This window comes from Mesoplodon mirus (genome assembly GCF_964341445.2).
Source record: "Mesoplodon mirus genome assembly, chromosome: 5".
NCBI classification, from domain to species: domain Eukaryota; kingdom Metazoa; phylum Chordata; class Mammalia; order Artiodactyla; family Ziphiidae; genus Mesoplodon; species Mesoplodon mirus.
The window spans coordinates 51,024,510-51,096,598 of NC_138980.1; the positions used below are offsets into that span (position 1 = coordinate 51,024,510).

The 72,089-nt window shown below is 41.0% G+C and overlaps 1 long non-coding RNA gene across 2 annotated transcripts; it reads left to right on the forward strand.

Annotated features, from left to right (window-relative positions):
- The first annotated feature begins 25,653 nt into the window (after positions 1-25,653).
- LOC309804285 lies at positions 25,654-53,246 on the forward strand. Of its 2 annotated transcripts, XR_014294107.1 has the most exons (5): positions 25,654-25,783; positions 44,009-44,063; positions 45,725-45,880; positions 49,075-49,210; positions 51,818-53,246. It is a non-coding gene; the product is annotated as an uncharacterized lncRNA (long non-coding RNA). The 2 variants fall into 2 exon arrangements; XR_014294108.1 differs by lacking the exon at positions 49,075-49,210.
- Positions 53,247-72,089: the final 18,843 nt, after the last annotated feature.

Genomic DNA, 72,089 nt, shown 5'->3' on the forward strand with positions numbered 1-72,089 from the left:
TGGAAATGAACTAACAACTCAAGAATTAAGTTGAGCTATCCAGAAGCATATGAACAGTAATTAAACATAAGGGACATGGCCCTTCCCTCAAAGAGTTTACAGACCAATGGGCAAACGAAAGTGAACAAGGACTGGCAACAAAACATGATGTTGTGATTGAGTGAGTACAGGGTGCTGTGGAGGACCGCAATAGGTGGGCTTCATATGGGCCAGTGATAAGGGTCCATGGAGAATGACATGTGGTCATCTGTGACTGTTTGGCCTGAAATGGAAACATATGGTTCCTAAGGACCAAAAATCAGTGTGCTACAGACCTTATAAATGTATTCACCAGCATACTGCAGCGATTAGGATGACTGGGGAGAGGATGAGGGTAGGCTCATCACCCCAATGGACTTGTACCTCTTTATCAAGACACTCAACAGTGATGTGCCACGGTGGATGTTCAAATGATGTTTAACAAATTCATCCATTTGAATGGGTGAATTAATTATGACTTTTTTAATAGCCCAAAGATTACATTAGATGCAACCAATAAAATATTTTTTTAAAAAGACATTTGTAAACAACTTAAAGCAGAAGGAAGTGCAAGATGGCAAGAGAGGTGCCCCATCGCTGCTCCTGACTTTTTTAAGACTAGAGACAAAGAATCTCTGATCAAGGGAAGAAAGGTATTTCTCTAAGAAAGATAGGAGAACCATGCTTTTATGAGTTCTGACTCACATCACCTCCTGAGAGGGGAACATCTTGCCAGCTATCAAGAAGAAGAGGGGAGGGGCCTCCCTGGTGGCGCAGTGGTTGGGAGTCCGCCTGCCGATGCAGGGGATACGGGTTCGTGCCCCGGTCTGGGAGGATCCCATATGCCGCGGAGCGGCTGGGCCCGTGAGCCATGGCCACTGGGCCTGCGCGTCCGGAGCCTGTGCTCCGCAGCGGGGGAGGCCACAACAGTGAGAGGCCCGCATACCGCAAAAACAAAAAAAAAAAAAAAAGAAGAAGAGGGGAACTCAAACATGGAAGTCACTGAGAGAGTGAGCCTGGCGGGGAAGAAGCCAATGACATATTTTATTCAATTAAACCAGCTCTTGGTTGGTACAAGTCTTTATGGACTTTAGCTAATGTAGCACAGGCCAACAGACAAGGAGCTACTGATGCTCAGGACTTAGCCCACTGTGCCCCTGCTTCCTACAACCAGCTGACACCAAGCCCAGAGGCACCTCCCACTCTCTCAGAATTTATAGCGTGTAATTCTGTGCACACCTCAAGGCCAGACGATTCCAGATGTGTCTTACCTACCTGGGCATCCCAATAGCCCTACACAGGAGGAGCACAGAAGGGGCACCATAAATGCCTGTCCTCTCCAGGTATGTACGCTCTGTGCCAGATTTGGGCTCTCTTGACATGGAAGCTCCCACTATAGCACCTGGGCAGGAAGGAGCTGTGTGTCATGCCTCTCAGCTTAAAGGAGAGGTTTGGTTACCTTGCCCTGACAGAAAGTCAGTGGGAAGCCATGTGATTTGTGGAGCCCAGCCTTGTCAAGCAGAGATGGATGGCCAAGGCCAGGCCAGGGTCTGGGGTAAGTAAGGTGGCACTGGGCCAGTGAGCTCTTCTGGGAGGGTGATGCACAGGGATAACAGCAATTTTTAATGCAGCTGTAAGCCCTTTCTGAAGGGGATTTACTTCCAAAGCTTTGATCTTGGGTCCCTGTAGCTGAGGTATCTTTCCATAGTGAAAACTCAAAGTTGGCTTCTGACAGGAGGTAGGATAGGATTTTGAGTTTTCTTTTTTCTTCCAATTCTTGAGGTTTAAGCTAGATAAATCTAATTCTCGAGGTGTGCTCATGCAACACTGACTGAAGCAGCAAAAGTGTGGTGAGATTTGTAAAGCCCAACTGGTTTTTGCTATTTCTAAATCGAGCTGCGGTTTCCAAAATAGTCTTTTTACTGCTTTGAAATGGTCTATCTACTGTGTGGATGTGTGCTTCCAGGTTCCAGAAGTTCATGTAAATTAAATACCAAAACACCATGTAGGCCAGAGGTTAACACCTGTTTCTGTAATGAAATTTTATTGGACCTCAGCCATGCTCCTTCCCATACGTGTTATCTATGGCTGCTTTTACGCAACAGCAGCACAACTCAGTAGTGTGAAAAAGACAGTGTGATCCACTAAATATGAATTATTCACTACCTGGGCCTGACAGAAGCATGTTACCAACCCCTGATCTGGGCTTTCAACGTATTTTGCATTCTTTCCAGGTGTACAACAAAGGAAATTTCCTTGGCACACAACTGTAGCAACTTGAACAAACTTCTCTGCCTATGATAATGTGGAAAGTATCATCAAAAGTGTAACTGATAATTTTGTAGCTACTTGGCCAATGCATTTTGCATTTTAATTTTCCCCTCACTGTCTACTGCAGCCTCTGAGCTTTCTGCCCCAAGGCAGGAGAAATTTTTGCCAGTCTTCACCAAGACAATAGGCTTGGAAACCATCTATGGACAGAAAGGGGATCTTCTAAATTCTTTACCTCCTCTTTAATACAACCAGAGTCAGGCTGCTGCTTCTACAGACTAAGAGACATCCATACCCTACTCGCAATGGTCAGTTATACCCCAAAATAAAGAAACCACATTTTTTTCTTCCACTGGTAGGACTTTATACCCTGGCTAAAAGGAACAGATACTGAAACCACCTGGTCACTTTTGAGGCCCTAACTTCCAGTTAGTGCTGCCACCCTGTGCTGTCACTGAATCAGTTTCTGTAAGTCCAGGCTAAATGTTGATCTTCTGGTCTCTGTTCAGTGACCCCATTGCCAGGAGTCACGTGCGAATGCAGTACACAAAGGGTAACAGGGAAGAGGCGTTTAAAAAAAATCAAAATTTATCAACACAAGAAAATGGAAAAACCTACTCACCACTCAATAAACTCGTGGTGAGTTCTTAGCTTCATTTGTTCATTTATTCATTCAATGGATATTTAATAAGCACATAAAACATGTCAGGCACTTGTGATACAGAAGTTAACAGAACAGGCAACAACTCTACCTCCTAGGGCTTATGTTCTAATATGAGGACAAAGAAACAAGTAAATGAGCAAAAATTGCAAATCGTAATCACTGCTATGAAGGAAACCACCAGGGTGAAATTATAGAGGGTATCAGGGAACCCACTTAGAACTCTCATTGCCTAGCACAGTACCTGGTACTTAGAATGTGTACCTTTTTTTAATGGTTGAATGCAAAACTGGATATTTAAAATGCTTTATTTGCTGTCACATCTATGTGGCCAGCTCAAGGCAACTCTGATGTGCAGAACGGGACTAAAAGGAAGAGGAGACAGACCTAAGGCATTCCCTGCCTCCAAGGAAATTATGATGGACAAAACAAACTATCTTTCCAAAGAACTTGCAATGAAAATGCATGTACTTTATGAAGCTCTGTTTCAACAAACTAACCTGGAAATCAGAACTGATCTCACTGGTTAAGAGAACAAGACCTCAAGTCAGACATCATGGGCTCAAGATCAGATTCTGACACTCAGTTACCATAACTCTGAGCAAGTTCTTAACTTGTCCAAGCCTCAGTGCCTCACCTTTAAACTGGGTCTAAAAACATTACTTACCTCCGAGTGTTATTAGGAGGATTCAGTAAATTAACATTATGAACTCTGCTTAGCAACGAGCCCTGGTGTGCCTTCAATAAACACTATAGTCCCTGCCTTCAATAAACACTATAGTCCCTTCGCCTCTGTGTGCCCATTTCCCTGTGTAAAGAAGATAAGGACACCTACCTCACAGGGGTGTCGAGAGGATTAAATGAATTAATCCACATAAAGCACCTACAACAGTAAGTGCTCAGTGAGTGTTAGCTAGTATTACTATTAATCTGATTTACTTGCTGATGACAGTGCAAATAAACCCATCCCATTTTAAAACCGGAAATAATGAATGTGAGTCCTGGATGTCTGAGAAAATTCTGCAAAGGAATCTCATTAGCTGAGTCAGACCCACCTAGACCACTGATTCCCTTGAAATAATTTATTCATCACTTACGTTTGTTAGGGGTGGTGGCAGAAGGGTGTGAATCTAGTATTACTCCAAGTATCTCAAGGTTTGTATGACTACGTGCATAATCACCTCCTCTGAGATTTCTAATTTATTCCAATTACTTTCCTTTCCAGATCACATTCTTCTTTGTATCACTACACTGTTTCCTCAGTTCCTACTTTGGGAGGAGGACTGAGATTAGAGCAATAATATGGGTCTTTCATCTCTTCATGCTGAAAGTCTATTTCTGTACTAGACTATAAGTCCCATGCAGGCAGGGGCCATGCCTATTTGGATCTCGCTGTGTCCCCAGTGCTGATGAGGTACATTTGGGGTTAGGGCTGTGTGTATATCATAGGTGCATAATTACAAGGATACAGAGAAGCAGAAGAAATAGGTGGTGTGGCTAAGGGTCTTTGCCCAGCATGAGTCCCCACCTTCTTCTGATAAGGGAGTGTACACTGGACCTAGGCACAACCAATCATGGTACAGGGATGGGCATATGACTTCAGCTGAACCAATCAGTCATTTCTCCAATTTTTCTGGCTAGACTGGTTGGAGAGTTTCTTTTCTTCTCTGGCTACAATCTCTGAGAACGAAAGCCTGGAACTATCTGAGGTCACATTTGCCCCCACATGGGAAAAGCCTTACCTGGAACAGAAGCAAGATGACAACACACAGAAGATGCTAAGAGGAGAAATGAGAGGTTTAGACAGTACTCAAGTTCCCATATCTTGCCACCAAGGCCACCTCTACACGTCTTATTTCCACAATTTATTTATGTCAAAGAAACGTAGCTGGAGAGTAGTTAAATCAGTAAAAACCAATTTTATTCAGGACTATTTCAATAGGGGAAAAGAAAGCTCAGTATAGAGCCAGGATCATTTCCGAAAACAACATGGACAAGTGGGAATGCACAGCCAAGGAACAGGATGGGGGGGTTACTGGATGGAAAATTACTAAGAGAAAACATATGGGGGATCTAACTAAATTGACCTAACAGGATCTTTTCTGAAAACAGGCCAGGGTAATCAAACATCACCTGGGGGATGATGGAGGCTGAGGAACCCAATTAACTTAATTAACCCAATGAAGGGTGATCAGATATGGAGGATGGGGGCCTCTTGCTAAACTGACTTAGCAGGGTTCCTGCTAAAACTGGATTTTTTTTTTTTTTAAACTGGATTTTTACAAGGAACTGCACAGATGGGCCTAGGAGAAGACACAGGGAGCCTAACTAAAGTTTGGTCAAGTAGAGAATCTTCGTCATTTACACAGACCAAGGCATTCCCCTTTTGCTTAAGCTAGTTCAAGTTCCTTATATTCAAAGTCTAAAATGCTCAAAGAAGGGGTTGTCCAGACCATAAAAATGACAATATAACTATCACTCGTTGAGGGCTTCCTCTGTGTCACACACTGTATTAAATATGTTTTTCTGCATCATTGCATTAAATACAATGCTATGAGGTAAATACTAATATTATCCCCATTTTCACACAGGGGAAACAGCCACGGTTATCAAGAAATTTGCCCAAGTTCAGAAGGTGGCTCATCTGAGATTCAAACCCTGTCAATCTGACATCAGGGCCCACCACAGACATACACCAACGCCAGTCTGTCTTCAAGTATGGTTCCTAGACTACCTGCATTAGGATTACTCAGAGTGCTTATTTAAAGTGCAGATTACCAGCGTTCACCCTCATTTACTGAATCAGAAATTTAGTGTGGGGATTAAACTACAGTTTAATAAAGTGGAGGAGGATATTTCAGGAGAGACCAGAACATACAATTTTCTTGGGAATACAACCTCACCATTATGTTCACTATTCACCAAAATAGACGCACCCAGTCAGTGCTAATATTATTTCAATCCTTCACAGTAAAAGGAGAGACAGTATGAAGAATAAAGAGAAGGAAGGACAAATGGACAAGACTCAGGACACCATTCGCCCAGTCTTCCCTCTCCTCCATACCCAGTTGGAGCCACTAACTTCATAAAAGCACATCAATGGTAAACAAGTTTTGCAAAATTGGCTCACAGAATATTATAAGTAATTCTCCCCCTTGTCCACCTTCAGCATGTGGCTTAGAACTCCAAGGAGATAAGTTATCCCTACATAAGTTCTTTATTTTTACAATTTCAGACACATCCTGTGAAAGCACCTTGAGCTCTAAGAAGAACCTAGATAATAACAAGAAGTTAATAAGTGTAGGCTCCATTTCACCTTTTCTCTGCATTGCTTTGCTTTCTCTCATTCTGGAGAGACTTTTTCATTTTATTCTCACATTTGAGTTTGTTTGGATTTTTCCCCAAAAAGAAATGCCTTCTTGCAGCTCCTTCACTGACTTGTGTTTTATTTATTATATTTCACCCCCCATTAAGTTTCTCCCTGGAAAGGTTTCATCTGTATGTTGCAGATTCACCTCTTTCCTGACCCGCCACTAGGAGATGATGGGCAGCTGTCTTCATTATTTGTCAGTTACACTCCACCAGCAAGAACCACATTTCCACAGAAAGGGAGAGGCGGAATAATAACCATGAACGCTTAAGTTCAGAACCTGGCTCTTATGAGGAAGAAGAGATCATGCCCAGCTTTACAATTCTATCCTAAATCTACTCAGTTTCGTTGTTGTTTTTGTTAACAGGTCCAGAATCCATTTTCTGCAATAGCTGTGGTTCCTAAAGCCAACAGAGAGGGGACAGAAATCTCTGAACTCAAGAAATCCTAAGACTTAACTGGGCACATGGTAGACCAAGCCCATTAGAAAAACAATTTCACAAAATGTTTTAAGTCCCAATATTGTAATATCTCTCCTGATTTCCTCTAAATCTTATTACTTCCACCTCCATGAACTGTCACCACAGCAACCCACCCAGGGACGGGGAAGACATTATCTCACATGGAATATGTTGGGGGTCTTACTCATCATTTGTTATTTCATAATTTACATCACCACCAAATAAGCCTCAGCCAGACCTGTGATTTATACCAACACCAAGCAGGTACCTAAACACATATTTTAAACCCTAAATAACCATATTTAATATATCTTATCAGATATGCTACCCCAAGCCAGACTGCAGCCCAGACATCTTAAGACAGTAGGAAACAAGTGAAAAGCCATTTTGCAAATATATGGCCATTCAAGGTGATTCTGCCTTGAGGAAATAATGTCAAATACAAAGTAGAGAATGTTGGGTAGGAGGAATGGGAAAACTGTCTTGCTTCTGTTTCCTTCCAGTTCTGTTTGAATATTAAGTCTGAAATTGTGACTTATTACTCTGCAACTCATTTTCCTAACTTGGACTCCTAATGCAACAAGTGGAGCAATGAACAATGTTTTGTTGTTACTGTTTTCACTAGAAATAATAAATGAGTGAGAATCACCTCCCTCAACCAACCAGTACCATTTGGCTGTTTTGCTAAAATGGGTGGTTAAATTACAATAATTTTGATAAGAAAGGGATTTTTCACATTGATATTATGTAATAGGAAAACTCTGCCTATCCCTGGAATAGGCAGGTATCCTGTTGACCCTTAATGACCCACAGCTTACTAACCCTCCTGGACCCAGGTGAGGACAGTTCTCAGCATCCATGACACAAAACTGAGTAACAGCCTATCTCAATAGAGAATTTGCAGTCCACTTTTGATACAGAGATTGACATCCAAACTTTTTACCTTAGACAAAACTCTTTCTCAGGCTCGATCTAGCTCGCTTGTTTTCTATTTGGGGAACCTAAGATTTCTTTCCAGAGGGATGTTTGGACTGTTGAAATGGCCCTTGGGTCTGTTCTGTGACAGACCCCACCTACTCCTTTGATTCTGTTACACTGTTCAATAGATAAGCATAACTTCTCATGGGTTGAGACATCCATCTATCCGTCTACAAAGATATTCTTCCATCCATCCAACAAATACTTCAATACTTCTCAACCTTTTTAACATCATAGCACACCTAGTCAATTATTTTTTCATACTGCAGTAAAGAGATGAAGCTGCTAGAGGTGGGAAGAGACTGGCCCTGGAAACCTGACCATTTCTATCCCTGCCTGGACTCCCCCAAGGGCTGAGCCATCAGTAACTCAGCACACCTGTAACCCATCAGGACACACGTATGTGCCAAGACACTGGGGGGAGGGAGGAGAAGCTCTGAGCTACTGCATTTGAACCAAGAACCAGGCTAAACCATGAGGACATAAAATTAACAAGCATGGTTCTGGCCCTCATGGAACTGACAGCCAAGTAAAGACAAACCATGAACTAATTACTTCAAGAGTAACAGGTGTTACAAAAGGGAAATCGTGGGGGTGGCTTGAGCACATAACAGGAGACCCACCTAATCTGGGAAGCCTATTAGAGCTCAGTGAACCCTAGAAATGACCCAGAACAACTGGGTCATGACTGAGCACTGTGAGAAGGTGAGAGGTGTATTTGGAGAGGTGACCCTCCACAAAGGACAGCTGTGCTAATCTCTTCACCCTCTCTTTTTGAAATTGTCATGATATCTGACTCCTTACTCCAAGATCATTAGCCATTGGATCACTGTTGCAATATAAGATACTTCCCAAGCATAAGGTAATTTTCCAAATACTTTACTTTTTACTTCACATTTACATATCATTTACATGTTATCTATTACAAGAAAACATCACCACCCTCATTCAAAAGCTGCAGAATATTGAAAAGTGGACTAATGATGCTTAACGTGGAGTACTTAATGGATGCAATCCAGTATGCTAAGCATATTTACCTGAACCTTTTGAATCCTCACAATACTCTGTAAAATAGGTACTGTGTGTTTCCCTATTTACAGACGGGGAAACCAAGATTCAGGCAGAAAATAACTTAGCAAAGGTTGCAAGTGGCAGAGCTCAACTTGAACGCAGGCAAAAGGAAGCCAGAGCCCCTGCAAATGCCATCAGGATGTACTGCCCCCATTACGGTGAGACCAGAAAAACCCACAACTACACAGAAGCGTTGATAGCCAACAGGAGCATTGATTCTCCAGCAAAGGCACTCACTCACTGAATAGTCATGACTGCAAACACTTGGTTTTCTGGATCTAAAACTACAGCTCCATGTTGATAATACTGGAAGGTTTTTAACATGACACACTTGTATTCAGAAAGGTAAACAGATGCTTGATTTCTACAGGCAGAAAGTACAAGAAATTGATACAGAAATGGAAGCAGCAATGTACAAAGCCAAGTAAAACACTGGAATCACAGACTCACCATTTGGAAGTGACCTCTCCAGAACAAGAAGATAGCTGTTTTGACTCTTCTGCAGCGTTAACTCTGGCAGCTGAGAGTCAAGCTTTCAGAGTGGGATTATTCATGGCTGTTCTCAAACTTGAGTGCGATCAAGTTTGAATCACACTTGAAGAATCAGCTCTGAGAATCACCTGGAGGGCTTGTTAAAACACAAATTGCTGGGTCCCACCCCCTAGAGCTTGTGATACGTAGGTCTGAAAATCTGCACTTCTAACGAGCTCCTGGGTGATGATAGTAATGCTGCTCCAGGGCCACACTTCCAGATCTAGACCAAGCTCCTCCTTTAAAGATGGAGAAACTGAGGCTTAGCAATATGAAGTGACTTGCCCAGCATCACACTGCCAGTTCCTGACATAGCCAGAAGTCAGGCATATGGTCATTATTATTTCTCCTCTCCCTCTTATCCCCATTTAATTTTTTCCATACATTGTTTTTCCTTTATAACAACTGAAAGCTTGTCCATCACGAGAATAAATGTGTGGAGTTAGGGAGTGATTACACTGAAAAATAGAGTAGGCCCATGCTTCTACAATAAACTATCCTGAAATCATACTTAAATGCTCCTTAGCGTTTTCACTCTTACATTTAACAAGCACTCATGCATTCTACTTTGCCTAAGTTCAATACCAAGGAAGTTAATGGAAATCCTCATGTTTGGAGTCAGGCATCCTAGTTTTCCGTGCAAACCCTAAGACTCATGTTGCTTCTCCGTGTGATTCTCACAGGCTGCGTGTCAGAGAAAACAAGAGCCCATGTTCAGCTTTAGCTTTGCCTTGGACTTTCAGTCCTCTCTTCTGGCCTCAGGTTATTTTTTTAACTCCAAAACGAGGAGCATAACCTCTAAGGTCCCCTTTACAGCTCCAACTTTCTAAAGTGCTGAGTAGAAGTGGAAGCAATGTGCCTGAAACCAAAGGAAGCCTGAATGACAACGAATTTTGTTTAAATAGCACTCTCATTACACACAACCACTGGGAAGGAAACACACAGTTCCAGGAGAATAATGTCACAGTGATGGTGGTGAACAGAAGGCAGGAAGAGAGGTAGGGAGCCACTTGGGGCTGGGTCTGAAAAGATGAGGGCAAATGAATCAGCACATTCACAGCAATTCATTCTGTTTACCCCACTTCCCCTTTCCTCCAGTGTATAAATAGATCCATGACACAAGTGAGGACTTTTTAATACCCCTTTCATTTATAATGATTTCTCATTTACACTTGGGCAAAAAAGACCAGAGAGGCAAAGGATGCTTGAGCATTTTTACAACAAGAAAAGACACTGTGAAGGGACGGAGGTTATTGCTCATTAAAGGAAAATCCTCTCCCTGTGTCGCAGCAAAACATATGCCAACCAGGAATATTATGAAGCCAAATTCGTCCCCATTTAGGTAAAAGGATGAAACTGTCAAAGACAACAGCGCTATCATTTTGGAATTAAGTCCTGTCAGGGAAGAAAGGAAACTATCTTAGGTGCAGAATCTGAGAGTCAAGGTCAGGAGCAAGCGGGTCCTTATTTTATTCATTTTTCCACAGGTACAAAAAGATTACATCCAGCAGATGGAGGCTTTTAGGACAAAATAAGCTCCTGTGGCTTCATTTACTTGTAACAACAAGAAATATATGGCTACAGATGGCCATCTGTTTCTTAATTTTAAGGTAGAGGGCAAAGAAAGTTTTTCAACTTTAGTTTTGGGATTTTACTAAATAATTATTATTTTTAAGCACAGACGTCATTAATAGCTCCCATACTGCACTGTCATCTAAGGCCTCATGTATTGTAGGAGGGGTTTGGTCAAAATAATTAAACCAGGTGTCAACATATATAACTCAATACCCCTCTAAAAAAAACAAAAGGGCCTCCCTGGTGGCGCAGTGGTTGAGAGTCCGCCTGCCGATGCAGGGGACACGGGTTCGTGCCCCGGTCCGGGAGGATCCCACATGCCGCGGAGCGGCTGGGCCGGTGAGCCATGGCCGCTGAGCCTGCGCGTCCGGAGCCTGTGCTCCGCAATGGGAGGGGCCACAGCAGTGAGAGGCCCGCGTACCGCAAAAAAAAAAAAAAAAACATGCCACGAACTTTAGGGGTATTGACCAAAATTCAAAGGAATGTGATTTAGCTAGTTAGATGCTGTCTGGGGTTTTCCAAATGCCAATTTTAGAAGTCAGGCTACACAACCATCTTGGAAAATCCTCCTGAAGGCTGACAGCAGGGGATCCCAAGATAGACTCCCAGCTTTCTCTTCCCCCCAGCAGAGAATGGCGAGAAGGACACAATATCCCAACACCCTTTGCAGTCATCCATCTCTTGTTACTGTTGTCACTGCAAGGGAATGGATTGAGGACATGGGCGATAACTAAAAGAGTGTTGGTTCATTTCTCTGATGGAGGTCTGCAAATCAGTAAACTAACATGATGAAACTAAATTATCTAGAGAGCAGCATTCTTCCTCCTGAAGCAAATTAACAGATGCAAAAGACAAAATTTCCTACTTCACAGTGGTATAGCTCCTCCCAAGTTGCTGTAAGACGGACACATCCTAAAATACGCTCATCTCTTTAGACCCATATTAGGATGAAGCATTTAAATGAACTGTGTCCTGGAAACTAAAGATCTAAACTTATTACTGACTCAGAGGAAAGACATGATAGGCTTTTGTAACTAAAGTAGTACCACCTGTCCTACAGCAGAACTAATGGAAGGCTTACTACTTCACCCTGTGGACCCATGCCACTGCACGCCCGCTCTGCTTTCTTCTTAGGTTGGGACAAAGATCTGTCCTCCTGTAACTTCAGAAAAGCAAGCCTGACTTGCTCTAAAGTAATCTTGGAGCTCCATGAATCAGTATTTTTCACAGGTCTATCCTTTGCACCAATATTTATGACACGATTATGTCTACACTAAACTTGTGGTGGCCTTTAACACCACTTCATGCAAAGCAATGGTGACCCATTACTTCTTAAAAACAAATCGATCTGTCTGGGGGGCAGAATCTTGTTGATTCTTAGCATTTATGGGTGTTCTGAGAACCAATATTTTGAGATTCTGCAACTGTGAAGTTCTCTACAGTAGCAACTAGCTACAGGTGGCTGTTTTCATTTAAATTCATTGAGGTTAAATAAGATTTTAAATGCAGTTCCTTATTTGCTATTATATTGCTATATTTCAGGTCCTCAATGGCTGTGGCTAGTGGCTACTATACTAGACAGAATAGCACAGAACATTTCTATCATCTCAAAAGTTCTGTTAGACACAGCTGCTTTAGAAGCTTAATTTGGAAGGAATCTTTCAGGACTCTCTAGTGCTACTTGCCATTTAGGACTTCCTGTATAAAATCCCTAACAGTCTGAAAATAAAATTTGAAAAAGTATAAGCTAAGATGTTTAAGGCCTTTCTGAGAGCAGTTTGTCAAAGTGGTTAAGACCCCAGCTTTGAAGGTTTGAGCTTCATTCAAAATCTAGCTCTTCTACCTGCTGGTTGTGTAACATTAGCTTGTCACCTCTTCTCTAAGCCTTGGTTTCTTCACAGCCTCTCCCCACTTCCTTCTTCCATAGTAACAGAACCCAATATATTTCAGTAGTTAGAAGGGTGGACCCCACTCCAGATCTTGGAAATGCAGTTCTGTAATGGGATGTTAGGGGAACTCTGCTGGGGAGGATATCCCTGCCCAATAAAAAGACAACACCTTGTGAAGAGCAGAACTTTGACACTTCCATCCCCTTGCCTGCTATGTGGACATAATGCCTAAAGCTAGTTTATGTGAGAAAAATAAACCCCTATGTTTAAGCTTCCATTAAGTATTGTTTACTGTTACCTACATCCAAAAGTGCTCCAAACTGATATTTCATCTTCTATCAGTTAGTATTAAGTTTAGCTGTTTTAATTCCACTCCTGGGTGTATAGCCAAAGAAAACACTAATCCAAAAAAATACATGCACCCAATGTTCATAGCAGAATTATTTACAATAGCCAAGATATTGAAGGAATCTAAATGTCTATCAACAGATGAATGGATAAACAAGTGGTATATATATATATATATATATATATATATATATATATATATAAATATATATATAATGAAATATTATCCATAAAAAAATGAAATTCTGTAATTTGCAACAACATGGATGGACCTGGAGGGTATTACACTTAGTGAAATAAGTCAGACAGAGAAAGACAAAAACTGTATGTTATCACTTATATGTGGAATCTAAAAAATAAAACGAATGAATGTAACAAAACAGAAACAGACTCACAGTTACAGAGAACAAATTAGTGGTTACCAGTGGAGAGAGTGGGAAGTGGAGAGGGACAAGATAGGGGTAGGGGATTAACAGGTACAAACTACAATGTATAAAATAGATAAGCTACAAGGATACATTGTATAGCACAGAGAATATATCTAACATTTTGTAAAAACTTTAAATGGAGTTCAATCTTTAAAAATATTGAATCACTGTGTTGTACACCTGTAACTAATATACCATTGTAAATCAACTATACTTTAATTAAAAAAAAGTTTGGCTGTTTTAACCAATGACCTCAAATAATGAAAGTTATAAAGGTAGAAGTTTATTTCTACCTCAGGTAAAAGAGATCTGAAGTAGACAGTCAAAAGAAGGTACAGGGGCTTCCCTGGTGTCACAGTGGTTGACAGTCCACCTGCCGATGCAGGGGACACAGGTTCGTGCCCCAGTCCGGGAACATCCCACATGCCACGGAATGGCTAGGCCCGTGAGCCATGGCCACTGAGCCTGCGCATCCGGAGCCTGTGCTCCGCAATGGGAGAGGCCACAACAGTGAGAGGCCCGCGTACCACAAAAAAAAAAAAAAAAAAAGAAGGTACTCCATGGTCATCAGGGCCTCTGCCTCTACTCTCTTTCTGCTCCATCATTCCAGCATTTGGCTTCCATCCTCAAACTTATCTCATGTTCCTAGGTGGCTACTGGAGTGCCAGCCATCACAAAGGCATTCCAGGGAGCAGGAAGGATCAGCATTCCAGGGAAGGACAAATGGGCACTTGTTCCATATGAATTAGCTCCATTTAAGTAGCTAGTCTTCAAAGTTCCTCACAATTCTCTCACTTACAGCTCATCTGTCGAAACAGCCACATGGCATAACTGGTTGCAAAGCAACCTGGGAATGTAGTCTTTCAGCTAGGAGTCATTGACACCCTAGTAAAAATCAGAGTTCTGCTATTTAGGAATAATAAGAGAATGATATTGGAGTGACAACCGTTGTAAGAAAAAATCAGCTAATACAAGTAAAGTGTTTGGCACAGTGCATGATATATAGTAAGCCCTGAAAAAAAGTTGAGAGTAGGCTAGGAAGGGAGTAAAATATCTTGTTATCTTCACTTTTTGAGTTATATAACCAGTTAGTCTTTGTTCCATGAATACTGTGTTCCCCAAACTTTAGTCATTTGTGATTTTCCCACATTCATATGCCATCTGTGCTATTATTTAATATTTTCTCTAAATCCATTTGACTTTTTTTTGAAGTATAGTTGGTGTATGATATTATATAAGCTTCAGGTGGACAACATAGTGAAATCACCTGACTTTTAAACTTAAATTTAAGTAAACCATTTCCATAAATAGGAAACCAATATTGTCCTCATAAAAATTATAACTGTTATAAAAATGTTCATTTGGGATATTCCCTAAAACCATCTCATGTGCCATATTTTAGAAAACATTTCTCTATTGAATGCTCTGGAATAAATGACTTTTGTGATTGATTGCCTCAAGTTTGCTGTGGTCATTAATCAATCTCTGCTGCTACTTATTTGCTTCATCTAACACTGTAAGGAGGAGATTATTCCTTAAATATCTTTAGTAATTAGCAAAACTGGCATTTTCTTTAGGTTCAACCAATCTTTAATAAGAATTGATAGCAAGAGGAATATGGTTATGGGACTTAACAGAAGGCTGATGCATTCAGCAGATTTTTATTTTCTTTTTTTTAAGATCTAGACAGAATTCTATTGAGGAGTAATTATTAAACACACCGTCAACTTCAAGTACATTCCATATCTTTTCTCTTTTCTGTCTCTAATTGATCTGTATTTAACTTTCCCAGAAAACTCCTTGACATGACATTCACGCATTGTTCCACATGCCCTATGTTCTCGTCAGAGCAGGCCTGGTATTTTCAAGGCCCCATGCCATTCCTTATCTGCTACTGGCATCCTGATTCCCTCATATGTAAACTGGTAATTTTGCCTCTCGCCCCATTTAACCACTGTCTGTCACCAGGATCAAATAAGACCATATTGTGAAAGTTCTTGGAAAGGTGTGAAATGGTATACAACATAAGATGATATTGTCATCTAAGTCAACTGCCTTCATGATGAAGTGGTTCTGAGTGCAGGCTCCATACCTAGAGTACCTGGCTCACCACCTTTCATGTGCTGTGTGACCTTGGGAAGTTACTGTACCTCTCTGTGTATCGATTTCTTCCTTTGTAACATGAGGATAGCACTTAATACCACACGGGTATTGTGAAGATCCAATGGATTAATACACATAAAGCACCTAGAACAGTGCCTGGCACACAATGAGCTCTCAGAACCTGTTAGCTATTAGTGTTTTGTTACTGTCTCCAAAAGTGGGCTCTGGAGTCAAGCAAAATTTGGTTTCAAATCCTAGCCCCAGGGTTCTGTAGTGATATGTAAATAGGTCACGAATCCATATGCCAAGGAAGTGGTACTTCTTTATCCATCTCCCTGACAGACCAGCTCTTTCCTCCCAGCCCTCGTGCCCTAGGGAGCAGGAAGCAAGCAAAGAAACAACAGAACCTTGGGAGAGTCTACCTCAGCAAACCTAGACTGACACAATACTTTAAAATTCCTAAGGTAAGGCTCACTTGCTTTAAATATCAATGTTTTGTCATACATTTCCACTCCTTCCCCGCTCCTCTCCAAGATGTTGGCAGGGAATATGGGAGGTGGCTGGGTGTAAATCTCAAGTGGAGAAGTAAGTGTCTGCTTCAGTTTTACGACCTAGGCACCTTCCTGGGCTCAGTCTAGTCCCTGCCCTGGGACAAGAGTACCCTTGGTTTCAAGTTGGCTTTTGAGTAGAGCCAGCCGGTTGGGCACCTCATAGTTGCTCTGTCCCTTGAGTGTTCTGCTACTGCTGAAATCAGTGCCTGATACACCCCACAGGAAGGTCTCTCTTCTGATGATGGCCTAGAGAGGTTCTCTAGTCGACTTGATTCTCACCCCAGCTCTTGCTAAAGCTGCTGTGTCATGTCTTCCATCAAAGCCTGGAAGTAGGCAGTCTACGCACAATCTCTGTAGCGCAGAGCTGATGTTCCCTCAAACCATCAGGGTCCACCCTAAGGAGCATGCAGGCATGCCGGGAGTCCCTCCACACCACAAGGACACTGAAGCCACCTTAGAAAAGCCAAACATTCGCCTTCTCTCCGCTAACCATGCTGGGCTACCAAGTTTCCTTTTATGCAGCTGTTAACCAGTTTGGAGTGGGGAAGACTGGAGGCAAGATATGCCTCAAGTCCAAAGCCCATGAACTTGTCACTCCTCAACTAACCCTACCACCCCTGCTCGCTCCAGCCCAAAGTCCACATGGGGAGATGGGGGCCCACATGCTCAGTCTTGTTGCCCTTGCACTTCTCCCCACTCAAGCCCTGGCCAGAGAGCAGGTTCCTACATTTCTCATCAAACTTGGCCATATCCTCCCGGGGTGGGATGCCAAAGAGCCTTGCCAACAGGTGGAAGAGATATCTTCTTCAACTATGGAAGAAATGAAGATCTAAATCTTCCAAGTTTTCCTACTGATATGCTAAAAATAATAACAAATAAATAAATGTACTACCCTCTTCCATTTTCCTCTCCTTACACTCCTTCTTCTAAAACCTGGCTTTTAATCTTACTACCTTGTCCCTAAATCTTACACTGAATGTCAGAAGCTGACTAGCTTATTAGCTTTGCATTTCTGCTATAATGTTCCTGATACCTCCCCCTCCCACCATACCAAGTTATTCCAGTACTATTGACTATATGCCCTACGCTGTACATTACATCGTCATGACTTATTTATAACTGAAAGTTTGTACCTCTTAATCCCCTTCACGTATGTTGCTCACACCCGACCCCCTCCCCTCAGGCGACCACCAGTTTATTCTCTGTATCTATGAGTTTGTTTCTGTTTTGTTTAGTTTGTTCATATGTCTTGTTTTTTGCATTTCACATTTAAGTGAAATCATAGGGTGTTTGTCTTTCTCTGTCTGACTTATTTCACTAGACCTTCTAGGTTTACCCATGTTGTTGCAAACGGCAAGATTTCATTCTTTTTATGGCTGATTAATATTCCATTGTACATATATACCACATCTTTATCCATTCATCTATCGATGGACACTTAGATTGTTTCCATATCTTGGCTACTGTAAATAATGCCGAAATGAACACTGGAGTACATGCATCTTTTTGAATTAGTGTTTCATTTTCTTCAGGTAAATACACAGAAGTGAAACTGCTGAATCGTATGGTAGTTCTAGTTTTAGTTTTTTGAGGAATCTCCGTACTGTTTTCCATAGTGGCTGCACCAATTTACATTCCCACCAACAGTGCACAAGGGTTCCCTTTTCTCCACATCCTCACCAATGCCTAATATTTATTGTCTTTTTGATGACAGCCATTCTGGCAGGTGTGGGGTGATATCTCATTGTAGTTTTGATTTGCATTTCCCTGAAGATTAGTGATGCTGAGCATATTTTCATGTGCCTGTATATATCTCTCTATATATATATCTCTATATCTTCCTATAGGAAGATATCTATATATCTTCTATATCTTCCTTAGGAAAATATCTATTCAATTCCTCTGCCCATTTTTTTTTTTTTTTTTTTTTTTTTTTTTTTGCGGTATGCGGGCCTCTCACTGTTGTAGCCTCTCCCGTTGTGGAGCACAGGCTCCAGACGCGCAGGCTCAGCGGCCATGGCTCACGGGCTCAGCTGCTCCACAGCATGTGGGATCTTCCTGGACCGGGGCACAAACCCATGTCCCCTGCATCGGCAGGCGGACTCTCAACCACTGCGCCACCAGGGAAGCCCTCCTCTGCCCATTTTTTAATTTTTTTTTTTTTTACTGTGGTATAGTTAATTTACAGTGTTGTGTTAGTTTCTGGCATACAGCAAAGTGATTCAGATAGATGATAAGATAGATAGATAGATAGATAGATAAATAGATAAAGATTCTGTTTCATATTCTTTTCCATTATAGTTTATTACATCTGTCCATTTTTTATCAGATTGGTTTTTTTGCCGTTGACTTGTATGAGTTCTTTATATATTTTGGATATTAAGCCCTTATTGGATATATCATTTGCAAATATCTTCTCCCATTCAGTAGGTTGCCTTTTCATTTTGTTGATGGCTCCCTTCACTGTGCAAAAGCTTTTTAGTTTGACATAGTCCCATTGATTTATTTTTGCTTTTGTTTCCCTTGCCTGAGGAGACAGATCCAAAAAAATATTGCTAAGACCAATGTCAAAGAGCATACTGCGGGGCTTCCCTGGTGGCGCAGTGGTTGAGAGTCCGCCTGCTGATGCAGGGGATACGGGTTCGTGCCCCGGTCCGGGAAAATCCCACATGCCGTGGAGCGGCTGGGCCCGTGAGCCATGGCCGCTGAGCCTTCACGTCCGGAGCCTGTGCCCCTCAACGGGAGAGGCCACAACAGTGAGAGGCCCGCCTACCGCAAAAAAAAAAAAAAAAAGAGCATACTGCTTACGTTTTCTCCCAGGAATTTTATGGTTTCAGGTATTAAGGTTCATAATTTTTTGAGCCTCAGTTTCATTATCTGGAGAAAAAGAAATTACAATGATTCTAAATCACAGAGTAATTGGAATGATTAAAATTTTGTGTATATACAAAGACTTGTAAGCAAATAGTCACAGCAGCATTATTCATAATAATCCAGAACTGGAAACAATCCAAATGCCCTTCATTTGGGGGAAAGGACAAACAAAATGTTGCATATCCTCACAGTAGAATATTATTTGGCAATAAAAATGGCTAAATTACTGATACATGGTACAACGCTGATGAATCGTGAAAACATGCTAAGTGAAAGAAGCCAGATTCAGAAAACCACATATTGTTTGAATCCATTGATATGCAATGTCCAGAAAAAGGGAAATCCATAGAGACAGAGAGTAAGGCAGTCTAGGGCTGCAAGCGGTAGTGAAATTGACTATTAATGGGCATAAGAAAACATCTTGGGATAATGGAAATGTTCTAAAGCTGGTTTGCGATGATGGCTGCACAACTCTATAAATTTACTGAAATCACTGAATTGTACGTTTGTGATGAGTAAACATTATGATATGTAATTACACCTGAATAAAGTTATTTTAAAGTGGTTTGGGGTGTGTGAGTGTTTTTACATGCACAGAGAGTAACTTATGTGCTTTCACACACACACACACACACACACACAGTGCCTAGCACAGAGTAAGCACTTAAAAGATGCTGATCACATCTGTCATCATTACTGAAATGTTTAATTATTGTTATTAAAATAACATCCCCCACTGCACACTCACTCACGGGTGCATGCTTATTAAAGAAACGGCATGCTGAATTGCCCACACCATTTAATCAATCTCTCTCTCCCTTACACACGCACACACACACACACACTCGCTCTTGCTCTCTCTCTCAGGTGAATTCTCCTAGCTCAGTGTTTCTCAAAACCTCCCCCCCAGCAACAGCATCACCGAGAAACTTGTTAAAAATGCAAACTCTTACGCCCGACCCCAGATGGACTGAATCTGAAAAGGCACCGCCCAGCAATTCATGGTTTAAGCAGCCCTCCAGGTGATCCTGCATGCACTTAAACTGGAGAACCACTTTCCGAAACGTCTATTCCATTCAACACCACTGTAATTGAGATCAGCGTAGCTACACCCCTCAAAAGCCTCACTCTATTACCCATACTTCCAAATAGTCAGCTGCCCCGTTAAAAAGACCTCCGTCACCCTGCAGACACTTTGCCTTTATAGTAGCCAGACAACCACAAAATAAGAGAGAAAGCAAATCAACTGGTTAACTTCCCAAAGTGTTTCCAGAGCTGAGCTGACATTATTAATGATCATCATCAGAGATGCTGATGCTGAAACAGTACCTTTGGTGAAAACCATCTTAGCCTGTGCTCCTTTGGAAACAGAGGTGGGAAAGGGTCAGCATCTGCTAGATGGAGAAGGACTGGTCTAACAAGAAAGATAATTTGCTGCAAAGCTTTGAGCAGGACTTAGAAAGTATAAAGCAGTGATTTTCAAACTTTTTATTTAAAAAAAAAAAGTGGAGAAGAGGGCATAGAAGATCTCTTTCAAACAGCAGACACGATGGATATACTAGCAGAATATAATATTTTTAATTAAAAAAATCTTTTTAGGGTATTGCTCTTATTTGAATATTTGGAGCCTCTAAGAAGACACCCCCTCCCCTTTCTGTGGTCTGCAAATATATATATACTTTAAAATTCTTCTAAAAAGAAAACCAGTGGAAGTAAATACATTTGTCTGAACAAGGCAAATTTTTACAGATATTTGGAGGGAGGGATATTGGGATGCAGGTAAATGAAAGCTATAAACACTTATTGAGCACCTCTTGCATGTAAGCTCTCTGCTAAGACCGGATCAACACCTCCACAGCCAGCCATCACTGTTTCTCACCAGAACTATTGCAAGAGCTTCCTAACGGCTTTCCCTGTTTCCATTCCTGCCCTGCACACAACAGCCAGAGATACTGATGAAACATACATCCACACACCTCATTCCCCTGTTCAATGCCCCACCCAAACCACTGCCATCACACTCAGAATAAAGTCCACAGTCCCAGTCTTGACCTACTCCACCCTTGGCGATCTGTCCCCTTCCCTCCTACCTCTAACCTCCTGTCCTACGACTGCACCCTTTCCTCACTCCACTCAGCTCCTCTTGCCTTGCTGTTGTCATTTAAACACACCAAGCACATTCCGACCTCGGGGCTTTGCATCAGCTGTTCTCTCTGCCAGGAACACTCTTCCAGATCACCACATGGCTGCTTTCCCCATTTCCTTCAGTCTCTGTTCATATGTCACCATGGCAGAGAAGCCTCCTACAGAAAACAGCACATGTGCACACAGCCCTCCCTTCACTCTCTCTCCCTTTATTCTCCCTTGTTTTTCTTCATGCCTGATGTATCATAATCTTATTTTTTAGCCTTATCCTCCTTCAACAATATTAGCTCTATACGAGCAGAGATTTTCTGTTTTGCTCACTGCTATATCATCAGGACCTAGAATAGTGTCTAGCACATAGGCGGTGCTCAGTAAATATTTGCTGGATGAAATAGTTGTTAAGGGGATGAGAGAATGTAAGGTGCTAAGGATATAGAAAGACAAGCTACAGATCCCTGCCCTCAGTGAGCTTGAAATTGGGTTCATATGTATGTCCTTCCTCCACTTAAAGAAATTAAAATTGCAGATGTCAATTATGCAAGGTATCTGCTTCTCATATTCACAGTCAGAAAAAGCATAAACATGTTAGTGCTTGAATTATTTCTGTAAACCGTCTGTTAAGTCTAATTCATCTAGTAGGACCCATGAGGACAACTACTTTAAAATTCAGTGTCTCCTTAAAAACGAATCTGTCACTGTTCGCCAGAAGTAGCCACATTATTTCTCTGTCTGATGGTGGAGCCAGGTGTCTAGAAGTTACTTAATAACTGATAGGTGACTTTTCTCATATGTTAGTCCCAAGAAGATGGGAGTGATGCACATTTAAGTGCTTCTAACTGCAAGGTCAACAAGGTCAACAAGATTTATGGTTTACCTAATGGGTAAAATACTTCACTTTATAAGTGATTCCCCAGAGAGCTAGAGAATACCCAATAATCTTCTGCAAAGGCAAGCAAAGTAATTGTTACTATTAGAAATGCAGTTTGCCTATTAAGTCAGAGTAGCATGTCATGAAAGTGACGTCAGCAATATTCTTCCTCTCTCATGGTTTGTTTCAATGAAGGTAACATTATGAAGACATTCTCTCTCACTTTAACCAGTTGTGGGATAAAATGATTTTTAAAACACCCTCCAGATAAACCTCACTCTTTGCATTTTTTGTTTCCTTGGTTGGTGTCCTTTTATACATCAGACTCACATGATAACTTAGCTTTTAGCACAAACCAGGACTTGTTGGTGAAATATTGATATTAACCAAATACTGCTTAGCAACGCCCCTGCAGAACCTAGATCAGGCCATAGTTTTCAAAGGTCACCTATGAAAATATACCCAAGGATTTTAAGTCAGATCAAGTGAATGTCTAATAGGAGGATTTCTTAGGCAAACAAAGATTTTAAATACCACAAAGTTTCAAATCTAAGCCTTCGTGAATTGACTCTTTGTGAATTGTGGGTTGGTGTCCCGTCTCTGCACACACCCAGAGTAAGAGCTGACCTCTCTGAATGGGTTCCCATATTTCTGGGAGGAGGGCATCCACGGGAAAAATCCTGCCATGCCAAGCCAGGCAAGTGGGGCTTTTCCAATGAGAATCAGCCCTCTAGTCCTCCAAAACACTCCTGCTGTGGAGACTGGTCAAAGTATCCTCTGGACCAAGAACAACAACCACCCTGCCACTAGCCTGGCATCAAAGATTAATCCAACAAGAACATTCCATCATAACTAATGTTCATGGCTCAGAAAGAGTCAGATGTCTGAAGAGCTGTTAGGTGAGATGTCTGCTTTCTACAGATGGCTCTTAGAGAGAGCTCTACTGTGCTTCCGGTCCTGGTGGCTGGAACTCTAAAGAGGAGTCTCTGCTAAAAGCCTGGATGTTAAAAGCCCTGTCCAAGCTAGATGGGAAATCAGAAACTCCAGCAAGTACGGACGGATCTAAGTTTTCCTCAGCCTTTGGATCCTAGTCTATGGTCATTCTGGCTGCATGACTCTGCTCTGAGTGGTTCTGTTGTGTGGCCCCCTAAGCTAATAGTAGGTAGCAGACCCAAGGACACATCTGGAGTGACCAAGCATGTCCACTGGCAACCTCTTCATAAAAGGGGGCTGTGGGAGTTCCCTGGTGGCCTAGTGGTTAGGATACTGGGCTTTCACTACCATGGCCCAGGTTCAATCCCTGGTTGGGGAACATCCCACAAGCCGCACGACGTGGCCAAAAGAAAGGGGGGGCGGTGTCTGAAGTTTTATTAGCCAGAACTTCCAAAGATAGGGACTACTGATATTGAAATAGAGGAATGGAGAGGGAAGGGAGGGAGATGTCTGTGGGTAAGAAAGAATGAAAGGTTTTTGCTGACATGTCAATTAAAAGATTCAAGCAGCTTAGGAATGTAAGATCTCTCATATTCTCTTGAGTGTAAAGGAAAGAAAACAAACAAGGTGCAAAGGGACCCTAAGAAGGGTCTATGAAGGGCCATCTTTCTATGAAGAAAGATAGAGGTTACAGATTCCTGGGAAGACTACGTTAGGTGCCTGGGGAACCTCTTCCCTCAGTAATAGTCTGATGCTCAAGTTGGTTTTTATTCTTAATGATTTATTGCTAATATTTCTGAATATATGAAGTGTATATTTTTATAGTATTTGGGACCAACAGACCTTATAAATAACAGCAAATAACATTAGGGAAAAGACTTTTAAAACCTTAGAGAAAACATTAGGGAAGACTTTATAGTACCCAAAGAGTTTTTATGGAAAAAATATACCCAGGAGGAGTTGGCCCCAGCAAACTGCTATTATAGGAGTACCAGGCCCTCAACCCGCGGCAGTTCCCCAATGGACTATTACAGCAGCATGAAATCAATCCAATTGAGATTGGCCTTTGTTTTATGGATTTACCCTATATAAAATGTTTAATACATTCATTCTGAGACATTTGCCTTATCAGCCTAGGATCCCCAGTGTACGTGAAGGGAGTACTCAGCCACAGTTAGCATGTGGGTTCTAGACTCAGACAAATCTCAGTGTAGCCCTCAGCTCTACCACTCATGAGCTGAGGGGTCCCAGACAAGTTCATGTACCTCCAAACCTTGGTTTCCTCACAGAGTCTGATTATATCTTTTAGAGTCACTGTAAGAATTAATGAGATAATGAGAGTAAAGCATATGGCACAATGCCTCAAGGGGATGCAACCTAAGATGCCATTGAAAGAGAGGGGGCTATAGGAAGTGCCTGATGGAGCTGAACCATGGACAAGAAGTCAAGTGAGGAACACCATCCCCAAATGGAAAGAAGAATTTGGAATCATTTACAGACAGATTGACTAAAAATATTCACCTGACAGGTAAACTCTGAATCTATGTCTTAACCATCTTTTGCAGATGGATTACCAACATTTAGCCAGGAGAAGGGCTAAACTGAATTGAATATTTGAAGTAGGCCAGACTTCAGACTTGTATCTAGCAGTATTTTCTCCCACTCAAATACCTACATCTGTTGTTTTTCATTTTCAACACTAGATTGAATATTTAAGGGCTAATTTATTCCCATATTTATTTCACATAACTAAGAATGGTGTGTGAAAATGACTAAATATTTTTTAAACTTACTGTTAAGTGGTTCCCATGTGTCTACAAAACACCTGCATCCCACACTGCAGAGGAAAGAAAGAGAAGGAGCAGACCCCCATTTTAAAGAAGGAAAAGAAAATCTAAATGGGTAGACCAAGTATCCAAGAAATCTGGAAGGAGCAATGTGGCCTTTTACAAAGAAAAGCAACAAAAATGTACTGTTTTAAAATAGAGAAAATATCCCTTTAAAATCTAGCTTTTAAAAAAGGTCAGAGAAGTTTACGTTTACTCGAGTGTAAATGTCAATTGGAATAAGTGATACCTGTGAGAAAATGGGGAGACCACTGACCTTTTATCCAAAAGAAGGCTAGAGATGATGTCCAAGAAGAGTGAAGGGAGGAAAAAAAAAATGTGTAAGGATTTTGAACAAGGGAAAGAAGCCAGAATGAAGGAAGATCTAATTAACTGAAATTGCTAGTTCCACACACAGGGTGCTTTCAGTTGCAAAGCAATGCCCAATCTGGTTAAATTTTAAAAGGGGGTGTATTCAGTTATTAACTGATCAACCTGCAGGAGAGTTTCAACACAAGCCTCAATGTGATCCCAGACTATTGCTCACCATTTCTCAATATTTTTAACCTCAGAACTGGCATTGATTTTTCAAACATATTTTTCCCTAGTAGTGCCAGAAACTTTTACGTTTACATGAAAAGAATCTGCTCACTGGGTAACTTAAAATCCCAGAATTTTGTCTTCCTTTAATTGGTCTGACCTGGATTAAGTGCACATCCCAGAGCCACATCACTATGACCATGGGGGTAGGATATGCTGATTGGCCTGTGCCCTTCAGAAACTGTCCCTGAAGCTCAGAGTTATATCCATCCTACCCAAATCACTTGGCTTGGAATATTGTGACACATAACAAGAAGGAGGAATCAGAGGAATATACATGAGGTAAGCAACAGATATCCCTACATATAATGACTGGCTTTCTATTTGAAAACAAGCATCACACCTATGATTAAGCCACCCTTCCTTCAAAAGTGTGAAATGAATTACCTTGCCTTCTTAAGAGGATGACATTCAGGCATCTTTGTGAACCTCACAAACCTATCACAAGCCACATTTATCATTAAAGAAATTGTGTCTACGAAGAGGCACCACAATATCAACTTAGGTGAAAAATCCTTATTTTATTAAAGTTGATGAAAAAAACCTTATTTTATTAAATATTCAATATCACTAATCTAGACTACTTTATAAAGCTGTTCATAATCAAACTCTTAGATGCCTTGTTTTCAACCTTTTCTCTTAACACACTGTGCTCACCCCATATTTTCCACACAGTCAACATCTTCACCAGACATCCCACCATTTCCCCCAAATAACCTTGATTTTTACATATCTATGGTTTTGGATTGACTATTTTCTTTAATTCTATTTTACTGCTCCTGTTGGCTTATTACTTATACCTCTTTCTAATATTTTTAGTTACTGCCTTTAGGATTTATCAGTCTACCTTTAAATATTATATTACTTCATATAGAATGTAAGAATCTTACAACAACATATTTCCAATTTCTCCTTCCCATCCTTTGTGATGTTGTTATACATTTTACCTTTATATACATTACACTCCAAAATACATTATTACCATATTTGCCTTAGAAAGTTTTCTTTCAGGATGAGGAAGAATAAAATTTACATATATTTACCTTCATTTTTACCATTTTCAGAGATCTTTATCTTCTTTTCAAGTTTCTGTCTGGTATCATGTTACTTATGCCTGAATTTTTTTTTTAACATTTCTTATAGCACAGGTCCACTAGCAATAAATTCTTTCAGGTTTAGAGTATCTGAAAAAAAATTTTATTTTACCTTCAACCTTGAAAGATATTTTCACTGGGTATTAAATTCTGGGTGGCTAGAATTTTTTCTTCCTTTCAGTAATTTAAAGATGTCACTCTACACAGACCTACAAGAGAATGGACTTGAGGATATGGGGAGGGGGAAGGGTAAGCTGTGACAAAGCGAGAGAGTGGCATGGACATATATATACTACCAAACGTAAAATAGATAGCTAGTGGGGAAGCAGCCGCATAGCACAGGAAGATCAGTTCAGTGCTTTATGACCACCTAGAGGGGTGGGATGGGGAGGATGGGAGGGAGGGAGATGCAAGAGGGAAGAGATATGGGAACATATGTGTATGTATAACTGATTCACTTTGTTATACAGCAGAAACTAACACACCATTGTAAAGCAATTATACTCCAATAAAGATGTAAAAAAATAATAATAAAGATGTCACTCTATTGCCCACAGTCTTGAAAATCTTCTGAAAGAAATCAGCTGTAATTCATACCTATTCCTATGTACATTATGTGTCTTTTTTCTGTGGGTGTTTTCAGTATTTTCTTGTTACTACTCATCTTCAGCAGTTTGAATGTGTGCTTAGTTGTGTTTGTATTTGTTGTTACTTTTTCTTTTTCTTTTTTTTTTTTTTTTTTTTTTTGCGGTACGCGGGCCTCTCACTGTTGTGGCCTCTCCCGTTCAGGAGCACAGGCTCCGGACGCGCAGGCTCAGCGGCCATGGCTCACGGGCCCAGCCGCTCCACGGCACGTGGGATCTTCCCGGACCGGGGCACGAACCCGTGTCCCCTGCATCAGCAGGCGGACTCTCAACCACTGCGCCACCAGGGAAGCCCTTGTTGTTATTTTTATTGTTGTTGTTTTCTTTCCTTCTTGGGATTTTCTCAGCTTCCTAGATCTTTAGTTTGGTATCTTTAATTATTTTTAGAATATTCTCAGTCATTATCTTTTCAAGTATTTCTTCTACCCCATGCTCTCTCCATATTTTCCAATTATACAACTGTCAAAACACTTGATGTTCTGTCATAACTTTTGGATATTCTGTTCCTTTTTTCTCACTGTGTTGCAGTTTGGGTAGTTCTTATTGACCTATCTTCGAATTCACTGATTCTTTCCTCAGCTGTGTCAAATCTACTGATGAGTCCATCAAAAGAATTCTTTATCTCTGACTTATGTGGTGTGTGTTTTTGTGGCATTTCCATGAGACTCTTTGTTACAGTTTTCATCTCTCCACTGAAATTTATCATCTCTTCATATGTATAGTCCACCTTTCCCACTAGATCCTTCAACACATTAACTATAATTGTTTTAAAGTCCCTGACTGATTGTTCTAACATCTTAGTCATCTTTGAGTCTGGTTCTCTTGATTGCTTTGTCTCTTGATAATGCTTTTTTAAATTGCTATCATGAGTGATTAATTAATTATTAAAGTTAATCATAATTATTTATCAAATGTGAGATATTGTGCATAGAGCAATGAGATTAATAGCACTTATGCTTGGAAATGGGCATGACTCTTCTTTGGTCAGGCCATTGGTGTCAGGGATTGAGTCAATCTAGCAAATGTAATTCAGCAGAGACTAGAAATGTGCTCATGCACTTAGACCTGATCTTTTGAGCCTCTGCCTTTTCCTCTAGCAACAATGGCTCCTCAGCTATTCCTGAGGGTTACAGAGTGCTGCCCTTTCCCAGCAGTTTAAGTCTTTTGCTCTGTAGGACATATGGTTCTGGGAAGGAGAGTGGGATTTTGTACCTTTCTAACAGGGGCTAATCCCCTCCTCCATACCTGCATTAGTGAGGATGGCTCTCTCTGGTCTCTTTCCCTGACCCCAAACTTTATTGTGAACACCTGGTGAAGATTTATAGAATAGAGCTTGAGAATGGGTGCAAACTCCTCTTGTATGAGGGAGTCCACAACTTCTCTTATTTCATTCTAGACCATATTCAGCCTACAGAAATACATTAAAATGTTAATTGATTTCTTCTTACTCATTTGTATAGTAGCATCCTCTCTTCTTGTCTTCTGTCACAGAAAATGTCACAGTCCACATGTCCAGTTTCTCCTCGGAGAAACCTCTTCCATTTCAGAATTTGCTTGCTCTGTGACCTCAGCTCTCTAAGAGGTCCAAAAACAAGTTATGATTTTGCAGTTAGCTGAATTTTTCTCAGTCTTAGAATGGGGTTGATGCTCTTTCCAGCTTTCTATCCTAACTGGAAGTGAAACTTCTCTATATTTCTGTACACTCATAATAATAACAGCTAATATTACGTACTTATTATGTGCCTGGCATAGTGCTATAGGACACATGGAATAGCTCATTTAATCTTCACCATTATTACTTCCATTTCCTAAGCTAGGAAATCAAGAGACAGAGGAGTTAACTTATTTGCCCAAGGTCTCACAGCTGCTGAGTGGTAGAAATTTAATACAAACCCAAGCAGTGTGACTCAAGAGCAGTGCTATGATTCTATACTGTTGCCTCTGCCCTGTGAGCTCCTTGAAGACAGGGACAAGCCCTTATTCTTGTGTTTATCTTTCCAGCATGTATCACAATGCCTCATTCAAAGGAGGCATTCAGTCAGTGTTTGTTGAAGGAAGGAATTAATTGCCTTTCTACTGCCCCTGAAAGTCAAAGTGAGGTTTAGAAGCAGTAAAGCTGGGGATGGGCTCACGCGGTCTTGCTGTTTCTTCCCACCTTCCAGTCTCACACGCAGGAACTATATGTCGTAATACATGATGAGAAAAAGTCTCCAGTACCTTGAACAATCTCCTCCCCATGCTGAACAAGTCAATTCATGACAAGAAAGCAATGATTAATGGCTTCTCTGCCAAGTGATGCTTGCTTGATTAAGGGGAAATATGGTCCATATTTCATATAAGTTTCCCTAAACTTCAAACACAGACTGAAAGTTTAGACTCTGCTCTATCAAGCTATGGCTTCACACTGTGTGTCTTTACCCTCCTCTCACCCAAGCTAAGCAATAAAAACTTAAAGGTCAAAATCTATAAATTGTACTCCTCTGTATCCCACACAGTGCCTAACACAAAGCTCTACAAGCACCTGTTGAATGAAGTAATGAAAAAGATTAATTTCAACTGCTCCAGTGTTGCAGTCCAAACAAACCATGGCAGAGCAACATTCTTCCACTGAATGCTGGAAATTTTTAGGATACATATAATTCAAAGGCTTAGCACCAAACTGTTTCAGGGGTAAATCAGTTTTATCCAAGATGGGTGAGTGTCAGTTCTAAATCTTTGTACTTGATATTCTCCTTCTGATTCCTCAGTCTGAAAGCCCACTGGACTTGAGAAATATAAAATCTAGGTTCTTGCCCAAGTTTTGCCATTTATTAATATTAAAAAACTAGGGATAATGATATATGCTGAAAATTGAATGAGTCGACAAATGCAAAAGCACTAGAAATTATAAAGTACTATACAAATGTCTGTATTTTTACTACAGTCATTCCCACTTAGGTCAATGCATTTAAATCCTATGCTTAATAATTTGAATAATAATAATAATAATAATAATAATAATAACTGATTTTTATTTAAGGCTTATAGAGTTCTATGCTATAATCTATATTAACCCTTAAAAGTCCCTATATGAAAAAAAAGTCCCTATGTGTTAAGTACTACCATTAGCCCCATTATATAAAGAAACGCAGAGACTCATTGAGGTTAAAAGGCTGGGTTAAGGTCACATAGTAAGTATAGAGTTTGGATTCAAACCCAGGCCGCATGATTTCAGTGTCCCTGCTCTTAAGCATAGCACTCTGCTGTCTCCTAAAGTGAAAGCAGAGATTTTGTTAAATCTAGTTATGAGAAAGCTAGTGAGATCACAGGACATCTGATGAGTTCTGTCCTTGACCTTCATCTATACACTATCCCCGGATTATCTGCTCTGGCCTTATTGCTTATCATCTATATGCTAATAGTATTCAAACCTCTGTCACCCTGGCCTCTAGAACCTTCTATCTACTCAACCACTCAGTCATTCATTCAGCAAATACCCACTGAGCATCTATGTGTCAGGCCTGAGCTAGATGTTGGATGGAGCATAAGATAAATAAAACACCTGAGGTCATGGAGTTTACTTTTTACTGGGTGGAGAAAAACAATGAATAAATACATTCATTCATTCATTCATTAAAAATAAATACAATAACTTCATATAGTATTACACTGTATAAATGTTTCAAGGGTGAGTGTCCCAAAAGAGAGAAAGCCTGCTGGAAGCTGAATTGCCCTTTCTAACACAGACTCAGAAATCAACAAAGTCATTCACCTCACTCTATTCATTAAAATCAAGTCAATAAAGCCAACCCATGCATGTTCAAAGGGAGGGGAATTAGCTCCCATCTGTGGATGGGAAACATGTCAGAGATTTTGCTTTAAAACCATCACACTGGCCATTTTCCCCAACCTTTGGAGGGATATAAGCATCTCAGCTCCCATAGTCAAATCTGGCAGGTTTAAGAAAGGCTGCTCTGACACAAATTATAAATTCAACTGCATATGTTGAGGAACAACTCTGGAATTCCAAGAAGCTGGCTCTGTCCACTCTGCCCAGTGTAACCCATTCCCTTCCCTCTTCTGAGCTCACAGCACCTACTCTCTCATCATGACACTGCCTCGATGGTTATCTTATATTTCAACCCATATAAATATAGAACTTTGTCTTTCTGGTTTCTTCATTTGGATCACAGGTTCCTAGGGGTATTAAATATGCAACACACATATCATTTGAGTATCTTTCAGTATTTTAAAAGAAGCTATACTCACAGATCATGGAAGAGAGAAAAAAAGAAATGAATATTTCTCTTCTTCCTGAGAATCCCTGTTCCTCTAAAACCCACTTTAGCATATATGAACTATAAGATACACATATACACAGACTGTGTGTATCACTACGCAAATTACATGAAACAGCAGATTCTCCGATGCCTGGAAAGTCATTAAAGATCACCTAGGGTACAACCATCCTATTTTATCCTCAAGTTTTATAAACATTGCTTTTATTTAATTCACACAATAAATCCATGAGGAAGGTACTATTATGATCTCCACTTCTCACATGAAAAAAATAAGGCTAAAAGCATGATATTCCCAAGTTTACACCAGTCAGTAAGTGGGAGTTCAAATCTGGTTCCTCCTGAGTCCAAATCCTAGGACCCCATCAATGACGAATCTCGGATCCAGAGAGAGAAAAGGACTTGCCCAAGACTAGGATTTGAGCTTCCTGATTGCCAATGCAATGCTCTACTCAGATAAATATGAGAAAATTCTTTCCTCCCTAAATTCAAACTTAGAATCAGTTCACCCCCAACCTGAAATTTCAGACCACATCTTTTGTCTTAATTTTTTCCCTCTTGGAGCTGAATTCAAATAAGCGGGAATGGGTGAAAGGGCAAAAAAAATCATAGAAAGAGGGAGTTCTGTTAATACATCTTGCCACATGAAAAGGTCAGATGGTGCCCTGTTTCAGTCTGTAATAGGCTGCAATTTGAGCAACCCCAGCCATGAAATACCGGGCAATTTTCTGACCTTTTTAGATGTGACTGCAAGTGCTTTGATTCTTATGACATTCTGTATCTATATTTGAAGCAAACTTAAAAGAAAAGAAAAAAGTATTTCTATAGAGATACTCTGCTCTCATGATATAAAATATAACTTACAGGCATGTATTGTGGACACTGGTTATTGGTTCTTCAGTTTGTTTGCTATGCTTTTCTTGGCTGCCAAGTATCTCAATGTCCTTTCTGTAATTATGAATGTCCCTTCTTAGGAATCTTGGTAGGAGGCAGGGTCCACCTCCCACCACAGAGGCTGAAAAGCAAGACCCTTCCATCCCAGTGATAAGCAAGACCCTTATACCTTTCAGCTAGGGCATAAGACGTGGGCTTGCCCAACTAGGCCTCTACCTTGGACTCTGAGTAAGGACCTAGTAATACAAAGAAGCAAGAACAGAGGAGACTCTATTCTGGATGTGGGAGCAACAACGGCAGCAGAAGCTTCAAATTTCCAAAGACATCAGAGTCAGGGATAGCATTCTCTCTCCATTGCCAGTGACAGTACAAGCCATAACATCCCATCTTCTACAGAGGGGCAGCAGTGTCTTCACAGACTGGTTCTTAGCATTATGTTGGCCATGGATGTGGATGCCGCTCATTATCCCTTGTTTCTGAACATATTCTGAGCCTGGATCTCCAATCTTTCTAGAGATTCTGTGAGCAAATTAATATTACTTTAATAAACTCCTTTCCTGTTTAAGTCAACCAGAGGTAGTTTCTTTTGCTTGCAACTAAGAACCTTGATACATCAAAGAATAAAACTGAAGTGTAATAAAAATTACGAGGGATGGGTAGGGGTAGCATTTCTTAAAGAAATTATATTTAAATGTACTTGAAATTTTTCATTCAACTGATTCATGTATAAAGGAGTGAATACGTCTGCCTATTATCACATTTTTCACAATTTGTAAAACAGGATCAAGATTCAGACTGATTCCCCACCCATATCCAGGTCTCCCTCTAGATAATCTCTATTTCTGTCAAGCTGTCAAGCCTCATCACTCAAGCTTAAAATCCCATAGTTATCTTCATTTCTTTCTTCTCCCTCATATCCATTAACCAAATACTTTCTATTTTCCTTAATAGTGACCTCTCAGGTCTCTTCCTGCCTTCATACTCCCAGTGGACAAACCTAATACAGGAAATTATCACCTCCTATGTGAGCTATAATGTTTAAATTTCCCTACCTGCCTCCATTGTGTCCTGTGCCAAATTAGTTTTGCCAAGACACTGTTTGTGCCTCATCCTCACCAGATCAAATTCCCTGATGGCTGACCATTGCCTACAGGATAAAATCCAAAATGTTCAGCATGACGTATGAGATTCTTCATGATCTGATGCCTTCTTACCTTTCCAAATTTGACCACTGTGTGTTTCTATCTCTTCATTTTAATAGTATTTGACCAAGAAACATATTTTTAAACATAAAGTACTGATTTTTAAAATTAAATCAAGATATAATGCATGCTTGACTTAAAAGGTACAGCAATTAAAAATCAAAAAAAAAGTTGCATGATTTTTATAACTACAATGTTAAAATAACCAATTCTAAAAATAAATGTCATGTAGAAAACATTTATTATGTACCAGACAACTGTCCTATTAGAATTGTCCATATAAATATTACAGAAACTTTACAAGGTAGGTGTTACAGTTCCATTTACACAAGGGAAAACTGTAGTCCTGAAGGAACGAGAAATATATTCAAAAACATTCAGCCAATAAATGCACAGTGAATATTCACATGCCAGTAAGTCAATTCTTAAATAAGAAGCATATTTTCTTAAAGGCAGATTATCACAGGAGTATAGCAACTACATAATAAATGTATAAGTTTTTATGTGATATATGCTTTAAATCGATTGTAAAAGGAACAATATTGCTAGCATCAATTTCCCAACGGAACCTTAGTACATCTGATAGACTATCAGTGTTCTACGCGCAATCCATACCCTCAGGCCCCACTCTCCAGGAATTATATTCCAGTGGGTCTGGCATGGAATTCAGTACCATGGATTTTTATTCAGCACCTGGGTATTGCTGATGCAACTGGTCCATGATTCTAGCTTTGAGAAATCCTAAAATAGGTAATAAATGAGGAGTACTGATCATGAGACCTGGGTCCTGTTTCTTTTGGTTCTGCCACCCTCTTGTTGCATGACTTTGAATAATTATTTTACTGACCCTCAGCTGTAACATCTCTAAGTGAAGGAGGAAAAAGTAAATGATCTGAATTTTCAGCACATATCCCACTCACCAATGTGCTGGTCCAGGAAAACCAAGAAGGCATATCTCACACACTCAGAATGTTCAATTGGTAGCAGCTGAAGTAGTACTACTTCAGATAGTAGCCTGAAGTTCTATGGTGGGAAAGATTCTGTGGTGTTTAACCTTACTGAAATTATCCCTCTAGTTCCAGCTCAAAATCCCCATAAATACTTTCTCATCACCCCCTTCTACATCCCAAATTTTATACTTCTAACAAGTAATTACTTCATTCTGCCTTTTAACATGGTAGTAGTTCATCTGCTTCTCTCTTCCTCAGAAGAAAGGTCACTGAATTGTTGCGGGGATTTAGTGAAATAACGCGTCTAAAATGTCTAGAAGTCAGTAGAAATACAATTATTATTTATTGCTATCTTATTAGGCTTTCAAATTCTAGACATCTAGGGTGAAAGTTATTAAACATCGGTGATGGGTGCAATAGACAAAGATGCATGAGATGAAGCTGGGACTCAGCACCATGGACAGCTCACAAGGCTTTACAGAATTCCTGCAGCAGTTCTGACACAACTCACAATATTTTTCCAGCCCCACCTCTCTGTAAGGATAAGCTAAGGGCTCTCTGCCTTACAATTATGGGATCTCTCAAGTCTCCAAGGGGGACATCCTTGTCTATTCAACACCTTTAATGTACGTCATTGTCTAACCATCTCTCTCATTGCAGAATAAAAATGAAGAGTCCAGGCACTGGGTCAGACTACTTGATTTTGAATCATGGCTCCCCCACTTACTAGCTGTGTGACAAAAGACCGTTTGGGGGTATCTTAGTATCTCGGTTACCTCCTCTGTTAGATAAGAGTAATTATTGTGCCTAATTCACAGAATTCTAGTGAAGACAAAAGGATATAATCTACACATAGTATAGCTTAGAATAGCCTAGCGCATAGCAAGTTCTCAGTAAACATTAGCTTTAGCTGCCACCATGAGGCCACCAAACTGTTTCTATCCTAGCCCTGCCATAGACTCATGTGACCTCAAGAAAGGCCTTTATTTCCTCGACTGGAAACAAAAGAGTTGAACCAGAGCAGATATTCCCAAAGTGGAATCCACAAAACCTGAAATTTTCTTTCTTGTGTCCCAATAATTTTTTTTCCCATTTAACTTCTTTCCTTTATTCAGTCACCCTCGGGTGTGGTCAACAGTCAGACTTGGGAGGGTCTGGGGATTCTGGGCACCGTAACACCAGACTTTCAGTTCAGGCCACCTGACTTCAGCATCATGAATTTTGGATGGCTCAAAAAAAAAAAAAAAAAAAAAAGCATGAAATTCTCAGCATTCCTCTGGCCAGGTCTGATGAGATTTCCTCAGGCCTAACTGCACGAACTGTTGAGGAAGAGGCCCTCAGAAAAGGGGAAGAGGCATGAGACACCAGCAGCATTTCCAGGCCATTGCTCTGCTCTCTGCAATCCATCAAGATCTTCCTTGATCCCTCTAGTCATTCATTTCAATAACCCTAGATTGTCGCTTCACGTGCTTGGATGGCCTGCATATTTCAGTTTTTTATCGCACCTTTCTTACTGAGAGTTCCTAAAACAAAGCCATGGAGCTCTGAGTCCCTGTGTACAGACCTGCTTATGTTTTCCCTTTAATCTCCAACATCTTTGCCCAAGTGCTTTAAAAGTGTTATAAACCCAAACAGCTTCCTGGCTCACTGTAACTTCTAACATGAGATCATGGCTTTAAATCTCAAAATCACAGTATACCTGGTTATTAATAGCAGCGGATTTCAGCTCAACACAATGCTCTGGTAGACTGCCAGCAATCCAAGTTTAACATCCTCCAGGGTGTGAAATTAAAAGGAAAAAAATCCTAAAAGCCTAAGAGTTTCTATTCATTTGAACTAGAGTTCTAACTCCTTCTCTATACCTTCCATTAGCTGTAAGATCACGGTTTATGGTTCAGGATCAATTTTCTGAGTGCTCCTAGAGCAAACAACTATGTCTCATTCTTCTTTGTAGCCTTAGTGATTAGTATCTAATAATTTCCTGCAGGAGATTTTATTATTGTTCAATAATACCCACATCCTCCTCTTTACTCTCATAGAAGGAACATGTTTCACTGATGTTGGGCTTGGCCATGTGTCTTGCTTTGGCCAATAGGAGTCTAACAAATGTAATGCAGCCAAGGCAGGAAATGTGCTCATGCAGTTGGATCTGCTCTCTTGGACCTCTGCCATAACCATGAGAACAAAATTTCTGGGCTAGCTCACTGGTCCCAGAAGGAGTATAAGAAATATGGTGAGCAGAACTCAATGGCTCCTACTGAGGCCAGCCTATGTCAGCCAACCCCCAGCCAACCGAACTCATGAGCTAAATAAATACATGCTTTTTTTTGTACGCCACTGAGATTTTAAAGGCATTTGTTACATAGCACATTGTACAACAGAAAACCTTTATTAAGGTCTCAATTAGTGAATAAATGAACAAGCATTAAGACTGAAAAATTGTCATACACCCTGTAGAGAAACAAGAGAGAAACTAGGTCGTCCATCACTAGGGAACTGTTCCAAAACCTGTTTCTCCTCCAGCTGGGGAGGGTGACATAAGAGTATCATAGCCACATCTGAAAAGTTAGTAAACATAACCCATAACTTGTTATTACCTAACACAAGGTTAAATAAAGGGACAAAGTTTTCCAACTGTGTTATATATTCTCTTTCCTTTACCAATCTTGTCTCCATTCCATGAAAAAAGAAAACTACCTCTTTTGAGAAGGGCAGAACTGTCCTGAAGTCATGCTGTGCTAGGGGAAAAACAATCTGTGCTGTAATAAAACTCTTCAGAATATATAAGAATAGAGAATTCCCAATAAGCATATAATTGAACCTGTTTTTACTACTGTGGTAAAACTGGACTGAAAATTAAAAATTCATTACCTAGTGTACTTTACAGAAGCTATGCTTCAGCTCCTTGGAAAAGGTTCCCAATCCACAAAGTGTAGCAAACAGAATAACTCAAAAATTACCAAACCAGGGCTTCCCTGGTGGCGCAGTGGTTGAGAGTCCGCCTGCCGATGCAGGGGAAACGGGTTCATGCCCCAGTCCGGGAAGATCCCACATGCCGCGGAGCGGCTGGGCCCGTGAGCCATGGCTGCTGAGCCTGCACGTCCGGAGCCTATGCTCTGTGCATAGGCAACGGGAGAGGCCACAACAGTGAGAGGCCCGCATATCACAAAAAAAAAAAAAAAAAAAAAAAAAAAATTACCAAACCAGGTCAGATCCCTAGTACCCTTCAACACAGAGTTCTCTGACATTTGAAAAAACAAAGTTGTCCTTGATGAAAAGTTAGGTTGCAAGCAAAAGACCCCTGGTTGCCCTTAATAAATCATCCTGAATCTGTCATTCAAGTAAGCTTCCTATAGAAGTATCTGGGACCAGACTTTTCCTATGCCACAAATAACCATTTAAAAAAAAAATTGAGGAAGCCACTTTTCTCAAACATTGGACAATAGGCAGCCTAAGAACTGCAACCCCTAAGAGACAGGAAACACATGAACTGAGCTGCAAAATCACCCCAGCAATATGCCTAGGGACAATTTCCTAATGAAGATGCAATGAGCTGAAGTCCAAGCAGAGCATGGTCGTCCTGCTGAGAAGAAGTGGCCAAGATCAAAGTTTAGGGCAGCTGAAACAGCTGGAAACTGGGAGGCAGAGTGCTGGAGAGGGAAAAACTGTAACAGAGAGGCACCACGGAAGTTCCTGTTGGGGTCCTCCAAAAGTCCTAGTGCAAAGGCTGAGCTCACATGCACAGGATGAGACTGTGCTTGCCAGAGACTGGCTGCTATGAGCTTGAGAATGAAAAAGAGATACTAGAGATCAAGTAGTGCTAGAGGACATTGGAAGTCCAGCCCAGTCTGGGTAGAAAAACCTATTAACACCCCATTAAGTCTCTAGGTAGCAAGCTGACATACCAAAAAGTTTTCCTCTTATGAGTAAGGACTATGTCTACCCTAGATCCACCCAACAAAGCCTTCAACCAAGCCCTGACTATATCATCCACAGAGGAAAGTTTAGAACCTGAGTCCCACCAAGTTAGAGGGGTTTGTGAACTACCTCAGGCTTTTCACAAATACGGCAAAATAAAATATAAAACCAAATCTCCACAATTACTAGGTAATCATCCAGTAATTGAACTGCCTACTAAACAAAAATAAACCATCTTTGGGGGAAGATTACAGAATCCAGAATCTATAAAATATCATCAATAAACAGTACACAATAAAATATTTTTTTAAAAAAACAGGAAAATGTAGCCATAGTGAAAAAAATCAGTCATGATAAACTGACACCCAGGTGTTTACACAATAGAAATGGACACTTATTTTCACACAAAAACCTATACACAAATGCTTAATGCAGCTCTATTTATAATCACCCAAAACTGGAAATAACTCAAATGTCCTTCAGTCGGGGAACGGATAAACAAATTTTTGCACATCCATCCAATGGAATGCCATTCAGCAATAAAAAGAAATGAATTATTGGATATTTACAACAATAAGGGTGACCCTCAAAGGCATTACGCTGAGAGAAAGAAACCAGTCTCAAAAAGTTTTATACTGCATGGCTCCATTTACATTACATTTGGGAAAAGGCAAAATTATAGCTACAGGCAAAGTAGTTGCCAAAGTTTAGGGATGGGGGAAGTTTTGACTACAAAGGGGCAGCACAAGTACATTTTCTGGATTTTCTATATCCTATATATAGGTTTGTGAGGGTGGTCACACAAATCTATATATGTGTTAAAACTCATAGTACTGTACTCCAAAAGTGAAAATGTTACTGTACATTATTTCTTAAATAAAGCTTAAAGTCTGAAAGGCAAAAGGATATAAAGGGAATATTATAAACATCTTTATTCTAATAAATTCAATAAAGGAAAAGCATTAATATATCTGAACTGACCAAAAAAATGGGCAAAGGTTATATAAATAGAGAATTCACAGAGGAGGAAACACAAATTATTCTTAAACATATGAAGATATGCTCAACCCCAGTTTTTTACTCACTGGATTTGCAAAGATCAAAGAGTTTGAGAATGTATCATGTTGGTAAGGATTTGAGGTCAACATTGCTGGTGGAAGGTAAATTGGTATAACCTTAATGGAGGGAAAATTGGCAAGATCTATCAAAATGTTTTAAAAGTGCTTATGTCATTTCACCCAGCAATTCCACATCCAGAAATTTATCCCACAGATATACCTGCACATGTGTCAAATGACTTATGAAGCAAATTATCTATTGAAGCCTTGCTTTGATGAGCAAAAGTAGAGGAAAACCTAAATGTCCATAAACACCAGATTGGTTAAATAAAGTATGATTAACTACATACAATGGAAAACTATGCAGTCGTTGCAATGAAAGAAAGCTCTCAACTTCAAAAACGAAATATGATTAGGTGAACATTAAGTGAAAAATACAAGGTAAAAAATGCTCTGAGGTAAACTACTGTCTATGTAGAAAAAAGATCCAGAAATGGTATAACATGTGTTTACAAAGATACATGAGAAACTGGCTAAATTCTTTACCCCTGGAGAGGGGACCTGAATGGCTAGAGAATTGGGGGACGGAGTGGGGGAAAAGGAAAATGTCTTACTCTACATCTTTTGTTCCTTTTAAATTCTGACCCATGTGATTGAATGACCTATCCTAAATAAATGAAATTTTTAATCCATCAGAAACTTTGGGGAAATTATGCAGATTTTTAAATTAATTTTTATTGGAGAGTAGTTGCTTTACAATGTTTTATTACTTTCTGCTGTACAACAAAGTAAGTCAGTTATATATACATGTATATATATATGCACTCTTTTTTAGATTTCCTTCCCATTTAGGTCACCACAGAGCACTGAGTAGAGCTCCCTGTGCTATACAGTAGGTTCTCATTAGTTACCTATCTTATACATAGTAGTGTGTATATGTCAATCCCAATCTCGCAATTTGTCCCCCCCTCCGCCCCTTTCCCCCTTGGGAACCATAAGTTTGTTCTCTACATCTGTGCCTCTATTTATGCTTTGCAAATAAGTTCATTGGTACCATTTTACACAGATTATTTGAAATCAACCTTCTAACTAAAAAGTGTTCGTTGTGCCACCATGATCAGCCCCACAGGACAGGGACCAAGGTCAGCTTAATCCTACCAACGACACCTTTCCTCAGAAAGTTGGCTAGATCACCACGACTCAAAGCCAAGTAAAAACATAACCAAGTACAAAAGAATCTATTTATGTCAAAGATACACAGGCACTGGACTTTTTTTTTATCCACAGAATTTGGTATTCCACAAAGGTTTATTTTCCCATTTTTTAAAATTAACCTGTGGAATGTTAATCGTACTTTCTGATAGACATAACAGCTATTTGCAGGGTCTAAGATAAGAGATTTTATAAATTTTGCCACCAAACATCTACCTTTGGCATTAGCTGATCTTAAAATTCTTAGAATCATAATAGCAGCAATAGTAATAACAATGGCTAAAATGTACTGAGCACTTATCACGTGCTTAGTATAGGTGTGAGGTGCTTTGCTAGGCCCTTTCCTTTAATCATTTCCATTTCAGCTTCAGTTATAATTCTGTGAAGTCATGAAGCAGTGCAAGTGGGTTACAGATCAGAAGGAAGATAAACACACATACCCACACGGGCGCACACACAAACACAACCCTTTTTAATATGAGGAAACCGAGACTAAAAGAAGTCAACTTGCATAAGATAATCTCATTAGTGGTACAGGTCCAAGATCTCCAGCTTCAGACATGGGCAGCCAGACTCCAAAGCTCATGCTCCACCTGTTGCCCTGCAGCACCTGTAACTGCAGAATTTTTGCACAGGAGACTCTTGAGGCCTTCTAGTTAAATCTCCCAATCACTACAGGACCCACTCTACAACACGCTTGACAAGAAGCCTCAGCTGAGTGACAGGGAGCTCACCATCTCCTGAGACACCCCACTCTATCATAAGACATACCTAATGCTTAAAAAAGCACTTCTTTCCATAGAACTCAAATCATCTGCTTCCCTGACCCTCCCTTTGTCTCTGCTCTGGAGTGACACAAAATGGGTGTTTCTTCCCTTCATCACAGGACAGTCCTTCCGGTCTGGGGAGTCAGCTCTCCTGCCTTCCCTCATCGCTCTCCTCTTCTGGCTGGGTCCTTAGACTCATTCTGTGTGAAGGCTCTAAGATTCCTCAACAGCCAAAAGGCACCCCCTTTCAATACTTCTTTGGTTTTTTATTTTATAAATCAATCTTATGAGGTGGAATTTACATACATTAGAAAGCACAGACTTTAAGTATTACAATTTGGTGGATTTTGACAAAATGTACACACCTATGATATCCACACCCCTTTTAAAATATAAACTGTCTCCTCAGAAAGTTCTCTGGTCTCCTCTCCCAGGGAATTCTGATCCCACCCTCACCCTAGGGAAACACTGATCTGATTCCTATCACCAAAAATTAGTTTTACCTATAACCACAGTAAGTATTCTTTTGGACCTAGCTTCTTTAACTCAGCTTGATATTTTTGGGACTCATCATGTTGTAAATTATAGTAATACATAATATTTTTATTGTTGGGTGGTATTCCATAGCAAGAATATACTGTAGTTTGTTTATCCATTCTCCTATTGATAAACATTTGATTATTTCCAGTTTGGGGTTATTTTGAATGAATAAAGTTTCCATGAACATTCTTACACAAGTTTTCGCTTGGATGTTATGTTTTTATTCCTCTTGAGTAAATACCCAGTAGTGGAATAACTGGGTTCATGAGGTAGGCATATATTTAATTTTCAGGGAAATGCAATTAAAACTACAGAGAGGTATCATTTCATACCCAGTAAAATAGGTATAATTAGAAAGATTGATGACCCTGAGTATTGGTGAGCATGTGAAACAAAACTCCTCTTAAAGGGAGACTCTACAAATTTCATATACAACTCTTGGTGTTGGTTGAGCAGCTCCAGGCACAATTATCTCCTCAGTTCTGGGCCCTCAGCAACCATTCATTAATCTATCTGGACTTTGTCCTGGCTCCTACTGACCTAGCCATCAGCTGACATTCTGAAGACCTTTCCACATTTACTATTGTTAACTTTATTCCCTCAAACCTCTTGTGTGCAAATAATTTTTCTAATCCAGATGCTGAATGTGACTTTCCAATTTTAATAAATTTTGTAATAAATCACACTTGTCCCCATTATAAAGGGGAAATCACTGTTTACCTCCAAAGCAATTAAAGAAAGCACATTAGGGAAACTTAATTAAAATGTTTATAAAATATCTATAAAACAAGGTCTGTAAAGCAAAACCAAACCAAAAAAACTGAAAAATTAGAAAAGAAGAATGCAAGAGACTGGGATTAAAAAATACATTAACTATATTTTAGTTTAGAAAACATTCCCTAGACATGATCTCATTTAATATCACAACCACTCTGTCAGTTTGTACCACTCCTATTTTGTAAATGAGAAGACAAGTTCAAAGAGGATAAGTGCTCAAAATCACATGACTGATAAGATAGCAAGTCATGACCTAAAACCAAGTTCATGACTGCAAATTGTGTAATTTTTCGGCTATATCGGCACATCTCACCCTGATTGCTTTAAATACCCTGCGAGTAACCTGAACCCATTGGCCCAATCTGCAATAGACTTACTGAGGATGACCTTTGGCCCCCATTTTAGAAGCCTTGATGGTTAGAGTTATAATATGACACATCTTTTGAAGCACTTTGATTAGCATTTCCTTTATCCTTTTGTCTGAGTTCTCTAGTAGCCTGCCAAGGAGCCAAGAACAATGACAGAAGAGCCTAGAGACTTGCTTTCTGATCCTGCCTCGGGCAAAGACAAGCTCTAGGACCCTGTGCAGAGATAATATGGTGAGGGAAAAGAACTTGGGCTTTGGAGCTAAAAGAGACCTGGCTTCAAGCCAGCTACTAAGTGTGTGGTCTTGATGACATTATTCCACCTCTCTGAGCCTTAGTTTCCCCATTTGTAAAATGGGATAGCAATACCTATCTTGCAAAGTTATTGTGAAGATTAAATGAGGTGACATGTGTAAAGGGTCTAGAGTAATAGGTGCTCAAAGGATGGCATTTACATCATCATCATCATCATCATCATCATTTACGCCTGTCTCAAAGTGGGACTAAATGAGCTTTAAGCTCATGACCAGCTTTATTTTATATTCTTTTAGCCTATTTATAACCACATGTTTGTATGTATAACAGAAAATTAGTTATTTGGAAATTCCTTTGACTCAGGTTCCAGATAACTGAACAGTTACCATCTCACTCTCTGGAATGTTCACATAGAAGTGTTTTCTTGACTCATCCACGTATTTATCCATTATTGCCAACCTACTATATGCCCAACACCATATTAGGCAAGGAATGAGCATCTAATGAACCTGACAATTATCTGTTTACAGAAATATGTGTATTTTTCCCTGCAGGGGGCACTAAGAAGCCAGTGCAGATCCTTCCTAAACGCAGTATTACTCTTCTAAGGTCTGTAAATGTTTATCCACTTCTGACAAGCACCATTCAGCTAGAAGGATTCATCAGAGAAGCTCCTTATTGTTCCAGACATTGCATGTTTTGTGAAAAGGAATTTTTAAAAACAGGCATTAGGGCTTCCCTGGTGGCGCAGTGGTTGAGAGTCCGCCTGCCGATGCAGGGGACACGGGTTCGTGCCCCAGTCCGGGAAGATCCCACATGCCGCGGAGCGGCTGGGTCCGTGAGCCGTGGCCGCTGAGCCTGCGCGTCCGGAGCCTGTGCTCCACAACGGGAGAGGCCACAGCGGTGAGAGGCCCACGTACCGCCAAAAAAAAAAAAAAAAAAAAAAACCGCATTAATTTGACAAAACTGCATATTTGTTCAGATTAGAGGCTGCTCATAATAGGACCCATAAATGCAGAATTAATGAAATTGAAGTTGGATGCCAAGGGCAATACCAGTCCTAAACACAAAACAACACAACATTCAGAAGCACATTATTTCTCTTCCAGGGGACGACAGTCGTGCCTTGCTCTCTGCACAAAGAGGACACCCTGAACAACTGTGTGCAAATTGACTGCTTCTTAAATGAAAGTCCACTTCAGACATAACTAAGGAGGCTAGCTCTTTAAAAGAAAACTATAACAAATTCTTTTGCAAAGCTAAAAATCATCTTGAAAAGTAAATAATGATTTCTGAAATATATTTTATAAATCTAGGCTTTCATGTATCAAGGTCACTTAATAAAACAAGGTATTATGTGCATTTTTCTATGAAAATTCCATTTAAACCTTCCACGCACATGATTATTTATCATTGAGGTCTGCAGCCACCAACGAAGTCCAAAAATTATTCATTTCTACTTCATTTCATTAAACAGGTGCATTACGAATATGGGGCAATAAATGGTGATTTTCATAACATTTAGCTCTTTCACAGAATGAATTGGCAGGAACTGAGAGTATTTGAAGGTTTAAGTCAATGAACGACTTTTCCTAATTACGAAAGATTTGCAAGAAGGGAGCAGCACGAGGAGGGCACAGTGACAGGACTGGGAGGAACAGCTCAGCTTCCAGAACAGGAAATCTATTTGACTATCAATCTGCAAACTGTATTTTATTAAAAATGTAATTACCCACAGGACTCTTATTTGCAGAACCCATTGAAGGAATATTGACATTTGGAGCTGTGTTAAGGTCTCTGAAGTCATCACAGAGCACTGCAACCTTCCTTATCTGGTTTCGTGTTTGTGGAAGTTTTCTTTTCCTCAAAGGGCATGAAGACCAGCAGGAAATTGCTGTGTGACAACAGCTCCTCATGTAGGTTATCAGAAAAGGGGAAAAAAGGCGCAGGGTCTTGGGATCCCTTGTTTGCCTCTTTCTCAGCCCCTTTCCATTCTACACCAAGACCTGGGGCCAGCTTCATGGGTAGGTGTGCAACTTGGGCACACAGCCCTGGGCTCTGAGGGGTCCCATGTTTGCTTTAAAATTCTGTTAGCCTTTAAATTCTTCATAATTTTTGAACAAGGGACCCCATGTTTTCATTTTTCACGGGGCCCCACAAATTATAATTATGTAACCAATCTTGCCAAGCCTCACCACCTACACACACACACACACCACAGACATCTCCTCCAAGCCCTTGTCATAACCACTTGTTCTCATCCCTATTAGGTCAAAATGGTGGAATACTGGCTGGGAATCAGAGGTCAGGATGAGCTGCCGCAGTTCAAACCCTCCTTCTTATGAACTGTGACCGTGATTTCCTCATCTGTATAATGAAGATAACATTCATCCCACCTCACAGGGTTGTTATGAGAATTCAATAAGGTAAGTCATGCAAAGCGATGAGAGGTGAGCACTGCTTATAGATAAGTGCTCTTCCCATGGTAATTATGACATGATGAATGGGAAGAGAAGAGGGAGAAAGGCCACTGCCTTGTCTCTGCCCTCCCAGGCTGAGTTCACTGGCCTCTCCTCATTTAAAGAACCACATTGAGGGACCTCCCTGGTGGTCCAGTGGGTAAGACTCCATGCTCCCAATGCAGGGGGCCCGGTTCAATCCCTTGTCAGGGAACTAGATCCTGCATGCATGTCACAACTAAGAGTTTGCATGCCAAAACTAAGAGTCCACATGCCGCAACTATGAAGCCCGCATGCCACCACTAAGAGTCCACATGCCTCAACTAAAGATCCCTCATGCCGCAACTAAGAGTCCACATGCAGCAACTAAAGGTCCTGCATGTCACAACTAAGACCCGACGCAGCCAAAATAAATAAATAAATAAATAATTTTAAAAATAAAATAAGGAACCACATTGAGTACAGCATGACTGTCCTACCCAAAATACAGCATTTCCTAAACTTCAGACATTCATGTACCACTTTCAGGATTTTCACTCTGTCTACCACTTCTACCACTGACTTAATAAGATTTGTTTATATAAACCTGCTCTTTTAAGTGAAATCGTTTTGCCTTACAAATAAACTTTCTATCACTACCATAAGTGGAAAACAGTATCCCATATCAAAAAGAGAAGGTCATATACAATAGTTCACATTTTTAAATGTTTATTCAAATATCACACAAAATCCTCTTAGATATCACCAGTGGCACCCATATTGACCTTGTTTCCGCTTCCCCTGGGGTCTCTAAGTGTAGCATCTGTGGTCTCACTTCTATTTCACCAGCTAGAGAGCAGTGCACTATGAACAGCAGGTTCTCCAGAGCTGTTTGTTGAATGAATACTTGTTAACAAACTGATAAGAGTGATAGCCCCCTACAAAGATGCCCACACTTTGCCTGGGGGCTTCCTAAGGCCCTAAAATCTTTACATCCTAAAGGCAATGGATTTCTTCAATGCAGCATTTCTCAAAATGTGACCTGAAAACCACCTGTATCAGAATCACCCAGTGAGCTTGCTAAAAAGGCAGATTCCTGAGACCCAGTCTGCACCTACTGAATCAGAACCTCTGCACATAAAGTATAGCCTAGTGAAAGAACCCTAGGCATTGATGTATAGTAGTAGTAAAAGCTGTACTAAAAACAACTAACACTTAATTGTGTTCTTCATATGTACCAGGAACTACACTAAGCATTTTACATACATTATCTTACTTAATGAGGACTTAACAAGTCTATGTGGTAGGGACTTGCCAAAGCCACAGAACTATTAAGCAGCAAAGATGGGATTTAACCCAGGTATCCCAACTTGAGAACCGAACTCTTAATGACCGTACTGTAATCCTGGGGAGAAGGAAAGCCTCTAGAGAGAGGTCTTACCCATGGACCCATCTATGGATCTTTGGGTCTCATCATGTATTTTTCAGTTTATACAATAAGACCTGCTTGCAGTACAGTCATTATCCAAGCAGAAAGCATCACCAAAAAATGCTACTGAAGCTCACTGTGTGCATTCAAACCACATACTTGTCAAAGTTGCCTGGATACATTTTGAATAAGAAAGGTTCCTTAGGGCTTCCCTGGTGGCGCAGTGGTTGAGAGTCCACCTGCCGACGCAGGGGACGCGGGTTCGTGCCCCAGTCCGGGAAGATCCCACGTGTTGCGGAGTGGATGGGCCCGTGAGCCATGGCCGCTGAGCCTGCGCATCCAGAGCCTGTGCTCCGCAACAGGAGAGGCCACAACGGTGAGAGGCCCATGTAACGCAAAAAAAAAAAAAAGAAAAAAAAGAAAGGGTCCTTAATTATAAAGGGCATGGGGACCTTCATTACTTGGAAGAGCAAAGCCACCCCTTTCAGATTCAGAAAACCCTGCTGAGGAAGCCAGGGTCACTTACCTCTAAGAACTGGGAAAAGATTCTCATAAGTGAACTGTCCCAACCTGAGGTAGTGAGTTCCCTGACCCTGCAGGTGAACAAGGAAGGGCTGAACAACCACTGTCTAGATACTCTAGAGATTTCTGCTTCAGCTAGGGAACTAAAGTGGATCAACTCCTGAGATCTCTTCCAAATCTAACTATCCAGGATTTTGTGATTTTGCAACCAGTAAAAAGAAAATCGATTTAAGACATTGTTCAAAATAGATGCATTTGTGTTCTGCTCTAAAAAGAAAAAGGAAGAGAAGGAGAGGGAAAAGGAGGAGGAGAGGGAGAGGAAAGGGAAGGGGAGGGGAGGGGAGGGGAGGGGAGGGGAGGAGGAAGAAGAAAAAGAGAAAAGGAAAACCACTGGCTGGTGTTAGGAATCGTTCGAGTCTCATGAACACAAGAGCAGTGCAGACCAGGTACAGGCATTGCTGAGCAGGCACATTATTAATCATGAGTGAAAAAGAAAACAAAAAACTGAGTCAGGCGACATCCATCGTGGAAATGTTTAGTGTAGTATGGTTCCTGCTGAAGTCCTGACATGGGAATTTACAGTTCAGTGCCCAGTGGAAACATTTACCTTAGCAAAAGCTGAAGACCATGTGCATCTCTTACTCCACACAATTATCACTCTTGACGGTGGCAAGAGAGATTTTTAAATAAATAAATAAGAATGTAACACTGGGCTTCCCTGGTGTCGCAGTGGTTGAGAGTCTGCCTGCCGATGCAGGGGACAAGGGTTCGCGCCCCGGTCCGGGAAGATCCCACATGCCGCGGAGTGGCTGGGCCCGTGAGCCATGGCCGCTGAGCCTGCGCGTCCAGAGCCTGTGCTCCGCAACGGGAAAGGCCATAACAGTGACAGGCCCTCGTACCACAAAAACAAACAAACAAACAAACAAACTCACATGCAAAAGATACCCTCCCTCTACCAGGAGAAAAGTAACATTTTTCAATGGGGAATCAGAGCTGAGAGAATTCTGTACAGACTTTGTTAAAATAATTCTTATCTACCTTCAGCCTCTCCACATAGTTTATTTTTCCACAATTGCCACTCTTTGTTCAAATTAACACAAAAACATTCCAGTTTTGCCGCTTCTTTGGGTCTTCATTTTCTTATGAGGGCTCCCTTGTCACATAAAACTTCTATTAAATACATTTGTATGTTTTCTCCTGTTAACCTGTCTTATGCCATTTTAATTCTCAGATCCAGACAAAACAGAGAGAATGGAGGTAAAATTTTGTTTCTCCTTCAAGTTAAAGGTTCTAAACTTGAATGCCCGCAAGGTCAAGAGAGAAGTTGAAAGCAAGGAAGCAGAGGGACATATGTCCTGACCAAGAAGGTTAATACTCAGTACTACTCGAAAATCTAGATATTTCAGGACTTCCCTGGTGGTCCAGTGGTTAAGAATCTGCCTTCCAATGCGGGCAACGTGGGTTCAAGCCCTGGTCGGGGAACTAAGATCCCATATGCCATGGGGCAACTACTGAGCCCGCGTGCTCTGGAGCGCTCGCGCCACAACTAGAGAGAAGCCCATGTGCCGCAATGAAGAGCCCATGTGCCCCAATGAAAAGCCCATGCGCCACAATGAAGAGCCCACGTGCTGCAATGAAGATCCTGCGAGCCGTAACTAAAGACCTGACGCAGCCCAATAAATTAATTATTTTTAAAAAATAAAAGACAATCTAGATATTTCAGCAATAAATCCAAATGTTTACATATTAACAACGAATTGGGAAATTTTTAAAAACATAGTACAAGCCACGCAACACATGTATGTGTACTAGATTCAGCCTGGGGGCTGCCCGCTGATATCCTCTGAATTAACAAACCCTGCTAAGCTGGGTTTCTGTCAAGCAGACCCACACAGGCTCTCCCCTTACACCTCAGGGACAAACATCCTCACCTAGTAGTTATTCTGAGCAAGGGCTTCCAGCATCAACTGTGGGAAGTGGGGGTTAGATTTCACAATATTTGTGGTCTATTCCAACCTTAGATCTAAGTTTCCTTGACCCTCTCACTCCACTTGAGAGTCTCCCACTGGCATCCTGGACCCCTGACTAAAGTTCTGTCCCTGCCCCATGCTTAGTCTCGGGGGCAAATATTATTAATCTTATTTTATTTGTTTTTTTTGTTTTTTTTGTTTTTTTGCGGTACGCGGGCCTCTCACTGTTGTGGCCTCTCCCGTTGCGGAGCACAGGCTCCGGACGCGCAGGCTCAGCGGCCATGGCTCACGGGCCCAGCCGCTCCGCGGCATGTGGGATCTCCCCGGACCGGGGCACGAACACTTGTCCCCTGCATCGGCAGGCGGACTCTCAACCACTGCGCCACCAGGGAAGCCCTATTAATCTTATTTTATGTCCTTCCTTCTGCAAAGCACTTCTCTACCTTGTGTTTTAACTCTCTTAATATTTTTCACTCTAGGTGCTATCATATCAACATATAATCAATATAAAATGTATCAATGAGATATGTTACATTCTTTTTCTCTATCAAGCCTTTGAAAATATCTCCTTGCAGATTTTCTTTGTTTTTCCTGGCCAGATCTGAAACTGGCTTTTGATAAATATTTACTAAAAGTACAAAAGTATTTATGAAAGGTATGTTTCTGCTTATCTTAGACAATAAGAATGAACTTTCCAGTTACCCATGTTCCATATATAAAGGATGAAGTACATTTCCACATCCAGTCTCCCATAAAATCAGCATCTGAGCCCCAAATGCCGATCTGCAGCCAGTGGTCCCAGCCACGGACGCCTTGGACAGTTAGCGCCTTCCACAGTTACCAACTGTGTCTGGCACCACCTGCTGGCCATTCACTGCATCCCTAAAGGTGTCCCTAAAGATGAACCAGAATCCATTCGCCTGCAAGAGCAGAAACATCCTTAAGACCAACATTCAAAGGCTCAGATGAACACAACTGGAAGTTCTTTCCAAGAAAATCTCCTCTCTGCTCTGCTCATCCTTCTTCTGCTTTCTGGGGTCAATTTGGGGACTTCCTTGGCACTCCAGTGGTTAAGATTCCATGCTCCCAGTGCAGGAGGTGCGGGTTCCATCCCTGGTTGGGGAACTAAGATATCACATGCCACAAAGCAAAACAAACAAACAAACAAAAAAAACCTTCCTCTTTTTTAATAAATGTAGCCACTGTGTTGTGCATGGTAAAACACAACTACGACACCGCCTTCACCACCTAAGCAGAGTTTAAGTGGCCTGCACTTCATGACTTCACAATAATCCAGAAGTAGAAGAAGCTGTACTGGGAGCTGTACTGGATGAACCTGTGTCCAATTCCTCACCACACCATTCCCTAGCCACATGGCCTTGATAAAGGAACTCCTCCCTTCTGCGCCTTTAGTGAGTGCTAGCTCACTACACACGACACTTCTCTCCAGCTCTCAAATCCTATAAAGCTGTGATTCTTAGTGCCAGGCCTTCCGGTCACCATCCAGACTCATGCTGTCCAATACGGAAGCCACCGGCCACATCTGACTAGAGAACTTGAAATATACTAGCCCAGACTGAGATGCACTGTAAATGCAGCACGCACACTGAATTTCAAAGGCATAGTATAAAAAAAGAATATAAAATAGCACATTCATAAGTTTTATAGTTGATTACATGTTGATATGATGGTATTTTAAATACATTGGGTTAAATAAAATGTTATTCAAATTAATTCCACCAGTTCTTTTTTATTTTTTTATTGAAGCACTAGAAAATTTCAAATTGCATCCATGGTTCGTGTTGTTATCTCCACTGGACAGTATCAACTAAACAGTTAAATGTTTAAAGCTCATGGTTATCTTATATATCAGCAGAAAGAAGGGCATTTCTATCACTAGGATCTTTTTAACTTACCTATTTTTCTCTTTTTTGTATGAATCTCTGTGATAAATAAAAAATGCCTGGGACTCCTGCTCACCGGATGGTCACTTTTGTCTGTCAGCACCTTTGAATCTTGAAGATGGCTTTCCTGGAGCTACAGTCGGCCTGCCCGGGAAATCTTGTGAAATTTCTACAATACATCTTAAAGAGGTGTGAGATATCCTGGAAGGAGCTCTGATCCAGAGATAAATATACAGGATTAGGAGAAATTCCAGGAGAAATATACATGACCCTTATGCTTACGAAAAATGTTCTCTCATGCTGGTAGTCAAAGAAATAGAAAGTAAAACATGAGATCTTGTTTTTAGCCTATCAAGACAGACTTTTAAAAAAATTATAGTCAGAGTTGGCAAGGGTGTATGGAAATCAGTACATTTATTCCCACCTGGGGGAGCTGAAATTTATACAGCTTTTCCAGAGGGTAACTTAGCAATATGGAAAAATGGCCTTAAAATTGTGCATGCCCTCTGAGCCAGCAATTCTACCTCTAGGGATTTCATCTAAGGCAATCATTATTGCTGTGCACAATAACTTGTCTGTAGGGACATTCATTAGTTTGAAAATTATAACCAAAAAAACACCAAACCAATGAATTTTTTTAAATAAGGCATACTGAATATATGAATAGTATGTTGCTTTTAAAAATTGTGATTGTGTTACAGAATATTTAATGATAAACTCCTCCTCCCCTCTCCCCCATCCATACTCCTTAGTTCAGCCTATGTGATCTTTTTATGGTGAAGCAGATAATATCGCTCACCCATAAAGCCCTTCCCAGCCTTCACTGGTTACGAGGATGAAGTCCCTTGTCTGTATAACGGCCCTGGGGATCCAGGCCTGCCTCCCTCGCCAGCTTCAGCTCCTGCCAGCCTTCCCCACCTTGCTCTCCCTGCACTGGCCACAGGGGCCCTCTTTCAGCCTCACAGCCCTGGAAAGCTCTTGCTGGCTCTGGGTCTTCACTCACATGACTCTGATTGGAAGCTGCCTGCACCCTGCCCCACTCTTTTCCTGGCAAAGACATGGTCACCTTAGAAGACTGTTTTAAACACTTCCCCAGAAAGCTATTCCCTAACCTCTCAGTCTAATCAGGTCCGCTTGTTTCCTGCCTCCCTGCATATTCTTTTTTCTTCCTCTCACTTCTCACAGTTTCTGGCTCTGTATTCCTATGATTATTTGTTGAATGCCAGTCTCCCTACCTGACTACAAGACTTAGCTCACACCTGGCATGTAGGAGAAGCTCCATAAATATATGTTGAAGAAAAGAATGATATTATAATCAGTAAAAGGCAGGCTACAGTAAAATCAGTCAGAGAAAGACAAATACCATCTCACTTACAGGTAGTATCTAAAAAATAAAAAAATAAACAATAAATAAATAAATGTGAATTTAGATACAGAGAACATATTGGTGGTTGCCAGAGGCATGGTGAGGGATGAGCAAAATGGGTGAAGGTGGTCAAAATAAAATAAGTAAATCCTGGAGATGTAGGTACACCACGGTGATTATTGTTAATAACATTGTACTGAGTATTTGAAAATTTCTAAGACAGTAGATCTTAAAAGATCTCATCACATGGAAAGAAATTTTGTAACCATGTATGGTGATGGATGTTAACTAAACTTACTGTGGTGATCATTTTGTAATATATTCATATGTTGAATCATTATGTTGTACACCTGAAACTAATATAATGTTATATGTCAATTATATCTCAATAAAAAAGACAAGTTATTAAATGGCAGCTGAATAGGATTTCATATCAATAAAAATATGTATATGTATATAATCATAACTTACCGGGGCATAGAAATAAAAAAGACCAGAAGAAAATCCAAGCTGTTAACAGCAACTATCTCTGTGTCATGATTTTACTTTTCTTCTTTTATCCAGACTTTCTACAGGGAACATATCTAACTTTGAAAATCAAGAGAACATTTATTTTTTTAAAAAATAGTAAAAAGCCAAAGTGATCTTGAGGGAAAAAAACAGAGCTGGAGGAATCAGACTCCCTGACTTCAGACTATACTACAAAGCTACAGTAATCAAGACAATATGGTGCTGACACAAAAACAGAAATATAGATCAATGGAACAGGATAGAAAGACCAGAGATAAACCCACGCACCTATGGTCAACTAATCTATGACAAAGGAGGCAAGGATATACAATGGAGAAAAGACAGTCTCTTCAATAAGTGGTGCCGGGAAAACTGGACAGCTACATGTAAAAGAATGAAATTAGAACACTCCCTAACACCATACACAAAAATAAACTAAAAATGGATTAAAGACCTAAGTGTAAGGCCAGACACTATAAAACTCTTAAAGGAAGACACAGGAAGAACACTCTTTGACATAAATCACAGCAAGATCTTTTTTGATCCACCTCCTAGAGTAATGGAAATAAAAACAAAAATAAACAAATGGGACCTAATGAAACTTAAAATCTTTTGCACAGCAAAGGAAACTATAAACAAGACGAAAAGACAATCCTCAGAATGGGAGAAAATATTTGCAAACGAATCAACGGACAAAGGATTAATTGCCAAAATATATATATAGCTCATGCAGCTCAATGTTAAAAAAACAAACAACCCAATCAAAAAATGGGCAGAAGACCTAAACAGACATTTCTCCAAAGAAGACATACAGATGGTCAAGAAGCACATGAAAAGCTGCTTAACATCACTAATTATTAGAGAAATGCAAATCAAAACTACAATGAGGTATCACCTCACATGGGTCAGAATGGGCACCATCAGAAAATCTACAAAAGAACAAATGCTGGAGAGGGTGTGGAGAAAAGGGAACCCTCTTGCACTGTTGGTGGGAATGTAACTTGATACAGCCACTATGGAGAACAGTATGGAGATTCCTTAAAAAACTAAAAATCGAACTACCATATGACCCAGAAATGCCACTACTGGGCATTTAGCCAGAGAAAACCATAATTCAAAAAGACACATACACCCCAATGTTCATTGCAGCACTATTTACAATAGCCAGGTCATGGAAGCAACCTAAACGCCCATCGACAGACGAATGGATAAAGAAGATGTGCTACGTATATACAGTGGAATATTACTCAGCCATAAAAAGGCAAAACTGGATCATTTGTAGAGATGTGTATGGACCCAGAGACTGTCATACAGAGTGAAATAAGTTAGAAAGAGAAAAACAAATATCATATATTAACATATATATATGGAACCTAGAAAAATGGTACAGATGAACTGGTTTGCAAGGAAGAAATAAAGACACAGATGTAGAGAACAAACGTATGGACACCAAGGGAAGAAGCGGGGGTTGGGGGTGGTGGTGGGATGAATTGTGAGATTGGGATTGACATATATACACTAATATGTATAAAATAGATAACTAATAAGAACCTGCTGTATAAAAAAATTTAACTTAATTTAATTTAAAAAATAGTAAAAACTAAAGCCCTGGGTCTGAGTTTCCATTCTTAACAACACTTTGATCTTGGGAACACTCAGCTCTTCACAGACTCTTCCTTATAAATGGGGGTAAGGATACCTCCCTTAATTATCTCAAAGAAGAATTAATAGAATAATGTATATTTAAAGTTTTGAACACATTTCAGTAATTACTCTGGGTAATTACTTTTGGAGCATGAGAGGCAAACTCTGTGCAGGGTGATGGGCATTTGCCCAGTGGTTGTGTAATTTGCAAATACCAAAAAGAGATGACAATTCTTTGAGTAGCTGGAACCTGAGCCTTTTGACCAGCATATTGACAGTTGTCACCACCCAGCAAGGTGGAAGTTGGAGGCCTTGGAATGCAGCAGGAGAGCCCACCATGGGAAGAAAGGTGGGAGGAATTTCAAAGAAACAGGGACATCTCCTCTCCTTTCCCCAAGACCAAATGCTAGGAAACAGAGGGCCTCCAGAACCCCAGCACGAGTTTCCAGCAGAGGTCAGAAGAGCTCAAGTTGAAACATGGAGTTATTAGGAGAGGTGGCATTTTTCATGCTGAATAACTCAACTTGGCAGATTCTTTCTGCATGCTCTTGGCAAAAATCCAAGCAATTACGGGCATTCTCTTTGGGTTCTTTCTCCTCAACTTTTGCTTACTGAATGTAACTTCAGACAAGAGCTACTCTGACTTTGACAGAAGATAGCAGCTCACCCAGCTTAGCCCATAGATATTTATCTAGTATTTATAATGTTAGGCACTATGCTAGAAGCAGAGGCCAAAATGGATGAACAAAGCAGTACATGATCTAGTCACTATGATCTTTTGGTCATAAAGTTCCCTCAACCTCCCCCAGCACTGCCCACTTCATAACTCCTTGCTTTATGTCCCTACTCCACCCATTTTAGCACTGATCCCTCTGAACTGCATCCACTCACCTTAGAGCCTATCCCCATTCACCTTCAATCTCCTTGAGAACACATATCCAACTCTGAATCCACATCTGTAGCAAAAGTCTGTTATATATGGTGCTCAGTGACTGAGCAAATGAACGAATGCTCTAATTGCCTGAATAATTTCATAAGCAAATGCCAATAAAATGGTGAAGATTGCCTAGAAAGCAAATGTTCAACAAGGCTTCATGCTTTGCAAACTGAATAGAAATGTGTGCTATCTTTGCATGTGTGTCCTTTCTACAGTAAATGGGCTGGAGGTGAAAGAAAAAAGGTACAGGAAATAGGGAGCTGTTTCTTTGAGGCTCTCCCTGACACACATGTATCTCTGGTACAGATGCTTCAGTGCCCTCAGAGAAGTTCACAGCTCACAGAATTCCAAGACACTAAGAGATCTTCCTAAGAGAAGTAATTGCATTTATTGAAGGATATCATCAAAGACCTAGGTCATCCCTGCCCCCAATTATCTAAACACAAGGTATAAAACTGCACAAAACTGGTATATATAGTAGCTTATGTCAATAAGGGATACCCAGAATGGTGAGGGCCATATTCTGAAGAATGGGGAAAGGAATTAGAAGTGATTAACTCAGAAGAGACAAAATTCAAAGGAGGTGTAATAGCAGTCTTCAAATATCAGAATGACCAGGGTAAGAAAAGAGGTGATACTTTTTCCTTATGACTCCCAAGGTCAAAGCTTGGCCCCATGGGTGGGTATGAGAGAGAGATAGGTTCTTGGCTCAACAGAAAAGATACATGTCAGAAAATTACCATAAATGATGCAAGTTTGTAACTCAAGGTCAAAGGCAGTAACACAGAACTGCCTTTGAAATGCTGCTTTCAAAGTTTACAAAAGGAGTGCTGGATATGCATGCGGAGGATATAAAACTGAAGCATTTAGTTCCCTGTCTACTAGGAAAGACTGCTAAATCTAATATCCTATGTGAGTGTTCTTCTCAAATTGATGGACTTGTGGCCCTCTGAATGAGCCTTGGCTTTTCAGCACCTTACCTTGCTCATAACGGCTCTACTTAGCTTGAATGTACTTTTGACCTATTCAAGTCCACAAGGCCCAGCTAACATCTCTGGAATGAAGTGTCCATGGGTCACTGTGGGCCACAACAATCGCTCCATTCTTCAAAACTCTCATCACCAGGGTCCCTCTACTTTGACGTTTTTGTACTTGTCATTTCAACTGTTCAAGGATTTATGTTTTGCCCTCCAATTAGATTCTAGTCTCCTTAAAGGAAGATGCTATATGCTTTTAGTCTACAGGGACTAACACGGTCTCTTGCAGTTAACAGGCCCTCAGTACATGTCTACGGATCTGGTGCTGCTAGATTCAAGCCAGAGAATGGCGGGAGCCCATTCTGTCAAGGTCTTGGAAAACATCTGTGTTTTTTCAGCTCAGCATTTGCCATCCATCACAGAGGAGATTGAAACAGAAAGAAGTCAAGTAAAGTACAAGGTCATGTGCAGGAGCCCATTCTCCAAGGTTGGAATGTTCTTTCCCTCTCTCCAAACAGCAGACCAGATGGTCTCCTAAATCTTGGCTTTTGTGGTTTAACTCTAATTACAATGTTAGTTAGCAATGCGTTCAGTGATTCAAAATAACTAGTAGATTCTTTCCAAGGAGTCGAGCTTTTTTTCCAGCTCTCACTATGAATAGGGTGGCTTTGTCATCAGCCCTGCTCTCGCTTCCTGTATTATAATTGCTTAGCTGTTTAGAAAATGAAATGAGCCCAAGACTACCAAGCCTAGCTGAAAGCTACGAGCGCTCCAGGAGACAGGAGGTAGCAGCAGCCAGATGGCTAAGTAGCCCCCAATAAAACTGCAGTCAAATTGGGAGACTCAAAGCGAAAAATGTTCCTCAACTGTGCAAATGCAACATGCCAGGTGTTGAACTCAGAGGTGCACATGTGTTTGCCTAGTTGTTGTGGTTGAGAAGAAACCCTTACGAGTAAGTCCTTGGGATCATAAAGGTTGGAAAAAACTTTTCAAGGTCATCGGATCCAGACCTTTCCAAATGCACAAAGGCCCCATCAAAAGAGCTCACCCAGGGGCAGAGTCAAGATGGCGTACTAGGAGGATGCGTTATTCACATCTCCTCACAACTAGGGCACCTACCAGACACTGGTGGGGGACTACGGACACCTAAGGGGAGGGGAGGTACCCCCAGGGACCGGGTAGGACATGGGGTGGGTGGGGAGTGAAGGGGAGGAGAAGTGGAGGCGGGAGGGGACTGGCGCCCCTGAGGGGTGGGGAGGGGAAGGGATCCCATGCCAGAAGGGGGAAATTGGGGAATCACTGGGAGGGCAGAGGATCAAAAGGGAGCATGGCCAGGTTTCCCCTGCCCATGTGGGCCCCCAGGAACCTGCTGAGATCCCGGGCCTGATCTCTGCCCACCAAGGCCCCCTCCAGCCACGTGGGTCCTGAGGGAGTGGGAGGGAGGGAAGGGGGAGCAAAAGTAAAGGCCGGGCCTCTGGGACCAGCACCCCTGAGGGGTGGCTGGGGGAGGGGAGGACCTCCTACACCCAGTGGGACCCACTCACGGTTAGGGGTCCAGCAGCGATGGGGGGAGGCCCTGGGGGAGATGGTGGGGAAGGGGCATGAAGGAACAGAAGAGAACCCGGCCAGTAGTTTCCCTGTCAACTTAGGCACCAGGGGAACCTGTTGGGCTCCCGGGCCTAATCCTCTGCCCTCAGAGCATCCCTCCTGCTGCACAGAACCCAAGCCCTGCCCCTACCCCCCACGCAGGGCCCCACCTCTACACTAGGAGACCCCCTCCATCGCGCTGGGCCTAAACCCCACCCACACACCCTCACTCAGGGCCCTACCTCCAAACTCCAGAACTCCACACTCCAGAGGCCCTCCTTCCAACGTGCTGCCTCACCCCTTCCCTGCAGGTCCTAAGCAGAGGCCCAGTCCCATGCTTGAACATCAACCTGCCTAGGCCCCGCCCCACACTCAAATGTCACTCCCCCAACCCGCCTAGGTCCTGCCCCACACTAAACCCCGCCCCTGCCTAAGTTCCACCCCACAGCCGAGGGGTTCTGTTTTACCTTGTTGATTCATTGTTGTTGATTATTTTATATTTTTATTTTTCCTAATAAATCTTTTATTTTTCTAATTTTATTTTATTCTTTATACTTTGTTATTGCTCTCTCCTTTTGGCTTGTTCCACACTCCCTTTTTGTCTTTTCTTTTTTTTTTCTGTTGTGGTTTTATTTTACCTTGTTGCAGTTGTTTCAATTATAGTTTTATTTTTCCTAATATATTTTTTTATCCTTCTAATTTTATTTTGTTTTTCATTCTTTGATATTGTACTACTCCTTTTTTCATTTCTTTCTTTCTTTCTTTCTTTTTTTTTAATCACGCCACATAGCTCGCGAGATCTTGGTTCCCAGGCTGGAGGTTGGGCCCGAACTCCTGTGGTGGGAGCTCCAAGTCCAAACTGCTGGACTAACAGAGAACCTCAGACCCCAGAGAATATTAATCAGAGTGAGGCCTCCCAGAGGGCCTCACCTCAGCACCGGTTCTATCCAACTGCCTGCAAACTCCAGTGCTGGATGTCTCAGGCAAAACAACCAGTAAGACAGGAATACAGCACCACCCATCAAAAAGAGAAAAAAGAAAAAAAAAAGAACTGACAAAAAAATATGTTATGGATGAAGCAGCAAGGTGAAAACCTACAAGACCAAATGAATGAAGATGAAATAGGCAAACTACACGAAAAAGAATTCAGAGTAATGATAGTAAAGATGATCCAAAATCTCAGAAACAGAATGGAGAAAATACAAGAAACATTTAACAAGGATCTAGAAGAACTAAAGAGCAAACAAATAGTGATGAACAACACAATTACTAAAATTAAAAATACTCTAGAAGGGGAGATTGGTTCAAGATGGCGGAGTAGAAGGACAAGAGCTTACACCCTCCTGGGAGAGCACTGGAATCACAACTGCTGAACAATCATCAACAGGAAGACACTGGAACTCACCAAAAAAGATATCCCACATCCAAAGACAAAGGAGAAGCTGCAGTGAAACGGTAGGAGGGGCGCAATCACAATAAAATCAAATCCCATACCTGCTGGGTGGATGACTCACAAACCAGAGAACACTTATACCACACAAGCCCACCCACTGCAGTGAAGCTTCTGAGCTCCATGTCAGGCTTCCCAATCTGGGGGTCCAGCAACGGGAGGAGGAATTCCTAGAGAATCAGACTTTGAAGGCTAGTGGGATTTGACTGCAGAACTTCGACAGCACTGGGGGAAACAGAGATTCCACTCTTGGAGGGCACACACAAAGTACTGTGTGCAGAAGGACCCAGGGGAAGGAGCAGTGACCCGATAGGAGACTGGATCAGACCTACCTGCTAGTGTTGGAGGGTCTCCTGCAGAGGTGGGGGGTGGCTGTGTCTCACCGTGAGGACAAGGACACTGGCAGCCGAAGTTCTGGGAAGTACTCCTTGGCGTGAGCTCTCCCAGAGTCCGCCATTAGTCCCACCAAAGAGCTACGTAGGCTCCAGTGTTGGGTCGCCTCAGGCCAAACAACCAACAGGGAGGGAACCCAGCCCCACCCATCAGCAGACAAGTGAATTAAAGTTTTACTGAACTCTGCCTACCAGAGCAACAGCCAGCTCTACCCACCACCAGTCCCTCCCAACAGGAAACTTGCACAAGCCTCTTAGATAGCCTCATCCGCCAGAGGGAAGACAGCAGAAGCAAGAAGAACTATAATCCTGCAGCCTGTGGAACTAAAACCACATTCACAGAAAGATAGATGAGATGAAAAGGCAGAGGGCTATGTACCAGATGAAGCAACAAGATAAAACCCCAGAAAAACAACTAAATGAAGTGGAAATAGGCAACCTTCCAGAAAAAGAATTCAGATTAATGATAGTGAAGATGATCCAGGACCTAAGAAAAAGAATGGGGGCAAAGATCAAGAAGATGCAAGAAATGTTTAACAAAGACCTAGAAGAATTAAAGAACAAACAAACAGAGATGAACAATACCATAACTGAAATGAAAAATACACTAGAAGGAATCAATAGCAGAATAACTGAGGCAGAAGAACAGATAAGTGACCTGGAAGACAGAACGGTGGAACTCACTGCTGTGGAACAGAATAAAGAAAAAAGGATGAAAAGAAATGAAGACAGCCTAAGAGACCTCTGGGACAACAATAAATGCAACAACATTCACATTATAGAGGTACCAGAAGGAGAAGAGAGAGAGAAAGGACCTGAGAAAATATTTGAAGAGATTATAGTCGAAAACTTCCTTAATATGGGAAAGAAAATAGCCACCCAGGTCCAGGAAGTGCAGAGAGTCGCATACAGGATAAACTCAAGCAGAAACATGCCAAGACACATACTTATCAAATTGGCAAAAATTAAAGACAAAGAAAAATTATTGAAAGCAGCAAGGAAAAATGACAAATAACATACAAGGGAGCTCCTGTAAGGTTAACGGCTGATTTTTATGCAGAAACTCTACAAGCCAAAAGACAGTGGCATGACATATTTAAAGTGATGAAAGGGAAGAACCTACAGCCAAGATTACTCTACCCAGCAAAGGATCTAATTCAGATTTGACGGAAAAATCAAAAGCTTTACAGACAAGCAAAAGCTAAGAGAATTCAGCACCACCAAACCAGCTCTACAACAAATGCTAAAGGAACTTCTCTAAGTGGGAAACACAAGAGAAGAAAAGGACCTACAAAAACAAACCCAAAACAATTAAGAAAATGGTAATAGGAACTCACATATCAATAATTACCTTAAAGGTGAATGGATTAAATGCTCCAACCAAAAGACACAGGCTCGCGGAATGGATACAAAAACAAGACCCATATATATGCTGTCTACAAGAGATCCACTTCAGACCTAGGGACACACAGACTGAAAGTGAGGAAATGGAAAAAGATATTCCATGCAAATGGAAATCAAAAGAAAGCTGCAGTAGCAATACTCATATCAGATAAAATAGACTTTAAAATAAAGAATATTACAAGAGACAAGGAAGGACACTACATAATGTTCAAGGGATCAATCCAAGAAGAAGATATAACAATTATAAATATATATGCACCCAACATAGGAGCACCTCAATACATAAGGCAACTGCTAACAGCTATAAAAGGGGAAATGGACAGTAACACAATAATAGTGGGGACTTTAACACCTCACTTACACCAATGGACAGATCATCCAAACAGAAAATTAATAAGGAAACACAAGCTTTAAATGATACATGAAACAAGATGGACTTAATTGATATTTATAGGACATTCCATCCAAGAACAACAGAATACACATTCTTCTCAAGTGCTCATGGAACATTCTCCAGGATAGATCATGTCTTGGGTCACAAATCAAGCCTCAGTAAATTTAAGAAAACTGAAATCATATCAAGCATCTTTTCTGACAACAACGATATGAGATTAGAAATCAATTAAAGGGAAAAAAACATAAAAAACACAAACACATGGAGGCTAAACAATATGTTACTAAATAACCAAGAGATCACTGAACAAATCAAAGAGGAAATCAAAGAATACTTAGAGACAAATGACAATGAAAACATGACAATCCAAAACCTATGGGATGCAGCAAAAGCAGTTCTAAAAGGGAAGTTTATAGCAATACAATCCTACCTCAAGAAACAACAAACATCTCAAATAAAAAATCTAACCTTACACCTAAAGGAACTAGAGAAAGAAGAACAAAAAAAACCCAAAGTTAGTAGAAGGAAAGAAATCATAAAGATCAGAGCAGAAATAAATGAAATAGAAACAAAGAAAACAATAGCAAAGATCAATAAAACTAAAAGCTGCTTCTTTGAGAAGATAAATAAAATCGATAAACCATTAGCCAGACTCATCAAGAAAAAGAGGGAGAGGACTCAAATCAATAAAATTAGATATGATAAAGGAGAAGTTACAAGAGACACTGCAGAAATACAAAGCATCCTAAGAGACTACTACAAGCAGCTCTATGCCAATATAAAATGGACAACATGGAAGAAATGGACAAATTCTTAGAAAGGTATAATCTTCCAAGACTGAACCAGGAAGAAATAAAAAATATGAACAGACCAATCACAAGTAATGAAATTGAAACTGTGATTAAAAATCTTCCAACAAACAAAATTCTGGGACCAGATGGCTTCACAGGTGAATTCTATCAAACATTTAGAGAAGAGGTAATATCCACCCTTCTCAAACTCTTCCAAAAAACTGCAGAGGAAGGAACACTCCCACACTTTCTTTGAGGCCACCATCACCCTGATACCAAAACTAGACAAAGACACCACAAGAAAGAAAATTACAGACCAATATCACTGATTAATACAGAGGCAAAAATTCTCAACAGAATACTAGCAAACAGAATCCAACAACAAATTAAAAGGATCATACAACATGATCAAGCGGGATTTATCCCAGGGATGCAAGGATTCTTCAATACCTGCAAATCAATCAATGTGATACACCATATTAACAAACCGAAGAAGAAAAACCATATGATAATCTCAATAGATGCAGAAAAAGCTTTTGACAAAATTCGACACCAATTTATGATAAAAACTCTCCAGAAAGTGGGCATAGAGGGAACCTACCTCAACATAATAAAGGCCATATATAACAAACCCACAGCAAACATCATTCTCAATGGTGAAAAACTGAATGCATTTCCTCTAAGATCAGGATCAAGACAAGGATGTCCACTCTCAACACTATTATTCAGCATAGTTTTGGAAGTCCAAGCCATGGCAATCAGAGAAGAAAAAGAAATAAAAGGAAGACAAATCAGAAAACAGGAAGTAAAACTATCACTGTTTGCAGATGACATGATACTATACATAGAGAATCCTAAGGATGCCACCAGAAAACTACTAGAGCTAATCAATGAATTTAGTAAAGTTGCAGGATACAAAATTAATGCACAGAAATCTCTTGCATTCTTATACACTAATGATGAAAAATCTGAAGGAGAAATTAAGGAAACACTCCCATTTACCACTGCAACAAAAAGAATAAAATATCTAGGAATAAACCTACCTAGGGAGACAAAAGACCTGTATGCAGAAAACTATAAGACACTGATGAAAGAAATTAAAGATGATATAAACAGATGGAGAGATATACCATGTTCTTGGATTGAATCTTGGAGGAATCAATACTGTGAAAATGACTATACTACCCAAAGCAATCTACAGATTCAATGCAATCCCTATCAAATTAGCAATGGCATTTTTTACAGAACTAGAACAAAAAATCTTAAAATTTGTATGGAGACACAAAAGACCCCGAATAGCCAAAGCAGTCTTGAGGGAAAAAAACGGAGCTGGAGGAATCAGACTCCCTGACTTCAGACTATACTACAAAGCTACAGTCATCAAGACAATATGGTACTGGCACAAAAACAGAAATATAGATCAAGGGAACAGGATAGAAAGCCCAGAGATAAATCCATGCACATATGGTCAACTTATCTTTGATAAAGGAGGCAAGAGTATACAATGGGGGAAAGCCAGCCTCTTTAATAAGTGGTGCTGGGAAAACTGGACAGCTACATATAAAAGAATGAAATTAGAACACTTCCTAACATCATACACAAAAATAAACTCAAAATGGACTAAAGACCTAAATATAAGGCCAGATACTTTCAAACTCTTAGAGGAAAACATAGGCAGAACACTCTGTGACATAAATCGCAGCAAGATCTTTTTTGACCCACCTCCCAGAGAAATGGAAATAAAAACAAAAATAAACAAATGGGACCTAATGAAACTTCAAAGCTTTTGCACAGCAAAGGAAACCATAAACAAGAACAAAAGACAACCCTCAGAATGGGAGAAAATATTTGCAAATGAAGCAACTGACAAAGGATTAATCTCCAAAATTTATAAGCAGCTCATGCAGCTCAATAACAAAAAAACAAACAACCCAATCCAAAAATGCGCAGAAGACCTAAATAGACATTTCTCCAAAGAAGATATACAGACTGCCAACAAACACATGAAAGAATGCTCAACATCATTAATCATTAGAGAAATGCAAATCAAAACTACAATGAGATATCATCTCACACCAGTCAGAATGGCCATCATCAAGAAATCTAGAAACAATAAATGCTGGAGAGGGTGTGGAGAAAAGGGAACACTCTTGCACTGCTGGTGGGAATGTGAATTGGTACAGCCACTATGGAGAACGGTATGGAGGTTCCTTAAAAAACTACAAATAGAACTACCATATGATCCAGCAATCCCACTACTAGGCATATACCCTGAGAAAACCATAATTCAAAAAGAGACATGTACCAAAATGTTCATTGCAGCTCTATTCACAATAGCCCGGAGCTGGAAACAACCTAAGTGTCCATCATCGGATGAATGGATAAAGAAGATGTGGCACATATATACAATGGAATATTACTCAGCCATAAAAAGAAATGAAACTGAGCTATTTGTAATGAGGTGGATGGACCTAGAGTCTGTCATACAGAGTGAAGTAAGTCAGAAAGAGAAAGACAAATACCGTATGCTAACACATATATATGGAATTTTTTTAAAAATGTCATGAAGAACCTAGGGGTAAAACGAGAATAAAGACACAGACTTACTTGAGAATGGACTTGAGGATATGGGGAGGGGGAAGGGTAAGCTGTGACAAAGCGAAAGAGAGGCATGGACATATATACACTACCAAACGTAAAATAGATAGCTAGTGGGAAGCAGCCGCATAGCACAGGGAGATCAGCTCGGTGCTTTGTGACAACCTAGAGGGGTGGGATAGGGAGGGTGGAAGGGAGGGAGATGCAAGAGGGAAGAGATATGGGAACATATGTATACGTATAGCTGATTCACTTTGTTATAAAGCAGAAACTAACACACCATTGTAAAGCAATTATACTCCAATAAAGATGTTAAAAAAATCATACTGAAGTTTTTCTCAGTAAATAACAATTAAAATTTTGTTAAATTCTAGCTAAATCGACAGACGAATGGATAAAGAAGAGGTGGCACATATATACAATGGAATATTACTCAGCCATCAAAAGAAATGAAATTGAGTTATTTGTAGTGAGGTGAATGGACCTAGAGTCTGTCCTACAGAGGGAAATAAGTCAGAAAGAGAAAAACAAATACCGTATGCTAACACATATATATGGAATCTAAAAAAAAAAAAGAAAGGTTCTGAAGCACCTAGGGGCAGGACAGGAATAAAGATGTGGACGTAGAGAATGGACTTGAGGACACAGTAAGGGGGAAGGGTAAGCTGGGATGAAGTGAGAGAGTGGCATGGACATATATACACTACCATATGTAAAATAGATAGCTAGTGGGAAGCAGTCGCATAGCACAGGGAGATCAGCTCGGTGCTTTGTGACCACCTAGAGGGGTGAGATAGGGAGGGTGGAAGGGAGACGCAAGAGGGAGGGGATATGGGGATATATGTATATGTATAGCTGATTCACTTTGTGATACAGCAGCAACTAACGCAACAATGTAAAGCAATTATACTCCAATAAAGATGTTAAAAAGAGAATTCTAGCTAAATATTATTTTCTGCTGAGAGCTCGGTGCCTGAGGCTGCCCTCTGTTAAAATGAAGATTAGCATGTATAAGCACAGAGTTAAAAAAACACAGAAATTTCAAACTGAGGCTTTCTGGGGACTTTCCTGGTGGCCGGTCCAGTGGTTAAGAATCGGTTGAACGCAAGGGACGCGGGTTCGATAACTGGTCGGGGAACTAAGATCCCACATGCCGCAGGGCAACGAAGCCCGTGGGCCCCAACTAGAGAGCCCGCATGCCGCAACTACAGAGCCCACATGCTCTGGAGCTCACGCACTACAACTAGAGAGCCCACGTACCACAACTAATGAGCCCGCGCCCCCACACGCCACAGCTAGAGTGAAGCCGGCGTACTGCAACGAAGAGCCTGTGCTGCACCGAAAGATCCCGCGTGCCGCAATTAAGACCAACGCAGCCAATAAATAAATAAATAAATAACCGAGGATAAGTGCTAGGACAGGGAAATGGGATGGGAAAAGCATCAAATCTGGTCAAGGGTCTTGGAGGATGAAAGGAGGCAAAAGAATTTGACCCTAGGAGGGCAGGCTTAAAAGGGAGAGCCAAGGATGGGAGGCAGGTGGTGCAAGCAGAAATACCAGCAAAGCACGTGCATGCTCACACAAACAACAGGATACCGGAGACCTCCAGACACGAAGATGGGAAACAGAATGGTAAATCCAAACACTTTCTGCATTCGTGGGCTTCTGGGGCCTCCGAATGTGCTAGAGTTCTAAGGTGCTAGTGTTGAGGTGTAATGAGATTTGACCACAACGTTTTAAAGGTAACAATGAAGCCGGGACAGCTGCTCCTTTGGCCTCCTGTTGGGCACCTCCTGCTGACCTGGTGTGCCTCGCCTGGCAGCCCAGTCAAGGCTGAACATACAAGTCCCAAGACCTCGCCACCATCTCCCTGCCTGTACAATCGCCAGGACCTGCCAGGGTCGAGGGGTCCTCGCATCTCACCAGACTGACACGAAGGGGAAAAGGGCATTTATCACCTGTCTTCCTCTCTCAACTTAAGCCCTGGACCAAGGCCAGGAGGGAAGGATGGCAGGGTGAGGGAAAGGAGAGGGACTTCACAACTCTGTGACATTGTTTCTGTCGTGATGAAGAATGTCGTGTTATATCAGTAAACAAAGGATGTTGCAACCATCAAGCCATCAGCCACTGCAGCTGTCCTGACTATGCACCCTGCAGGGGTTCAGGATAGAGAAAAGCAGGACACTGGCCCCAGATAGTTAAGGTGCATATCAAAGGAGTGACTTCATTGAGCCCAGGCTCTTGCATCTTCCCACACACACAGAAGCGCTAAATTCATTAACTTAAGATGTCTGGTTTTCTTTCATGGACAGTAATCTTTTGATGTTTCAACTACCTGGTTTTTGTTGCAAAAACTCCTCTATATCCTGGCTCCTCCCCTACTGCTTTGGAGCAGTCCCTTAGAGCTATTTGAGAGGCCGCCTCCCAGACTTACGTCCTCAGTTTTCTCCACCAAATAAAACATAATTCTCAACTTTTAGGTTGTGCATATTTTTTCAGTCGACAGTTGACACCACACATTGTTTTTTCAAAAAGCACAAATGAGAAACACCTCAAATTTAAGGCATCTTTTTTGGGGTCAGATTGCTGGTTCATGTTAGTGAACTATGTGTTTTTGAAACAGAATTCACATGGGGTACCTTATTCCCATTTTCCTTCCCACGATGGCGGGGAACCGCAGTACCAATGAAACCAGTTTTTGTCCTCTGGCTCCTGAAGCTTCTCTGTTGGTCCGATTGCTTCTCAGTCCTCTTCTATTCTCGACCTTGAATTCTCTTCTGTAACCACTTTCTCTGAGCTCTGAGCCCTACTCTCTCTCTCTTGTTTGTTTTCTAGATCCCTAAATGCTCTGCCTTTTCCTCAGTCAACAAAATTTATTAAAGGTATCTTGTTATAAGTTGGCTACTCCAGCGCCCCCTCTCCAGCAGCCATAAATTCCCAGCGCAACTCCTCTGCGTTCCATCACCGTGAAGACTGAATAGCTTTTACGACATCACTGTAGGAAACAGAAACATTGCCAGGGAGTGCAGAAACAGAAAGACATAAAAGCTCTGGTCACAATCCTCTGAGCCAAACTCCCACTCCATCAGGCAAATGAAGTTTCTCTTGTGCCCCATGGGGACTCTAAGATTACAATGGATATGGCTCTTACTCTTGATATTCTTTAAAGTATGTGCTGTCAACCTGTGCTCCGTGGCCACTGGTGACCCATAAAAAGCCTTTATTGATTCATTGAAGAAGTATGGAGTTCTTGCTGTTCATAAGCTCCACCCTCAGTTCCTTTGTACAAAAACACTGTTTATTTTCATTGCACATAACACCATGTGAAATTATTTTTTTATCTTGGTTTATTCTGTCTCTCTCAACAAAATATACATTCCAGGAAAACAAGGAGTTCATTGGGTTTGCCTAGAACTGTATCCCTGGTGTCTGATAGACAGTAGGTGCTTAATAAATATTTTTTGGATGGATGGAGAGTAAGACAAAGGTTCTGTCAGGACTACTCATTCCACTCAAGGATTTTACAGATGGAACAGTTGATGTTTTATGCCCTCATGTTTATAATACAATTATGACGCCGTTTTCTCTTGCACATAAATCTTTTTTCCCCCCGTATTAGGCATCCTATCATTCCCATCTCCACCACACAAGTACCTCTCTTCCGTGCCTCTGTGAGAGAAATTTGGTCACACATGTTGGTGGCCAAGGTCTAAGGCACCATAAGTACAGCTGGGCAATTTAACATGCTGGGAAAGTTTAAATACCACTTTCCAAAGATTTCTAGGGCACCTAATTAAATTCAAACGTATTTAACGGCATTTACTCTACACCAAGAGTCCTGGTAAACCTGGTAAGAAATAAGCAGCTTCTAACAGAATAGCATCACTTATTGGTTTATTGTATTGGGAGCCATAAGGGATTTTGTCTGAGGGGAAAAGGGGGTTTCACAGATTTGTTTAAAAATGGAAACCATTTTTCTAGATAATACCTAAGCTCCTTTCATTTCTAACTTCCTACAGTTCTCCCATTTCCACTCAAGGACTCCAAGCTCTGCTTTCCCTATAACTTCTACACTTGTAAAATAGATCAATATATTTACCATGGAGCTCTGAATCTAATTTACATAAAGCTGTATTTCTTTCAAAATGGGAATGTAACATTATACTATACTGATCCCATTCTTTCAAATCTCTATAACAGATTTGTGAATTTTGTATGATAGACTGTTTATCTCACATCCCCCAAATTGGCATTCAAGAAAGCTGTAATGCTGAGGTTTGTCCAAAATCTCACAGTACATTATGGTTTAGCCAAGGCCAGATCCAATTCTTAACCTTGCCATCTTTGCCCTGGTTGAGGACGGCAAAATGGATGACCTTCCTCTCCAACCCACAGTAGGTACTACTAACCAACCACTGCCCTCCTGCCCACTGTGCCTAGAACCAACTTTATTTAGAAACCACTAGCAATTAGTGTCAGGTTGAGACGTGAGAGTTGAAACCTATTTGCCTTCACTGCATTAACCAAATTCCCTGTGTAAATTAGGAAGCCTCTGGTGAAAAGCTACACAGAGTGAAAACTACTGCTTGCAGAAGAAGGAGGAATGTTGGAGGGATACAAGGAAGGTGAGCTCGTAGAACAGGAGATGAGGTGAATTTTGAATTTTACATTCTGTAGTTGCCTGAAAGTCATAAGACCTGGGTTTAATTTTCCTCTGGTTGCTGTAGGAAGCAGAGACGAATCATTGTCACCACCACGAAACACTTAACTGCTACGTGCCAATGGTTGTTAATTACACTCCTTGCTTCCATTAGAGGTAAATGACGATTTCAACCTCTCCCTGGGTGACCAGTGTGTGTGTACATATTCCATCCCTAATCCCTCCATGAAAACATTTAAATGATGCTTTTTACAATCAACCCAGCTCTAAATGCGGCAGTTGTAGAGGTGATGCGCTAACTCTGTAAGTAACAGCTTACATAAACTCAAATGATCCTCAGTTATGGGAAAACAAATGTAGGTGCATCTCTTAGAATCTGTCTTTCTTTCTTGGGTGATTCATTCTTATTCTTAGTTTTTTAAAATGCTAAATAATAATAAAATTGACAACATACCTGAAGAGGTGAGTCATTTCACTTAGATGCACTAATGGCATCTTTTATATTTTCTCCCAATGAATAACTTTATTTATTTATTTATTTATTTATTTTATTTATTTTTTTTTGCGGTATGCAGGCCTCTCACTGTTGTGGCCTCCCCCGTTGCGGAGCACAGGCTCCGGATGCGCAGGCTCCGCGGCCATGGCTCACGGGCCCAGCCGCTCCGCGGCATATGGGATCCTCCCAGACCGGGGCACGAACCCGTATCCCCTGCATCGGCAGGCGGACTCTCAACCACTGCGCCACCAGGGAGGCCCCCAATGAATAACTTTAAAAAGAGGTGCTTCTTAAATGAGCACTTAGCAGAAATAAAACCTATTTATTATTTGCTGGATAACTGGAACAAAAATAGAAATATGAGTGTGTCCAGACTGATGACATTCCCAGAATCCCAACCTAAATAAAGGTTGCTGAGATCATCTGTGGCTGAGAACACCTTCCTTTTGAGTCCTATAAAGACATTCCCCCCCCGCCCCGCCCCCAAAACCTCTGTAAATTGGAAATAAACCAAGTTCCCTGCACTGGTTAATCTCTGTGCCTAAACTGAGCAGATGAGGCATCAGGGTGAGTCTACAACTTGGCATCACTGAATCTTTTCCTGTTTAATTGTACTTTGAAAGCAGACTGTATTCTCAGGCACATGTGGCCACCTGGTGTTTGGGAATTTGTCCATCTTGTTTGATAGAGGTAATCTAACTTGGAGGTTACTCACTTCAGCTTTCATGATGTCCTCCTCCCCCCCGATTATTCTTACCCTTATTGTTGCTGCTGTTGTTGGCTGCACCATGCGGCTTGCGGGATCTCAGTTCCCCGACCAGGGATTGAACCCAGGCCCCAGCAGTGAAAGGCTGGAATCCTAACCACTAGGCCACCAGGGAATTCCCCCCATACCCCAGATTATTCTTGAAGGTACATGCCTGGTACACCCTGGGCATCAGCAGCCCTTGGATTTTGACTCCTCTGGCCAATCCCCTAACTCAAGTCTCTCCAACCGGTTCATAATAGCTACTATTGATTAAGCATTATAATATGCTTGGCATTATCCTAAGAGCATTATAGATGTCATCTCACAAAAACCCTAAGTCTGAGGGAGGTGCTAAGGTCATCTCCATTTTACAAATGAGGAAATCAAGGCTGAGAGAGATGTAATAACTGTCACCCAG